Source organism: Netta rufina, assembly GCF_964035555.1.
Source record: "Netta rufina genome assembly, chromosome: 6".
Classification (NCBI taxonomy): Eukaryota; Metazoa; Chordata; class Aves; order Anseriformes; family Anatidae; genus Netta; species Netta rufina.
Window position 1 is genome coordinate 18,546,310 of NC_140129.1, and position 72,089 is coordinate 18,618,398.

The 72,089-nt window shown below is 41.3% G+C and overlaps 1 protein-coding gene across 3 annotated transcripts; it reads left to right on the top strand.

Moving 5' to 3' along the window:
- Positions 1-23,754: 23,754 nt before the first annotated feature.
- SP3 (Sp3 transcription factor) lies at positions 23,755-59,335 on the top strand. Of its 3 annotated transcripts, none has more exons than XM_084289474.1 (8): positions 23,755-24,034; positions 24,385-24,509; positions 24,719-24,829; positions 35,904-36,015; positions 36,100-37,266; positions 48,345-48,537; positions 55,352-55,548; positions 57,566-59,335. In XM_084289474.1, the coding sequence occupies exons 1-8, from the start codon at positions 24,028-24,030 to the stop codon at positions 57,880-57,882; spliced, it is 2,229 nt and encodes a 742-aa protein (XP_084145600.1). In that variant the 5' UTR covers positions 23,755-24,027; the 3' UTR covers positions 57,883-59,335. The 3 variants fall into 3 exon arrangements, with proteins under 3 accessions (XP_084145600.1, XP_084145601.1, XP_084145599.1); XM_084289475.1 differs by having other exon boundaries at positions 35,904-35,994; XM_084289473.1 differs by having other exon boundaries at positions 35,904-37,266.
- Positions 59,336-72,089: the final 12,754 nt, after the last annotated feature.

Sequence of the window (72,089 nt, forward strand, 5' to 3'; positions counted from 1 at the left end):
TTTGTGATCTACCATATGAACAAAGTTCCTGTGTGAATACCTTGCAGGAGGTGGTAGGTGGTCCTAAACACAGCCTCCTTGCCCCAGTGGCTGCCGGGGCCGGGATTTAGGATTCACGCTACTTTGCATTCTGCATTGTGCAGTAGCGAGACGCAAAGTCTGCCTTACCTGGAACTGGTGCGTTTGGTAGGCTGTTCGTTATGTCCCGGTGAAGACTTTTGTTCTCTGACTACATGGGAGGGTAGTTAATGTTTCCAGATCTAAAGCTTGCTTTTGCAGAAATTTGGCTCCAGAGTTCACGGGAGAAACATGCCTCTAGGGGGCTGGAGGGCTGGATTAAAGTATTTAACAGCTCACTCAGGTTGATCTTACATATGGGGTCAGTTAAAAACAGTGCAGTCCCATGGCGAGGTGCCAGGTTTGTGTCTCATTTTAAACTGGTGCCTTTCAAAGAGGTTTATGAATGTTGGGATGGAGGGGTGGTTATTTCCTTTGTTTTCTTATTTTTTGGGCTTCATTTTAAACCCAAGAGCTGGCCCCAATTGTAAGCACATTGCCATGTAAGGAGGGGTGATGCCTTGCTTGGCATTGCCACACAGAAAAAAAAAAAAAAAAAAAAAAAAATCTCGGGCTCCCTCGGGTGACAAACAGGAGTGGGCAGCACTAGGGACACGCAGCCAGGCTGCAGGGCTGGGGCCTGCTCTCCCCACACATATCCTTCCCTGCTGGCACAGGCATCCCCACCCTGTTGAGATTACCATGCAGCTACCATCCCACACATCTATTCCCCAGGTATGGACCCTGGAGGTTGGAGATCTGGGATGAGGGGTATTGCTGTGCTGCAGGCACCAGCGTTGTCTCAGCCGTCACCTTTTCTGTGCCTGGAAAATTGCTGGTACCAAGAAGCTGGAAATCAGCCCCTGCTCGTTGGATATGGAGCTGCTGTAAGAATAGGTCTTTGCATTACTATCTCTTTTCTCTGCTCTTGCCCTCAGTAAGGCCTGGGAGAAGTGGCTTTGTATGGTTGGAAGCTCCCCTCATTGCCAGCCTTGTAAACTGCTATGTAGCTTCTTGCACATGGTCTGTGCTTTGTAAGGCACAAATCAGGAAAGTAAAACACCACCTGTCTGCTCCAGCAATCACAATAGCATCCATTGAGCTTGGACTTGTGGCTGTGTTCACAAACATGAATACAAAAACAACTTTCATATTTGCCCAGAGAGCAAGCTGAAGCTCATTATAGCAGCTGCATGCTTTATGGGAGTTTTAAAGTGGTGAGTATGGAATACCTGTTAAAACCTTAACAATGTATAATTTGATCCAAGTTGGCTGTTTTCTGAAAACCATGCTGCATTATCAGCTAGTTTCTGCCCTGTGATTAGGCTGTAATACAGAATGTTGAGAGTTTTGAGAAAACTCAGAGGTGAAAATACAAACCAGGTTGTCACTGACTTTAAAAAAAAAAAAAAAAAAAAAAAAGTAACCTATCTTAAATGCTGGTGGCAGGCCAACGTCAGTACTCAGAAATGAAATCCTAAACCTGATGTTTGGGCTACCAACAGCTTGTCATGGGTGCCGCGGGTGCCCGGCCCACCGCAGACTTTGCAGGTGCCTCTTTGGGCTGACACGACGCCAGTGCTGGCACGAGCCACGGTGCCTGGCACTCCTGACCTCACACACCTAAAGGGGAAAAACCTTCCTTCTGATGGAAATCCACACGAACGCCCTCACACCGTGGTAGGGACACGGTTTCTCAGTGCTGACGGGCAGAGGCTGCCCAGGTTGTGAGCTTGCCCCTCAGCGCGACGCCGCTGAGCATGGCTGCCTCAGGCCAGGCCCCACAGCCCCGCACACCTGCACGCCCTGAGGAGCTGGCTGCGAAGATCTCTGAATCCCCACCACGCGCTTCCTTCCCCTTCCACTGCTAATTGGCACTTTTTACCCATTTTTGCATGTGGAGTGTGTTAGTACAGGATAGGGTTATTATCAAATTAATTAGGAGCTCCCTCCAATTATTCCTGCTGCGCCTGACGGGCTCTCCCCGCTCCCCCCGACAGGCTGAATGGCTGCTGTCAGCTCTCCGGTGCTAAACGAGTGAGCGGTGCCATCAGCTCCTTAGCGGAGGCTGCCTCGCCCGTCACCTCCCCTTGGTGCTGCCACTGCACCTCCCCGGGGCCCGCCAAGCCCTGGAGCCTGACAGGAGCCCTGGTACAGCCCAAAAAGTATGCGTGGCTTGGGGAGCTGCCTGGTTTTCTGAGGGTGTGCTCAGGGTGATGATTTTGGACCTTGTTGCCTTGCAGTGACACTGGCCCAGGCAAATGGCAGCTCCTGTGAGAAGAAGGGGATGGCAGCAGCAGGTGAGTGACCCCTCTCCTTCCACACATGTGTGGGTCTTCAGGGTGGTCCTGCACCCCGCCACGGCTGCTGGGGGCATGAGGCAGGAGGGGATGGCAGGGGACAAGTGGCTCGGAGGGGTTTATCCAGCATCAGCATCACCCGCAGTGAGATAGAAGCTCGTGCCTTGTGTCAGGGACAGCCTGCTGAGGCTCTTGGAGGGGTACAGGGATTTACCCACTGGATCTTGCACCACATAAACATGCAAAAACAGCCAGGCCTATCGCAGTGCAGAGATTTGCTTAATTGAGAAATGAGCATATAGCAGTGGGTCAGTGACTACACAGCTGATTGGCTGAGGCTATTTTATTTTGGACTAATTTACAGTTGTTAAATGGATTTGGAAAAGCCTTAATAGTGGTTATTAAACTATTGACTTAGTCTGACGTGTTTGGTGTAGTAATCCATGTTTGTGCTTCTTGCTCTGATGAGGCTGCTGGAGCTGGGAAAGGTGTTTGTGTGTTGGCAGCTCCAGCTGTGACTATAGGGCTCGGTGTGCAGCCCTTGTCCTGCAAGCCTGGGTAGGACTTCAGCAAAATGTTTCAGATTTTATCTGGGTCAGAAGCTATGCTTTTCTTCCCCATTGTTACAAATTCATTATGTGCATCGTCATCATCAGCTACTGAACCTAATTTAACTTCAAGAAAACCTCCCTTATGAAGTGAGTGGCTTTTTTGCACCTGTGCAGAAGCAGACTCGTTTTTAACTCATCTGTGCAATGAATAATTTCATGTGCAGGATTTGTCAAGTGCCCTTCTGGCCAGCAGTGCAGAAATGTTGTGTGTTTGCCAATACCATGGTGCAGGCTGTGCTGGCTGTGGACCACGGAGCACATGTTTTACGACGCTTAGAAGAAATCCCTGTAAATGAATGAAACTAAATGTCTCCAACTCATCATATTTGCCGTCCACAGGTAATTTATAGGCCAATTTGATTTGTTTGTTTGTTTTCTTTTGCAGTTAAAAAGGCAGTTACTTAAAAGACTTCTTCTTGTGTGTGTGCTGTTTAACTTCTAAAATTTGCATAGTGCTAAACATTGATACCTGAGTACCTGAAAAAATACTCAGTGGGCTGGCAGGTGTGTGTTTAGTGCCAGGATGAGCAAAGCTCTTGAACATTTCACAAAAGCCTTGTTTCTCCAAAATATAACTTTTTGACTAAACTTCAGTAGACGTTAACGAGGAAGGAGGAATGCTAAGCAACCAGATTAAAAACAAAAATTTATTCTCTAGACTTTCACCCCCTTGACTCAGGCAATATTATTTTATGTCATTAGTTGTCCAGATAGTCAGAACCCCTTCCGTGAGAGATGGGCCCCACATTTTGATAGCAAAACATACAAACAAACAAACCACCGTGCAGAACCTCCCCCACTATTCCTGGTAGTTTTAAAAGAAAAAAAAAAAAAAAAAAGAAAAAAGAGAAAAGAAAAAAAAAGACAGCTTTAAAATATCATAAAAGGGCCGGGGAGGTCAGAGGCTCACGGGCTCCCTTTGTAGGTCACCTCTGAGGGCTGCTGCGCTGCAGCCGAGGGCTGTGATGCTTTTATTCCCAATCCTCTCGTCAGATCGCTGCTTTGGAAGCAGCCCTTCAGTGTGAATGACTTGCTGGACTGAAAGGGGATTTTTAGGTTGCAGAGGAGAGGAAAAAAGCCCTATTCAGTAACAATTACAGAAATGGCATTAAGTTCATTGTCAGGAGTGCTAGTTCCAAGTGTCCACATGCAGCCATGTTTCCAGCTCTAGCAAATCCTGTCTGAAAACGGAAAACTCCCAGTTGTGGCCCACTTAGAGATGGGACTCCTCCACCGACCTGGCCTGCCTGTCATGCTTACTGGCATGCCAGCAATCATGTAATTGCAGTGCCAGCCACTGCACACCACAGGCCAGTCCAAAAGGCTCATTTTTCAGCAGTGTGCCCTAGGTTTTGTGCGTGCTTTAGCAATGCAAAACCATGTAACAGCAGCAACAAAGCCTGCTTGTCCCGACACGCTCTGCAGAAGCAGGAATGCACCTGCCCCACCATGAAGAGGGCCATTCTGCTGTCCCAGGTGACTTGTGTCTTGGACAGATTCAGCATTTCTTAAGTGCAATGTTTCAGGTGTTCTCTGCTGGCCTCTGCTCACCACAGTGTCTGGCCTCACACCCTTTTCATATGCTTTAGGCTTTCCTGGGCCTCATCCCTGAGTGTCTCTTTGTGTATAGCAATTACCTGCGCAAGTTGGGCAATGTACATGAAGGCCCTCACACACCTTCCCTGCTCAGAGGTGATGGCCTCATCTCCATCGCTCAAGCACCCAGAGCAGATGCTTCTGGAAGCTCCCAGGGGGGATCTTTAGTGAGAAAAAACACTGAGATCTGCTGTATTTTTCTGGCAATGTGCATCCAGGTAAGAGCAGCTTACCTACTGGAACATCAATGTTTCCTGGTCAGAAAAATGTAGGGGAATGGTGTTTGTTTTGAGTCAGCAGTGAATGTGCACATTTCCTCAGCCCGAGTCCCTTCTTCTCTTAGTCATATCCTGGTAGCTTGGATGAGAACTGAAACTGGATATTTGGAACAGTAACAGTAAAGCTTTGTTTTTATTTGTTATTTTTCTAATGCATCTGGACATTTTTTCCTTCTTTCGCTTTTCTGTCAATGGTTGTTAGTATTTCTACTTTAAAAGACTGTATTCTCACTTAAATTATACAACTATTGGTTTTCAGTCTTAATTTGAGAGATGTTTCTGTGTTTTATATTTAAATTGACTATATGTATATCAATACACTATAGAGTTTCTATATTTGACAAAGCTATTAAATAGTAGAGAACAACATGACAGCTTTTTTTTTATCATGAAATGAAAAGCTCACGTGCAAATTTAGGTGCTCCATGTATCTCAGAGCTGTGTAATATCATTGTATTCACCTCCAAGCACTCTGTGAAGTATCCTGTGTGAGGGCAGTACTCTAGATAGTTTATGTAATGCTGTGGAAATTCAGTCCAAGAAATGAACCTTTGCATCTCTTGGAACAGCTGCAGAGGCTCAGGTCTACTCATCCAGCTCAGGGTGGACATGAGGCATTTGGATTAGATACAGATGGAGTGGGGATTTCATTAACGACAGGAGAAGCAAACATTGAGTCATAACTGCCTGAATGCAAATGTATAATAACTGTGTACATATTTCTGACTTTAAACTATGAAAACCATAAATATGCTATCATGCAAGAGGTAAAGCATATGCAAACGTAATGATATCCCCCTACTTCCCCAGTAGAAAAGAATTTTCATAACTCATTCATAGTCCATTGAATAAACACTAAGATTCACTGCTGGCTGTTAATTATCCTCTACAAAGACCTGGTTATTGTGCTCAATCTTAGTAAAGGCGCAGTTGTTATTGTAGTGTACATAGAGAGAATGGTACCTAAGGGAGAGGGGAGGCGATATGCTTGTGCAGAATTTTAACAAGGGGAGCTGTGTTGCACAGAAGGGATTCATAGGGTGGGATTTTGATATAATGTGCTTCAGGAAATGAAGCTTTTTTGAAAGACAAAAACCTTGCTGCGACTCTCTGCATACATGATATCACTCAGTATTTGAAAGACACCAGACAGCAAAAAATTACTCGTTATTAACAGGAATTTCTAAGATGATTTTGAATGAAGGGGTAGAAGGGAGGAACTGGTCAGTCCATAATCTTATCAAGGCAGGTGTATGCAAGAGGCCCATTCATCTCCCTGGGGTTTTTGAGGAGCACTTGGAGGCAACCAGTCAAAGGCTGCAACCCTCTTCCCCAACACCAGCACAGCAAGGCACAGGGACCTTACATGGGAGCTTTCCCTACAGGTCCCAGTACAATGGCACAGTAAGAGAGCGCCAACTGGAATTGCCATCTAGACTGGGCACAATGCTGAGGCCACCAGGACTCATCAGACTTTGGAAGGGCTGGGAACAAAGGTGGCAAGTCCCAGGTAGCCACGTACTTCTGTGCTGAACTGTTGGAAGTGCTGCATATGGCATTTTGGCCGATCCAGGAGAGATCCACTGGAGGTGCTGTTTTGATGGGGTGAGTTCTTTCCCAGCTGTCTTCTGCTATCTGTCTGACAGGAGGAGGCTGAGCCATGTGATACTGGTGTTACTGAAGTTGTTGCTTTTGGTATGAAGTAAATCGGTGGCTCTAGGCTCTTGTGGGAGGACTAGTCTGGCTGAGAGGCAGCACAGCAGCTGAAAGAAGTCAGCCTCTGTCCCTATTGCTTTTCCTTATTGCTACTGTATGCCCCTCTTCTTTGTTGTACAGGGAGTGCAGATTGTGCTGTATCTGTGCTGCTTGTTCTAAATGTGCATGTCGAAAGAGAGAAAAAACATGTAACTTTTGGTGGAAATACTGAGAATAAGAAAACAGAATAAACAAAGCTAAAAAAAGGAGAAGTAAAACTTCTATAAATATCAAGCATAGCTAGGGATGAAGGGAACAGAACGAAGATGGTAAAGGAAGTGAAGCAAGAATTCTGGGGTGGGATGTAAGAAGCCACGAGACATCACGGCTCATTCCGGTCACTAGCGGCGTTCCCCAGGGCTTGGTACTCTTTAATGTCTTTATTGACGATCTGGATGAGGGGATCGAGTGCACCCTCAGTAAATTCGCAGATGACGCCAGGTTAGGTGTGTGTGTTGATCTGCTCGAGGGCAGGAAGACTCTGCAGGAGGATCTGGATAGGCTGGACCGATGGGCTGAGGTCAACTGTATGAAGTTCAACAAGGCCAAGTGCCGGGTCCTGCACCTGTGGCATAATAACCCCAAGCAGAGCTACAGGCTGGGAGATGAGTGGTTGGAAAGCTGCCTGGCGGAGAAGGACCTGGGAGTGATGGTGGATAGTCGGCTGAATACGAGCCAGCAGTGTGCTCAGGTGGCCAAGAAGGCCAACAGCATCCTGGCTTGCATAAGAAACAGTGTGGCCAGCAGGGCTAGGAAAGTGATCGTCCCCCTGTGCTCAGCTCTGGTGAGGCCGCACCTCGAGTACTGTGTTTATGTTTTGGGCCCCTCGCTACAAGAAGGACATGGAGGTGCTTGAGTGAGCCCAGAGAAGGGCGACGAAGCTGGTGAGGGGCCTGGAGAACAAGTCCTACGAGGAGCGGCTGAGGGAGCTGGGCCTGTTCAGCCTGGAGAAGAGGAGGCTCAGGGGCGACCTTATTGCTCTCTACAGATACCTTAAAGAGGCTGTAGCAAGGTGGGGGTTGCTCTGTTCTCCCACATGCCTGGTGACAGGACGAGGGGGAACAGGTTAAAGTTGTGCCAGGGGAGTTTTAGGTTGGATATTAAGAAGAACTTTACTGAGAGGGTTGTGAGGCATTGGAATGGGCTGCCCAGGGAAGTGGTGGAGTGACCATCCCTGGAGGTCTTTAAAAGACATTTAGATGTTGAACTTAGCGATATGGTTTAGTGGAGGACTTGTTAGTGTTAGGTCAGAGGTTGGACTTGATGATCTTGAGGTCTCTTCCAATCTAGACAGTTCTGTGATTCTGTGATCACAGCTTGATCCACTTAATGGGCTGGCTTCCTGAGACACTAGCTGGCAAGGACACAGCCCTCTTGAGCTGCCCTTCCCTGCACAACTACTTGAGTATGGCTGTGGTAGAGCAGGTGATTGATGGACTTCTGCGTTTGAACAAAATGGGGTGCTTTCTTCTGCAGTCTTTCATGGCTAACCCAAAATAGCAGTGTGATGGTTTTGGTTGGGATAGAGTTAGTTCTTTGTTGAAGCTTGTATGATGCTATGCTTTAGATTTTTGATGAAAATAGTGGTGATAAAAGTGATGTTTTTAGTTGTTGCAGAGCAGTGCTTACACAGAACAAGGACTTTTTTGCTTCTTGCCAGCAAGGGGGCTGGGGGTGCACCAGTTGCTGGGAAGGGTCATGGCCCGGACAGGTGAGCCAGACTGGACCAAAGAGATACTCCATTTCATATGGCATCATGCTCGGCACTAAAAGGTGCGGTAAAGGAGGAAGGGGGGCGGGGGGGGGGGGGTGCATTTGGAGTGATGGCACATGTCTTCACAAGAAACTGTTAACGTGTGATGAGCCCTGTTTTCCTGTGAGTGGCTGAACACCTGCCTGCCAGTGGGAAGTGGCAAATGAATTCCTGGGTTTGCTTTTCCTGTGTGTGTGGCTTTTGCGTTACCTAGTAAACTGTCTTTGTCTCAACTCATGAGTTCTCACGCTTTTACCTTTCTGATTCTCTCCCCCATCCCACATGGGGAGAGTGAGCGAGCAGCGGGGTGGTGCTCAGCAGCCTTCCGGGGCTAAACCACAACAAGCAGGTAAGAAAGCAACACCAGAAGACCCTGTTCACTTGAGAGGTACTTGGATCCTGGACTTGTGTTGAAAGGGAAAGACCTACCTAGCCTTTCCCCCAAAATCCCAAACATGGTCTGTTGTAACAGTGGAATAGGTTAATTTTACCTTCTGCTCAATTGTTAGCACTACATTTAGCGTTAAATCCTTGTTCACTTTTGAGAGAGAATGGTTTTCTTTGCATTCCTTGCAGTTGGTGAGACTAGTATTGGTTCAGGCTCAGAGGCTTCTAACTTAACAGCAGCTAGAAACAGTTCACTAGTAAAAGTCTCGACTTTTACTCACCCCTAGCTTAAAAGGAAAGTCTGTAAATATTTTTGGGATTTTAACAGTGGTACTACAAGCTGCATACTGTTCTAATAGTTGCTTGCAAAGTTCTTGTATGTTTAGGAGCAATTTGTAAGTATCACATCTGCAAAACTTTTACTGTTTAATATTAAAATATCTTGAGAGGATTTTAAAGATTTTCTTCTCTGTTGTTTTTTGTGATTAGTCAGAAAATACTTTTCATGCTCCTTCTGCCTCTGATTTTCTTGACCCACAGCTGCTGTTCTCCGGTTTTAATAAATGCATAGTGCACCTCCAGGGAGCTTACTTGGAGCACAAGCGGAAAAATAACCGTTAGCAAAATTCCATGAGAGACGTGTTGTGCTCCATCTGTAAAGGGGAACAAAATGTAAACTAAGGTTATTCTTCAGCTCCTGCTGGGGAGTAAGACTTGCCTTGACTAGATTTGCCTTCTAGGAACAGTGTCAGTGTGGAAGAATGCTGGCTCTTCCTGCTTCCTCAATTTTCTGATGGCATTTGTTAGCCTTATAGTGAAAGAATACTAAAATGAATACGTAAAACTTGTAAAATGGGAGTGATCAGCTGGCCAGCATTGAAAGGATAGATTTATATTCATGTCTCAGCATTGCAGTCATGGTAATGTTCAGGTGCTTGGGCAGAGCAATGAAATGGATTGAGGGTTGGGGCTGACCAGAGAAGAGGTGATAGCTTGCCTTCCCTCCTCCTCTCCATTTTTTCCTTCATTCAACCAAGCAGCATGAGCACCTATTGCTCCAGAATCAGCCATGGGGAAAGTAGGCCAGAGACCAGAAACAAGTGGAAAAAAAATGAGAGAGGGAGAGTTATCCCTCTTACTTTGACAGTACTGGGGTCTAAAACATCTATACATTGTAAGCAATGAATAGTTTTTGTGTTTGTCTGTTTTTTGTTTGTTTGTTTTTGTTTTGTTTTTAAATTTGTGTGAAGTAAGCTAAGATGGCTTTTAGATGAAGAGCTGTCACAAAATGGCAGCCTACTTCCTGGAATGGGAAGGGGAGCTCACACTGTGTGTGTGTGTAAAACGTAGTGGGAGGGAGGACTTTATCCTTCTCCTGTTCATCCTTAACACTTTCCTGGGAGCCTTTCCTGATGGAAGATATCACATAAGCCTTGAAAATTGTTTTCTTGTTGTGCTTCCCGGGTGAGGGAGCATGTGTGATGTCTGTGGCACGGCCTTGCAGTGGGGCCTGTTAGGAGCCAGAGTAGGACAAGGCAGAACAGTGAGGGCCCAGAGACCCTTTATGGCTGTGTGTGGAGCCCTGATGGGAAGGGATGGGGCAGGAGGAGAGCCAGCAGTGCTATTTTTTGCATCACAAAGATATTAATACTGTGGGAAGCCATTTCTATGACTGCCAGATATCACAGCAGCTGGAGCAGCAACTGGAAGAGTCTGGACAAGAGGATTTTATATTGTTGTTTTGGATACTGTTAATATCTCCCTGTTATTTATTAACAATGATTCTGTCAAGTGCCCCTTCCTTTAGGCAAATGGGCATGCAAGCAGCCCTGCCAGTGGTTGTGTGCGTGTGTGAGGATCTAGTTGTATCTTGTAAACCCACTCAGAGGAGAAAAGTGAAGGCATATATGTCCACCAAGTCAGGCTGTGGGGGAATTTTGATTTAATTGTGTGTCATATATGGTAACGGGTATCATTGTATTTTTCAGCTTTGCTTTTTCCAACAGTTTTAGATACCTCATGTGGGGAAAGTAGTATCTTTTAAAGAATGTGTTCTATATTTGGTACTCATTTAAGGCACAAATGTGTCTAAAGGAAAAAGGCTTTTCAAGTGGCATGCTGCTGGCTCAAAGGTTCCTCAACAAACTCTGCCGGGCTCTGCCTCTGAGCTGGGCTGCCCTCTCACCAGCCTGAGCCTTGAGGGATCAGTTTGGGAACTGCTTGACACTCTGCACGATATTCTTCAATGGCCTCTTTCTTCTCTGGAAGAAAGATACAGGGAAATGTCAGAGAGAATTAACAACTTGGACGGGCAAGGACTGAAAACTCTATGGCGATGACTGAGGGAGGAGCACTGTCCCACAAGGAAACAATTATTAGTACTACACAGGTGGACTTAAAACAAAACACAACAACAAAAAATAAAATACAGCAAAACCTTAAATTAAAAAAAAAAAAAAAGAAAAAAGAAAAAAAAAAGGTGGAGAAACAAGTTGTGAATGGGCTCTAGTCTCCAGCTGGTATTTTGGCAATAGCACTAATAGGCAAAATGTTGAGAATCGCTTCTCTTAAAATCCCAGCTGAAAAGCTTGTTTGAATATTATGCCCAGGGCTGTAATGATATACTTCCTATGCACAAGTGTGAGAGAAACAGCCCAAAACAGGGAGCGTGGGCTGGTGGTAGCTCTGTGGTGGTCTTTGCAGGCTTCCCCCTTCAGATCACAGAATCACAGAATGGTTTGGATTGGAAGGGACCTTAAAGACCATCTAATTTCAGCCCCCCTGGTATGGGCAGGGACACCTTCTGCTAGACCAAGTTGCTCAAAGCCCCATCCAGCCTGGCCTTAAACACCTCCAGAGGTGGGGCATCCACACCTTCTCTGGGCAACTTGTTCTAGTGCCTCACCACCCAAGGGGACACTGAGTTGCTGCTGGATTTGGAGCTGCTCCCACACCACCTGTGAGCTGGAGGATCCACATTAATGCCTCAAGTTGTTTAGGATCTGCAGAGCTACAGGTGGGTGGTACAGGCAGAGCCTGGATCAGCAGCACAAATCTGCAAATTGTGAATGAGTGCATATGTGGAAAATCTACAACAGGATGGAAAAATGTTTTCCAAAGAACAGAATGGAGCAGTGAATAAATAATTAGGCTCTTACTCAAACCAGAGGACAAGGAAAAACATTGTTCTGTTTTTCTTCTTTGAGGTGCTAAGGTGGTCACCTGTTTCTGCCATGAGTCTCAGTGTATAGCCTCTGGCAAGGCTCTCAGTACTCCTGCGCGTTCAGATTCATGTCTGTGAAATGGGGATAGTTTCTCTCATGATTAACAGAGACTTCAGGTGGAGAACATCCTCAGTTGACTGAAGAGCTTATGGAGCAGTACTGGAGGCAATGCTCCCATTCCTGTAACGGGCATCAGTGGACTAGATAAGCCACAAGCAAGGATTTAAAACAGTTCGGGAACTGAATGGCATTTCTATCCAACAAAGACCAAATGTTTTCTATTGGGAGATAAGGATATTTTGTTTCTCACAGTGTAAACATGAAAATATTTGCCTTTGTAGATTAGCCGCAGTAATGAAAATATTTTCCATAGTCACCAGTTGGGAGTTCTCAGACTCTGTTGATAGATCTGAAATGGTTTGATATAGACTGTGACTGGGAGTTTAATTGAATGCTAGATACGGGGCAGGCTGAGGCCTTTTCACTCAGGATACAGCAGGCAATGTTCTCAGTGAAGTCTCTTCTGTGCTTACAGTCATGACGTTGATGACCTATGTATCAAATGAGGACAAACGGTAGATGAATCAATGAGGAAATGGGAAAAATGAGTATTTGCTCACATCTGCATTGGCTGACACTTGGTTTTGACGCCTGAGTGGCTGGCTCTCTGGCCCTGTGGGAAATCATTAACATATTTTAATTCCTATTGATTTCTACTTGGCAAAAGTAGTATCTAACAGCTTTTACAGAAGCCAAACTATGTGTCTTTATACTGACTTTGACGAATAAGTTACTTTTTTTTTTCCCCCATAGAAAGCCCAGAGGCAGATTACAAAGTTTTACAGAATGTTTGGAAGCGGCTGGTTTTTGTTGTTTTTGTTTTTGTTTTTTTTTTTTTTCTCCCCTACGGCCATTAGAGACCTGCTTCCCAGCATGCCACAAAAGTTGCCTGAAAATCATGTGAGTAAGAAAATGTTTCCTAATGAAAACACTTCCCAGCTAAAAGCATGCAGTGAATCACAGACCTGCAAGGGTCTGGGTCCCAGCTCAGAAATCAAGTGCGTGTTTAACCTTTAGTCCAGGCAGAGCCATACTGCCCTGGGGCTTTAACTCCCTAAGGAACAGTGAATAAGACTAAGGCAGCCTTCTCATTCTTGCACAGAATTAACTTGCAGATTTAATCAACCTGTTTTATTGCACATATTTATGTTGAATTGTCCTGCTATATGAATTATCATTCATCCGGGAATATAATGGTTCCAGTGACTAACTTCCATGTCACATAACACAAAAATAAGAATATTGCTGAATTTTTAAGAATTTGTGGTACTGTTCCCTTACAGTAGTTCCCTTTCTGTTAAAATGAAAGTCAATTTGTTAAATATTTACTTATTCAATAAACATGTTGTTCCAACTTTATATGTCTTTAAGTAATGAATGACAGAGCAGAAAAAGGCAGTTACTTGTCTCAGTTGTTTTAGGTAAGTTTAGGAAAAACAAGAATTGACAACTATAACATACTGAAGAGAATGAATGTTTATTTTCCCATAAAATTGCAAAATGTAACTAGTTTATTAGACTGTAACTTAATTTTATTGCTCCAAGTCTTGGACATTCTTATTAAAGTCATTATTACTCTCTTAGCAACAAAAGGTTACAAAAAATAATTAAAAATATCTTGGGCTAACCTCACACATGTGAAACAGCAATAATAATACAAACACCACACAAATCCCTTTGTCACCCTGTGATGAGAATGGGCACTTGTTTTTCTTGGAGTTAACCTTTTTGGGAAGAAGGAAGTAGCAGGATTTGGCTGCTGAATTCTTTCATTATCTCTCCTTCCTTTGTGTGGGGCATGAAGGACTGAATCAGAGCACTGCTAGATATGGCTACAGGCATCCAAGGGAGTCTATACACATCGATTTCTTGAGCAAGATTGCTGATCTTGGGAGCCAGGTTTCCTTGCTGCACAACATTAAGAAGAATAAAAAGTTCCTGGATGGTATTTTTAGAGATGTGAATGTGCCTAGCAAAGGAGGGACTGAAGTGTGCAGTGCAGAAGAGAGTTAGAGATGAAAGATGAGTTACTGTGACTAGAACATAAAAAGGAAGGCAGTCGTCCAGAAAGGATTGTGAATGTTGGAGTAAAATAATTTGCCCCTGGATATATGACGGATAGGTGATGAACACGCAACTCTGGAATAAAGTAAATAAGCTTTGCCAAACATGCTCCAGCTATGGATGGGGAGGAAATGTGTCCAAGACACAAACAATACGGTTACTAAGCATCATCTGGAAGACAGTGTGTTCATTGGTACATTATGCAGTACAGTTTGGAACCTCTTTTGCTTTCAGTTTTCCCTTGGCATCCAAGTGAGAGGAGATTTCAGATAGCTGATAGCGGTCCTGAGTGGAGCTGCCACCTGACTCATCACTGCAGTCAGCCCTGGACTCCAGGAATGCAAGAGCAAGTCCCTGCACTTCACTTAAATAACGGTGCTGGCATCCTCACCTCCTGCAGCACAGCCCAGACGAGGGCACTGTGCTGCACTGGCAGGGGACAGCAGTCCAGGGAAGCCTGACTTTTCTCCAACTGTGGCTCTTCCACAGACACCACAGCTGCACTACAGAAAAATGGGAAAAGTCGCAAGACTTGAGCCATGTATCCCTCAGACAAACTTTTGAGAGTGGTTAGACAGTGGGACATCAGTGATGAGACAGGTTAAAATATGGGATAAAGGCGTTTTAACAGCATTGGCTCTTGCTGACTTAAGACCGAAGTCCTGGATGCCAGGGCTTGGAGCTTTTCTATAGTCTCCAGGGTCTAAGAACCTGAAGATATTGTTTTGTCTTTGTCTAGCGTGCTGCATGCAGATCACTGAGGCTCTGGTGAGAACATCCCATGATATCTTAGAAAAGAAAATGTGGTCCTTTTATCTTGTGATTCATTTAATCATATTTCAGGAATTGGTATGATAAAAAGATACATTCTTCCCTAAAGTTTGAGCAGAAATGTGTATGTCATCTTCAGAGCTGGACAACAATGGATTAGAAATCCAACATAAGCCAGTAGTCCTGTGAGCTACAGATCTGATGGGGCTTGGCTTCCCTTGGGTGATCCATTACTTGGATTATCTTAGGTCTAGCAGGCTAGAAGCTCCGCTTGCAGCTTTTCCTGTGGGTGGGTATTCATTACATCTTTCATCTTTGCAGCTTTCCTGGTGTTTAATAAGGGTTTAACTCAAGCTGCAGTGGGTCTTGTCTCCTTTACTTAGCAGCCTGTTTTCACGAAATGCATAAGAATGTGCCATTTTAGAGCCTTTTATTGCTCTGTCAGATGTGGTTAAAATTGGCTACTGTTTGTTCTTGTTCCCCCTCTTTCTCTTGCATAACCTGCAAGTATGTACACGCACGTATGTGTGCACGCAGGCGCACACACAGAGATTTATTAAAGCTGTGAAGAGATAATAATCTCCAAAAAACTTTTAATTTCTGTAGGAATCCAGGCTAGGAGGGAAAAAAAAAAAAAAAAAAAAAAAAAAAAAAAAGTGCTGTAATATTTTTTTTCTTTGAGAGAAGAAAAGCAGGAAGGTGGTTTGTTGTTTTTTGGCGGCAGATAAAATATTCAATTACCTCTCTGTTTAAATTGTGTGCACTGCTGAAAATCTGGCCCTACTGTAGCAAAGTAAAAGATGTACTGGAATTCTTGTCCTGGAATTGCACGCTGATGCTTATGCAGGACACGCAGACTTAGCCTTCAGTGCTTGAGTGGTCCTGCTGAGACTGGAGGAATGCATAGGGAACTTACGCTTGCAGTGCAATCCTGTCTCTGTTAAATCTTTTGGAGTTTTGCCATGGAAGGAAGGCATTTTACCCTTGTAAGTAATTAAGATGATAGTGGAGTTTCTGAATTTTCCAACTTTGTGAAAACAAACTAATAGCAATGATCCACTTCAATAATTCAAATATTAATTGACACACGAGAGAGAAACAATACAGTAAAAATAATTAACTTTTGTTAATTAATTTTTAGAAGTAGGAAGGACACCTGCAGCAAAGCACAGACGTTAGCGGGTGTCATTAGATAGGGAAGGCTGTGTAGTAATTCTGAAACAAAAATGGGTCAAGTAGGACCAACAGTGATTTGCAGCGTGGTCTGAGAAGTTGTGTGGAGTATGTGATTGTTAGTGAGCTGCAAAGAAGGCAGTGAAGATGCACGTTTTTTAAGATGCCTGTAGAAGCTGGTGGTTAATTAGCAGTCAAAAATATATACAATGTTTTATGTCAGCACCATCAGTCTGTTAATTATCGTTTTCAATCTCAAATGTCTCTCTTTCAGACTTACACTGAAATATTGACAGTTCTTTTACTATGGCAGTTCTTGGACAAATTTTAGTAAGTATTTTTTTCCTGAAAAGTTTCTTCTGACTGGAACTGGATTTTCAAATCTCACCCAGGTTTCTGTACCTTGCGATTTGTGTTGTGATTCTCCTTGTCTGTGGTATTGTGGGGAAAAAAGGGTGAACATAACTGTTAACAGTGTCTTGTCCAACTTTTAAATATTGACTTTGCTGCAGTGTAAAAACAGAAAAACCTGCAGTGAACCTTGAAACTTTCCACCTACTCTTTAGAAGTTATTAAGTTAAAGGCACAAAACTAATTTGTTCCATTACTTTTGATGCTTAGGTCTACTTTTAATGAAATTACGCTTGTAGCAAAAACCACAAAGGTTTTATATGCCACTGTGGACAGGCCAGAAAGAAAACTAAACCTGGGGGGGGGTGGGGGGGGGGGGGTTCCTCACAGATGAGTGAGAGCAGATCAGGCACCCCAGGGAGCATCCAAGCCAAGCAGTCTGGTGATGGCATGGGCTGCATGCAGTCTCCTAGCGCCAGCTAGAACAAAATGCTGGGAACTGCTGGGTGTTCAGGTCATTCCTTCCCCGGACCCTTCCTGGAGAAGGTTTTCCTGTCACACTGGCCCTGAGTCCTCTTCTGGAAATAGCTGCCTGCAACTTTTCTTTCAAACATCCAGTTTTGTTGTTATTGTTTTGTTGTTGTTTTTTAAGAAACCAAAAACAATCCCTCCCTCATTGAAAACTATGAAAGTGTTTAGAGCTGGTACCCAGGTTTATCAATCCCCTTTGTATAAAAAATTTGCAGTCAGTGTTCAGAACACCTTTAACCCCCTGGCCTTGAGGCTGCTGGAGCCAGGGACTACTCTCCAACAGCCTTGAGACCTGCCACTTGCCAGCGTGAGCCAGGATGTGGCTGGGACTGGAGCCCCAAGCTTCTTTCTCCTAGGGGGAGCCACAGAGTCCTGCCTGATCTTGCTCTGGCAACTAGAATTCAGATTGAGATTCCTAAAAATGTCACTTCATCCTTCTAAAAATATTTCCTTTCAGAGCACATAATTCCTGCTATTAAGTTTTCAAATTTTCAGTAAACATATGTGCATATATATAATTTGCCAGTCTCTTTCGTTTCCACAATGGCCTAATTTTCTGCTATCAGTATTATTAAAAGTAAAATGCCAAATTGGAAGACAGACAGAATTATGCTAGACAAGAAGTACATAATACATTTTTTTCTTTCAGGTGAAAGAATTTTTTTTTTTCCTTTTCATCTATGTATCTACTTATTTATTTCTGTTCCAACCTTGTGACAGGCTATGGAAAAAGATCCTTAGACACCATATTACCAATTCTGCAAGTCATGGTTATGGAATTTTCCTCTGAACAGTTTCTCTAACCTTACCTAAAGGATCCTATGTATTTATTTATTTAATTTAATTATTTATTTAATTCAATTACGTCTGTTGTGGTGACCTTGCAGGATAGCAATTATGCACAAACAAACAGGATAATGGCAGGGCCCAAGTGTAGTAAGTTTTAGGAAACTTGAAAAATTAGATACATGTTTCTCATTTAAGTGAGGTGAAGTTAAGAGAGTTCTTTCCTCTCTCCAGTGACATTACCTGCTAAATGACAAGTTTTCAGCATTGTGTGCCTATCTGCTTTTTCCTGCCACCTCTCTTCAAATGGGCAGATGAATTTGTTTCCTCTTTGAAAGAAACCAATTTTGTTAAAAATGTACTTACTTAGATGGACTAAATTGCCAATTGAATAAAAACCACCCAAATTTTACAGAGGAGATACAACTAACATACTCTTTATTTACAGGTACACACAAATAAAAACAAGACAATACAATTAATGGGGAAAAAACACCACCACATGCATAACACATTGGAATTCTTCTCCTGTCTTAGTCACACAGTTTAACACTAGAAATTAAAAAAGGCAGGATTAGTTTTCGCTAGCATCTTATTAAGGACAGATCCTGTTTACTGGTCAAATATTATAAGATATCCTCATGGCATTAGACAACTGGGAGAATGTACAAAAATAGTATCACCAGTGAGTTACAGCTATAATGAAGGAGGAAGAATTTCTGACTAAAAGGCAACATGGCTTTTTTCATCCTAATTGCTTAAAAAAATTTGTAAATAAAATGACTAGGCTAGAAACAATGTACTTGATGACTGTCCTCATACACTGGCATGTGTAGAGCTTGGACAGACTTTCTGTTGGCCCCATTCTTTGAAGATCTGTCATCGGTGTTGGTGAAGAGTCACGGCCTTCAGATTTGTGTGTGGACTGGTTGTTAGGCTACTTATTCACAGGTTCTTCCTCTTCTGTGGCTAGGCTGTATGTCTCAGACCTGCAGTCCACTGCAGAAAGAGTCTGGGCCTGGTGTATTAGTGCTGTGAACTGCACCGTTCACTAGTCGACTAGGCCTTTCTTTGTCCCATGAACTACTCCCGCTAGATGTGAGCAGATCAGCAGAATCTAATGTCTCCCCTGCTGGACCCCAAGTACTGGAGATTTCTTTCACCGTTTTTAAATGGAGTTGCTTAATGGAGACATTCAGGCAGAAACTAATATTTCTAGACTTGTCTTCACAATTTTAAACAGCAAAATTGCTCGTCTAAAATCCAGTTCCATCTTTAATGATTATTATTTGTCCTTTATATGGTTACAGCTGGATACTATCACACTTGCACAGGGACTACACAGCCTTTGATATTCATGGCAGCCATACAGAACCATAGGGCTTTTCAAGTGCTCTTGAGTACTGTTTGTGCTCCTCCTCTAGGGGCTAGAAATCCTGGGCTACTGACAGACACTTCATACAAACATAGCCAAAAGCAAGTTCCTCAGCAGTCTGGCAAGCTTGACACCCTGAACTAATCTGTTTTTTGCTGCTGAAGAGTCCTACCTCTACTCATTTGCTCCCACCCCATGGAGCCCTGGCCACTGTAGTTTGACTCAATATAGCTTGCAATGTGGGAAGCAGTATTTTTGCAGGGTTGATTTTTGTGGCCTATCTGTAAATTGATTAAATTATGGTGAGGTCAGTGAGCTGTTAGGTTGGCTCAGTTTCTTCTGGTCAAACCACACCTACTGCTCAAGCCTGCTCCGGCTTTGCAAAATCTGTGCTCTTACAGCCACTCATCCCAGGATAGGGAGGTGCTTTCTGGGGGCTGATGATACAATCCCAGCCACCACCTTTCGCTGACCATTGCTGCCTCCTTGCTGATTTTACACCACACAAGGAATCATTTCTCTGTTGGTATCTGAAGGGCTGAACTCAGTCATGCAACTACCTCCAACTACCACATGCTGACTCAAGAAACCTCTCAGGTCAACCTGCCAGTCCTTCCTGCTGCCTTAGGTAAAGATCTCCCAATCTTCTTAAGCAAATGGACCCATATGTGACAGAAATTTGGGGCAATGGCTAGGAATAGTAGCTAAATCTTTCTTCTGGGTTGATAAGACTTCAAAAAAAAATTTTTTTTTGAAGAGGAAAGCCAAAATTCTGGATGAAGTTGGATTCTAGAAAATTTAATGAGTGAGTCAGAACCTTGTCAGTATTTTGCCTTTTTTTTTTTTTTTTCTCTGGAGTACCACATAAACATGTGGTTTAAAAAGCAAAACGTGGTTCTACAGATTCTGCTGCAATTTTTACCCTTTTTACCCAAGTGACTGAATTTGAAGAAGGTACCTCACATTCAAAGGATACCTCCTCTGATTCATTGTTTTTTTTTGTGTGTGTCACAGTTGCTTTTTCAGGCATGCAATTTAGATATTCTGCTTGTTACCCCTTCAGTAGCAGCCTTGTTTTTTTGAACAGAATCCCTAATGATTACTCAACCTCATTTTAAATCCCAGGCTTTCAAACTAAAACAACCTGAGCCCCAGTTTTCCCAGTGGTGCAGAATACACCACACCACCATGCATTCCTGCACATCTTGTCCAGTTGCATTCTAGGCTTCAGTATGACAAAAACACCACTTTACAGAGGAACAGAGCAACACGGATGTGAAAACTGATCTTGACCACATACCAGCAATTGTTAGATAATATGCTCCTTCAAAAAAATGCAGGGTCACTGATAGAAGGGACTACTAAACCCAGAAATAATGTACTGTAACTCAGCAGTTTCAAAGGAGTGTACAAACAGAAAAGACATTTCCACTTGGTGGAAGTTGTGTTAGGTGGTGCACTTCCTTCTGAATTTGTACAACTCAAAGATTTCAACCAACGAGATCTAATTACGTGGTCATATGCAACACTGAGCTTACAGGTGAATGACAGGAGAGGTGTTAGAGTTCTTTCCAATTTGCATCCTACTTGATCTTTCAAAACCTTCCCTGAGGTTTCATCAGAATCGGGTGGGCATCGTTCCTCTCCTGAACTCTGCTGCTACTTACTGATAGGGCTGCATCTCAGTTCTGAAACAGCTGCATTTTTGAACCTGTTGGTTATTCTCATTTCATATAGGCCAGTGTTGCTTTCTCTGGATCTACATGGCTCAAAGTACAACATTCCTTTTCAGCAAATAGATTGGGAATTCATCACAGGGTCTGTAGTTTATCACTAGCAGCCTAGAAAGAGGTGGTGAGGGCTTGAAGAGGCAAGGCTCTTTAATAATAAACTGGTCATGGTTAGTTTATTCAGATCACATACTGATACAGTACATCTGGTGGGTAATCTCAAGGAAGAAGAAACAATGGCACCTCTAATTGGGCATGGAGCTCAGTCTCTGTGGGGATACCAGGTCAGTACTAATTCGGCAAGACCACCACCTAACAGAGGTTCCACACACTATGGATATGATCAGCTCCCTGATACATCCAGGATTTTCCTTGTAAATGTTTTGATTCTTGTACATTGATAAACACAAAGCTGCAAATAATGACTCTTGCATCCTTTTTTCCTTTTTTTTTTTTTTTTGCTTGTGTTATCTCCACTGTAAAGTTGTAAATTAAAACTTTTATCATTCTTCATTTAACATTTCTGCTCCTTTTTGTAATAGTGTACCTACTTTTCTTTTGTAATAACATACCTTGTTAGTTTTTTTTTTTTCAAATGTATTGTGATTTATCTCTTTTTAATGCTTATAACTATTCTGTTTCAGTGTTATTTTAATCTGCATTTAGTAATAGCATGACCATGTCCCCCTAATTTTAGGTACTGGACTAGAAAACACTGGTCTTCAACTGGTGTTGTGAAGCCTATTTACATCTGAGTTTTATTGTGCTAAAAACCCCTCTTAATAAATAGAAACAACCGCAATACAGGTATTTCAAATTCTTCTGTCCTAAAGCACTGCAATTATGCCACAGGTCTGCAATCAGATCCATACAGCTGAATTGCTAGATCAGCAACGTCTCATGGAAGAAGTTGCAGAGCTCTCCACGGACATCCAACTGCAGTAGAAATTGAAATCTACGTCCTAGACAACATACTCTTTCTAAAGCAAAACGCCATGCTAACATTCAGCAATACCCTGCTACTTAGCAAGGCCCAGTTTTTTAATATCATTTCCAGCATATAAGCAGGAAATTACTTCTCTTACATATCAAACTTGAAATGAACTATTTCCTAGGTTATCAAAAGTCCAAAGCCATCTGTAATAGTTTTTGTTCCAGAATGACGGGGTATCACTAACAATGTCTGATACAAACAGGAATTTTTAGATACTACAGTGGTCTTACGCAGCGTGTAATCTTCCATTTTCATCATGCCCTCACTTGCTCATGTGTATACAGTGACTTGTCCTTAAAGGTTGTGGATTCTAGCTTTTACTGGCTAGAAGTTATTTCTGACATTATATTACGTCAAAATAAATGTGATTGTGTTCTTAGTTAAAGCTTTTCATTCTTGGAGTTCTGATATTAAAATAAAAATTACGAATTGCAAAAAGCTTCCTCTCTTTTATGGATGTGCTATTTAACTCACTAAGAACTGATTCTGAAGTAGACTCACAAAGACTATGTAAACACAGACATTTCAAAATGGAGGTTTTTTTTTTTTTAATACCCTGGAAAAAAAAAGGAGTTTGACAAATAGTTTTGGGATTGATTTGCAATTTACTATTAAAAGTCATCTGATGGCACTTGCAATTTACTTGCAAAATACATATGCCAAATATCAGACTGCACAGAAAGAACAATGTTATGCTGACGGGGCAGATGCTGCAGTCTTCCTCCATTCTAACTTCCTAATATTAAATTCACATTTTTCACAGTGCCTTTTTCCTGCTCTATGACAGTTTCTGGGCTAAGTAAGGCCGGGCGGTTACTGCAAGGTCATAGTGATGGACTGGTTAAGAAGCAATGTTTATTCTCTGTTCAGAGAACACGCTGAAAATCCTGACCATGCTTCTGGGTTCCGTAGCTACTGTCAGCAGGCCTTTCTGGGCAGCCTCTAGCTTCAGCTACAAAGCACAAATACGGACAGATGAGAATATGCTCACTGCATCTTCTAGGTGATTCTCAGGGATAATCACATTTTTTTAAGGCTTGAGTTCCTCAGTCTGATGCTTTTCAACCTCATTCACAGCTTCCCTAGGAGTTTATGTGAAAGGCTGAGCTCATTTGTTGGAGGTGTCTAAAAGCTTGGGGTCCCGCCTGCAGCACAGCCTGCACGGTGCTGCATCATGCTGCACCTGGACACACAGCAAGGCCACGCTGGGGCTGCTCAGCTTCACAGGAAGCCTTCGCGGGCTGTGGTGTAACAAACAGGCCCCGCGAACCATCGTCATCCCTGCATCACCGTACACTTTGAACCTATTTCCTGCCATAGTTTAGCAACCCGGGTTACGAGCTTCCTCTCTGTTGTGTAACACGAGCCGCCAACTGCTGCTGCCCAGGGGAATCTCTTCTACTCCCCCCTTAAAATGCCTAAAAAGGGCCGGCCCGCCTAAAAAGGGCCCGTCCGCCCGAGCACTCGGTGCTGCTGCCAGGGGCCGTGGCTGGCGGCCTGACCCCAAGCGGCTGCGGGGCCTCGGCCCTCCGCGGCCAGCGCCTGACGCAACGGCGGCGGCTCGGCCGCGGCCCCGGGCTGCCGCTGCCCCGGGGGCCCCCCGCCGGGCTCCCCGGGGACGCGGCGCCGACATCTTAGGGCCGGGCCGGGCCGGGCCGGGCGGCCGCGAGGGGCCCCCCGCCGCTGCCGCCCGTGGCCCCGCGCCGCCCGCCCGGGCTCGGGCCAGGTCCGGCTGCAGCGCGGCGCTGGGCGGCCGGGGCCCGTCGGCGGCGCGGGGCGGCGGGCGCCGCTCATTGTTCCTCGGCCGAGCCGCGGCAAACAGGAAGCCGCCTCGGCGCGCGGCGCCCCCCCCGCCCCCGGCGGGTGAGTGGCAGCCCGGGCGGCCGGTGCGAGCGGCGGCGGCGGCGGGGCGCAGCCAATGAGCGCGCGCGGCCGGGCGTAGGCGGGAGTTCCGGGCTGGCAGGCGGGCGGGCGGGCGGCGGTGTCGGCCGGGCCCCCTCTCCCGCTGCAAGCCCCACCTTTCGGCTTTCCCGCACCGTCAATCAAAATAGGAAAAAAAAGCCCGGAGTAAGGCTCGGGCCGCCGCCGCCGCTTCAGCCCGCGAGCACAATAAGCATGTCCCCGGCGGCGGCCGCCTAGCCCCGGCCGGCGGGGCCTGCGTGCGAGCCAGCCAGCCCGCCCGCCTCCCTCCCGCGCCGCCCGCCAGCCAGCCGGCCGCTCGCTCCCGCACCATGACCGGTACGTACGCGCCGCCCCGCGGGGCTCCCCGCTGCTGCTCCGGCCCTGCGCGTCCCCCGCTCCGGCCCCGGAGCCGTCCGTGCGGTGGCGAGGCGAGAGCGGCACTGAGAGCGGCAGCAGGAGGAGCAGGGGGAGGAGGGAGAAGAGGGGCAGGGGCAGCAGCACGGGGAGGAGGAGGAGGAGGAGGAGGAGGGCTCCGTGCGGGAGGGCGGGGGGAGCGCTGGGGTTAGGGGGGGGGAGAGGAGGGAGGGAGGGAGGGAAGGAGAGGAGGGAGGGAGAGGAGGGAGGGAGGGAGGGGGTGATCGCTCCCGTCAGTGACTCTCCCCTCCCCCTCCCCGCTGCGCCCGCAGCTCCCGAGAAGCCCGTGAAACAAGAGGAAATGGCTGCCTTGGACGTGGACAGCAGCAGCCACGGCGAGTATCTCCAGCACGGCAACGGCGCCGCCTCGGCCTCCGCCGCCGCGGCCGCCCCCCAGGTAAGCGCAGGCCCGGCCGGGCCGCCCGCCCGCCCCCCCCCCCTCCCGGCCCCCGGCTCCCCCCCCCGCCCCGGTGACACGTCGGGAGCGGGTGCGGGAGCCGGTGCCGCCGCCGCCGCTTCCTGTGTGCGCGCCTGCGAGGAGCCCGGCCGCCGTCCCGCACTAACCGCCACCCACTTTCTCTCCCTGAACCCGCCCCTTGTGGGTAGGACGCTCAGCCGTCACCGCTCGCTCTGCTGGCGGCCACCTGCAGCAAGATCGGCCCGCCGTCGCCGGAGGAGGATGAGGCCGCCGCCGCCGCCTCTCACTCTGCCGGAGCGGTGAGTGCCCGCCCCGCCGCTCTCGCACGGCCTGCCGGGGGGAGAGACAGCACAGCCAGCCAGCCCGCCCGCCCGGGGGGAGGGACGGGACACACGGCACTGCCCGCCCGGGGGGAGGGACGATAGCAGGGCCGACCTGCCAGGAGAGGGGTCCCCGGGCTCCCCTGCCTCTCCAGGAGGAGCCGGGCTCCCGGGAGGAGGCGGGAGCCTGGCTCCCCCCTCCCCCGCCGGCGGCGGCGGCGCCTCCGTTTACTTTCAAAACCGGGGGCAGGCGGGAAAGTCGCCCTCCCCCGGCCCTGGCACCGCAGCGGCTCGCCCGGCGGGGCCGGAGGCGCCTCACCTCCACCTGGGCGCACCCCCGGCGGCCGGCGGCCCGGGACGGCGCGGCCGGGCGGTAGCACAAAATGAAGGCTGCCTCGCCGAGGAGGATGTAGGGCGAAGTAAAATGGCTGTTAGACAACCAGCGCGGCGGCGGAAAGCTGCTTCCTGTGTCGACGCTGCGCTTTCCAGACGCAGTCGCCACGCGGTCTCGCCTACCGCGGGCTGAGTTTCTGCCCTTATCTCGCGGGTGCCGTCTGCTCCGAAAGGAGCCCCGATGACCTTGGGACCTCGCGTGACGAGATGGATCTCGCGCGCCAGAAATTTATTCCCGTGGAGGCTAGTTTAACCATCTCCATAACAAAAGCCTCCTATCTGCCTCGATCGGTTGACCTAATCTCTCCTTTTGGCTTACGCTCGTAAAGCCAGCAGAGATGGGGCGTTTAAAAATAAATGGTATCTAAAAATATGGGTATATGGAAAGGGCGGATCCAGAATGCCTTTAAAAATGATGTGACAAGGTCTTTTTGGCCTTACTACTTGGGAAATCACGTATACTACCTCTTCTGAACAAACAGGGCTTTAAGACAAGAAACAAAGCTCTCTTTTTTCATTTTTTTTAAGCAAGTCTGTTTTTATTTATTTTTATTTTTTTTTTAATTGCTGTATGAAAGGCCACGTTTTCATGGTTCTGGAAATTGGCGAAAAAATCTGCATGGCAGATTGGCACTGCCAGACCTTTTTGTTACACGTGTCAAAACGTTAGTGGTAACGTTAAGCTTACTAAACGCTCAAGTGCTAAACTTCAACATACTGTATATTCGTCTGTATGTTTCAGCTTCCTTTTCCCTTCAGGTAAAGGAAGAATGTAAAAATAGTTGTCTGAGGTCATGTGGCATATTGCAGCCTAAGAACAGAACTTGAAAACATATTAAAATTCTTCCCCCCCTTTCAAATGCACTTTCTGCCGAGCCTGTTTATGTTCTTAAGCTGTAGTCTTTTGAAGGCCTTTGTAGATGTTGTTAAGTGTCTACTGCCTCTAAAACTTGTTTCATAATACCAGATGCATATGGTGCTGAAAAGTGGGATGTCGGATCTGTCTCTTGCGTAAACACACACATCAAAAAATGAACGATGCTTAAATGATGGTTTGCTTTCCTATATCCACCTCAAGGTGGTTCTCATTATAAAGCTAGAAATGTGCGTCTTGAGAGTGGGTTGACTGTTCAGCATGAGCAGCGGTGCTGGAGTGCTAGTACAGGACAAGACAAATAGTTCCTAATAGTTCAAAACAGGAAAATAGGTTTTGAAATGTCACTTTTTCACTTCTCTTAGGTTGATGTATGAGGGGCTCTTCAGGGCAAGGCAGAAACAATTTATGAGAGGCCAAAACCTTAGTTACAACGAAATACTAATAGAGGTTTACTCACTAGTCTGCATATGTGCATATAGGCCTCTCCAACATATCTGCCATGAGTTAGGTTATACAATTCTGGTAATTTTTTTCTGCTGTAACATTGCTCTTGAATGATTCAGAATATTTTGGATGGAATCTAAATATAAATTGGAGGAGATGTCTATGGTAACTGAACCAGACACTGGAGTTAATTAAGATGACCTTGATTAAGGGAGGGGAGGGAGGGAAGTCCCTGAGATGTGTTCCTCGTGAAAAAGAATGACAAAAGAGTTTTGATGAAATACAGATTTTTTCTGATCCCTGGAATGCATCTTGCTGGGGAGTGGGAGAAGGAAGGAGGAGCTAAAAAGGCTTGAATTGTAGATGCCTTGTAAGTCATAGGGAAAATGAAGTCTATATGCGAGGATGCAGGCTTATTGTCTTCATGGGGTTTCTGGTGTTCCTCCCTTTCCCAGGCTTACAGATGGATCGGTTTGATACGTGCATATGGGTGGTGGTGCCTAGTTTAGCAACTGGGAGGTGATCCTTTCCCAAAGTTTTCCACACCTGGATTGTGGTCCAGACTGCTGAAGGTCTGGTAGGATTCTCAAGCCATGTAAATGGATAGTTGAAGATAAGCAAGTAGGCATTTGCTTTTAGAGGCACTCAAAGAGCTTTTATGTATGAGGATAGCAGTGCTGTGTTTTAGGGTTGTTTTGTTAATGCTTTACTGACGTTCGCTTGGTAGGAAATGGCAGGGCTGGAGCCAGTATGCTGGACTAGCCAGTTATTGCATGCTGCTTTCCTGGCTGAAATGGTATGCTGCAGCTGCTCCCCAAGAGACCAGGAGAATGATTTAAAAGCAACAGCAACAACAGAACTCCCATAGGAATGTGGGGAATATCGTGTGTCTGGGATTTGGGAAAGAGCCGGAGCAAATGTGGTTGTGTTTGCTGTGATCTAGTTGGCCCTGCCTTGAGCCTGGGGGTTGGACCAGATGACCTTCAGAGGTCCTCTCCAACCGAAATTATTCTCTGCCTGTGTCTGAATCCAGGCCTGCTGTTGGAGCAGACAACACTTTTATAGCACTGAAAGGATTAGCGTGGAAATATAAAGACTTACCGAAAGTGGCAACTGCTTGGTATGGAAAGCAAGTGAAGAAGATAGGAGAGGGCTTAGCTCCGTTGCCTACCTTCCATCCCTCTGGCAGGGAACTAACTGCAAAGGCTGTCTCTAGTCCACAAGGTTTTCGGCTTGGCCTAGGATTCTGATTAGGGCTATATTTGCTTTTGGATGGCAAAATATTAGCTAGCATTACTGTTGATCCTGCCATTGTATGTTGATGGGGACTGCAGTCTTTCAACTTAGGCTTTGCTGCTGTGATTGGTCCTGCGTACAACCATCTGACCCCGGTGCTTTGTGTTTTGCCCGCTTGGTTTTCATTTAAATGTAGATGGCCTTGAGTTTGTGGCCTGCTTACCTGAGAATCACTTCCTCCATTGCATACTGCTGTATCCATGTTTTGTTCAAACGCTCGCCATGGAAACTTCCCCTCAAATACTGCTGACCACTGGTGCGTACGAAAGTCTTGCTGGGATGGTGCGCCCTGCTGCCTGACCCAGAGTGACAGCTCATGTATCCTGACCTCTGTGGATGCCTCTCTTTCCCTTGGGAATTTGAAGTCTGAGAAGCTTTAATTTGCTTTTTCACTATTTATCGTTGACTAATAATTCTACTTAAATGTTCATATTTAGGATTATTTATAGCTAAACAAAAAAGAATCTAGTTTCATTCCAGTTTAAACATCTGCAAAGATTTTAGCATTAGGGGAAAAGGAGAAGCAACGTGGAAGACAGCAGAGCCGTGCATAGAGGAGAAAACGAAAGAGGAAACATTCTAAAATTGCAGTCTAACAAAGTCTTGGTCACCTGCAAAGCTGTATGGTAACCAGGTGTGTGTGCGCTCTAATTTCATTGCAACGCAAAGCACAAACTACTCCTTTCAGCTACCAGGCTCCCAGGGGTCATTGTTACGGTTGTGCCAGGCATGGCTGGGATAGGTGAGGATAGAGCCCAAGACCGATGGGAGCGTGGGGTGGGAGGGCTGGAAGGCCCAAGAATTAAGAACCGTGGCAGGCTGGCTGAGAAAGCTGTTGACTGACAGCTGCCAAAAGATGGGAGCTGTCAGAGTTGACTGCCCCAGTTGCGGTAGGTAGTTGCAAACAGTGCATTGTGGGCTGCACTTACTCCTCAGTTTTAAAAAGAAAAAAGGCTGCGGAGTGATTAGTATGTATTGTTGCTTACCAACAAGATGTTAAAAACATTTGTAGAGGTTAATAATTAGCAATGTGGGGAAGATGAGTGTCATTTCTGGGCTGTAGACAAAGCATTTGTTTGCATATTTTACAAATAAAGGTTAGAATGTTAGAAGACTGCTTTGGTGTATCTTCAGCTTGAGAATTGAGTATCTGTGATTCACAGAATTTAATGAAAATGTTCAAGTCCAGTTTATTGATGCCTCAGAACATTACTTTAACCATTTGAGAAGCAACTGGCTTCTAGAATCTCGTTCTAGATGGAAATAGTGATAGTGCTGGTAGGACAGAGAAATACGAGGGTCTTGCAAATTTTGTGTTTTGTAGTAGTCAAAAATACAGATGAGCAGCATGCATGTTATCCATACCTCTCAGTTCTCTGGCCTGTATCATGGTTTTGAGGAAGCTCCAAGTTATCTTGACGTCCATTTTCTCTTTTATGGGTGATAATACAGCTTCCTGAAGCTGTGTTTCTAGAGGTGAACAGATGCACTAGAATGTATTTATTCACAATCTATCTGGGATTGTCCAGCTTCTGTTTTATATTTTCGCAAAACAGAGAAGTTTCAGGTAGAAAGAGTGCCTAACCGTTTTGGCCCTAACCGTTTTTTCCCCCTTGCTGCTGCCTGGGAGCTCATCCTTTAAAATGTTCTTTAATCTTCCTCTTCCAGTTAAGTCTTCCTAGTCCTCGGTCAGAGCCAAGTGTAGGGGTTTCTCTTCTAGTGCTTTGAGGATGTTTGTAAATTTGATTTTATTCTTCCCTGTGGTATTAGAGAAAGTATAATTTGACTTAAAAAAATAAATAATCAATTTTTAAAAACAAAATGAAACAAAAAGTTCTGACCCTTAGACTAATGCAGGAAGAGTGAGATTTCACTGAAATATTTCATAGAACAATTGAGGCTAGAAAGGACTTCTGGAGACTGTCTAGTCCACCCCCTTGCTTAAACCAGGTCAATGAGAGCAGGTTGCTCAGGACTGTGTCCAATAGCTTTTGAATGTCTCCAAGGATGGAGACTCCACAACCTCTCTGGGCAACCTCTGATAGTGTTTAAATCACCCTTAGTGTTAAAAAAAAAAAAAAATAGTCTTCTCATATTTACACAGATTTCCTTGCATTCCAATTTCACCTGTCACCTCTTGTCCTGCCACTGGGTGTCACTGAGAAGAACGTGGCTCTCATCTTTTTTGGAGCCTCCCATCAGATATTTATAAACATTGCTAAGACCCCTCCCCAAAGTGTTCTCTTGGAAACACTAAGAGCCTCAGCTCTCTCATCCAGTCTTTGTACATCAGTCTCTTCGTACGTCAGATACTCCAGTCTCTAAATCATCCTTAGGCCCCTTGGCCGGACTGGTACCAGTATGTCCATTCCTTTCTTGCACTGGGGAGTAAAGAACTGGACACAGCACTCCAGATGTGGCCTCAACAGTGTTGACAGATTACCTCCCACAGCCTGCTGGCCTGTGCTTACTAATGAAGGTGCTCTCGGCCTTCTTTGCTGCAAAGGTACGTTGCTGCCTCGTGATGAATGTGCCCACCAGAATCCCCATGTCTTTTCCTGCAAAGCTGCTTTTCAGCCATTTGGCCCACAGCCTGTCCTGGTGTGCGTGTAAGTTATTCCTCCCCAGGTGCAGGACTTCACATTTCTGTATGTTGAAATGTTAGGTTCTTGCCAGCCCAATTTTCCATCCTGTTGAGGTCCCACTGAGTGGCAGCAGAACCATCAGATGTATCAACCACCTGATCAGTTTGGTATTAACTGCCAGCTTGCCGAAGGTGCACTCTGTCTGATCACCTAGGTAACTGACTGGTGAAGAAGTTAAACAGCCTTGGCCCCAGTATGGACCCACTGGGGTACAGTGACTGGCCCCCAGCTGGACTTTGTGCTGCTGCCTGCAACCTTTTGAGCCTGGCAATGCAGCAAATTTTCAGTGCACCCCACTGTATGGTTGTCAAGGCTGTACTTCATCAGTTTGGTGTCACGGCAGGAGGCTGTGTCAAAAGTCTAGCTATGATAGCTGTAAAGGATATCCACTCGAAACCTCATCTACCAAGCCAGTCATCTTGCCGTAGAAGTCTGTCAGGTTAGTTAATTAAGCATCGTTTCCCCGTTGTAAGTCCAGGCTGACTGCTTCTGATGACCTTGTTCTTTATGTGTTTGGAAGCGGTTTTCAATTTGCTCCATTGCCTTCCCAGAGGTCAAGTTGAAGCTGACTGGCCCCAGGTCCTCTTTCTTAACCATTTTGATGATCTGGTAGAGCTTTCAGCACCTAGTTGTGAAGGCATGAGGAAAATGCGTAGAAGTTTGCATGAAATTGTTCAAAATTTTGGTTTGGCATGCAGTTACATAGCATTTAATACATATATAGAGGTTAATAATTAATAAATGAAGTTACATGCAGTCTGGTTAAAAACGCCTACTGCAGCTTTCTAGTTTTTACTTATGTCAAGGCCGTTGTATTGTCCTAATATAGACAGGTTCTGGACTTCTGGTGATTAAAAAGAATTTATTAGAGTTTTGGGCCCAATTGTCCATTCTGAGCAAAATGATGTGGACCCTCCTTAAATGAGATGGAATTAATGTTAAATGTGTTTTGCAAGATTGGGATTGTTTTTTAAAATAATATTTTAAGCAGCCCGTGGTTAATACCTCTTCCCTGAAACACTCTTTTATTTTCTAAAATTTTGCTTTGGAAAAATGTATTTCTCTGAATTGAGTGCTTCTGAAACATGCATCAGAATTAATTTGCCTTAACAAGCTTTGTGTCATCTGAACCACAGTGACTACTGTTAAGCACGTTTTTAACCTGTGGCAAATACAAGATAGAATGTGTTAGCTCATACCTTAATGAGGGAGTTGAAGCAGGTGCATTTTATCTTATATTTGTAATAACCCAAGAATGCACAGATAGTTTATTGTAGCTTGGTAAACACATGGTATTAAACTCCTGCATTAGCGCCCTAAGTCTTTCATAAAACAACAATTTGGATGAGGCACTGGCCAATCTTGTTCATTAGGTATGTGATTTTTAAGTGTTCAGGAGCTCCTGACTCATCTGTCCACCTCTGCTTGCTTGTTTGCTGATGCTTTTACTCCAGGACTGAAGGGGGGAAAATTGAGCTTCTGAGAAGTGCAGCCAAAGACAAGCCACCGTAGACTGGTGCAGAGAAACTTTTGGAGTTCTTTAGGAGCAGAGAACTCATGGTTAATGACTTATGTCCAGCTGACCACGTTTGGCTTGTAGAAATGCAGATGCCTACACCATGTAGCAGTTACCACAGGGATGGTTTTACTTTGATTGAAGGCTTTTTTTTTTCCCCAACTAAAATCCCATCCCTCAACATGCTTTAGAGCACTTTGTAAGGGTATTTTATCTACCTTGTGTGTGTCTTTTCTCCTTCCACATTCAACTTAATGTTGCTTTGATATTCTCTTAAAAAACAAACAAGACCATGACTGCATTTCTATTTATCATGACCCCTCATTCTTCAGGCATGAGAGTCTTGGCTCAGAGACATCTCTTTATTTTACCGCCAGGAACTTACACAAGGCTTGTTGAACCAACAGACAGGCTGAATAGCAGTTGTTGCTCCCACTCTTCAGTGGCACTTGACCTTCCTTCAGGTGGACATACCACTTGATTTTAATTCTTCCTGTGCCCTGCTCCAGCTACTCTCTGTGCTCTGTTGCTGCCTCTTTCTCTTGCTTCCTGCTGCTGCTTCCAGCAAGCTCCCAGTTGCTTCCTGTTCCCTCCTCCTTGGCTAAGCGGTGCTGGTGCTGAGCTTTCCTCAGATCTTTGTCCCTTCCTCTTGACACACAGTTGGGATTGCAACCGTCCAGCCTGCCCTTAAAGGAGCAGCTTCCACAGGACTGCTGCCTGCGTATCAGTCAATAAGGAGAAGAACTGTTGCTTTATCTATACTCTCGAAGTGTTTTTCACGGATGGCCGAGACACAGCAAACAAAGTATTTTATTTAGGACTGCACTGTAAAGATGAGTGAGTGGGCTGTAGATGTTGCTGCTTATGCATCAGTGGTAGAAATTTGAGTTACTACAATAATTCCTAATTGCTGAGGATGCAGTGAAAGATGACTACTCCTTTTAGCAGGAAAAGGAGTCCAGTAAGTGTCCTGCTATCTCCAGAGTCTTTGAGAAAGGGTATAGCAGTCAAGCTTGTTACGACAGGATGATGACCAGTTGAGGTTAGAAATCATCCTCAAACACTCTTTACCATCATACAGAGTTTTTGTTCATGCTTTAATACTAGTAATTTTGGTAGCTGGCAGATAGCTTCTTGAAAACCTCGCCCTCTTTTTGCCCCTCCCTCCTCATGATTCATCTGGTATTCTCTGATATAGCCAGCTGTAAGGGCAATGTGTGATCAACTGGCGTTTCACCTATTATACATAGCGATAGCTTTGTATCCACATGCATGACCCTCCTAAACTTTTCTGTGAACTGGCAAGTGCATCTGTTAAGAGAGTGCCTGTACTGAGCTAAAACCCTAACGGAGCAGGATTTGGGGGAAGATTTCACTGTGTCACAAATAGGTGAGGAGAGGTGTGTGCCCAAGGTAAAAAGACCAAAGGTCATTGAATGGGATGTGGAAATCAATGTACATTTAGGGAGGAGTGGAAGAACATGGTAGGTCATCTCTCTACCGTGAAGGAGGCAGGTTCCCTTTGAACAGTTTCTGTAGGGGATGCTCTTATGTACATACATGCTGTTGCTCATGAAGTCAGTCTAGTTGTAGAACCAAACATCACATGTTTAGGTTACATAATCTTAAATCAGAAAGGAGTAGTATTTGCAGTGGTTTCCATTAATCTTCCTTTCTCTCTTGTTCTAACAGTCACTATCAGCATGTTGCATTCCACGTTTATTTTATGGTAGCATGCATTAAACATATAATGATCATATTTTTGCTTCTGGTATTTTCTGAATGCTGTTTACCTATGACTTTTATTGTTCTTTTGATACTTCATAAAACTTCCAGTTAACAAATGTTTCTATATTAGCAGATTGAGTAGTTAGGAACTTTCTTAGCAGTATTTCAGCAACCAGTACCTATTTGTAAGTAATAACTAAACACAAGAATATAAAGCTGAAGTGGTAGTAGAGGAAAATGGACTTTTTTTTTGCCTTTTCCTAGATAGGAAGGTGTAGTTTGGAATATTGACAAACATTTTTGTAATCACGTAAATTACAAGCTTATAAGACTAAAGGATTTAAAACTGTTCTTTAAGGCGAAGTGTAATCAGTATAAGGAAAAGGAAATAGTAGGATGGATTATCAAGACCCCTTTTTCTCTTTCTGCTCCTGGAAGCATTAAGGCCATAAAATTAGTTTTGTTTTGGTGATGCTGTGTCTATTTACTAACAAATTACTTGAAGGATTCTGTATCTATAAGGATAAAAGGAAGGCTTGCATTTTTTTCTTTATTGAAAGTTTTTATTTGTACAGCTCTTGAGAGGAATGTAGAATCAAGATGTGGGTTTCCTTATTGGAAAAGAAGCTTACCAAGAGCAGTAAAACTATTATAAAAGGAAAATACTTCTTAAGCTTGAGTGTTTTTTAATATGTAAACGTTTTGGTGTTGCTGCTCAGAATAGGATAAGAAAGTGAAACTAGAGACGTCCCAGCCTACGTCGTAGACTAAATTCACTCTGATGCGTGCCACAGAATTCATTCATGCTGGCTAAATCTCAATGCCATGCTAGAAGAGAATAAGCTGGGTGCTATATTTTGCATATCCAGGTTTTATTCTAAAGGAAGTTGGCATGCAGCATTAGAAGGAAGCTGCGATATGCTCCGGTAACTTGTGTAACAGGAGCAGTCATGGGATCAGTGCAGAAGGACAAGCCAGAGCTTTTCTTTCTACCTACTGTGGACTCTGCCAAAGAGACAAAATTTGTTTCACAATTAAAGTTTAATGAATTGTAAGGCAAGTTACTTACTTTTTGCTAAATATTAAATTATTCCATTGGTTTACCGTAGTGCCATAAAACAGATGAGGAGAAACCTATGTATATCTTTTTAAAAGTGATGGTCGTTTACATTACCAAGTTGATTGACTACACACATCTAAGCATTGCAGGATGTTAAATCTAATTCTTAATACTCTATTCTGAAAAAGCTTGCTTTGGTAAAGAAAGGTAAGTGCAATTTACCTTTTCTTTACTGAATAAGAAACAAAAGCATACTACATCAATCCTTAAGTTCTTTAATGTTTAACCTTCTGGGGGTCTGTTCTGAAACACTGACCTTTTCTATTGTTCCAACTTAATGCAGATAGATTTTTTTTTTTTTTCCCAAACAGATGCATATGACTAATCCAACCGTGATCTCAGTGTAAAAATCCTTAGTTCTAGAGGCGTTTTTGCCTAGTGAAACAGTAACTCCTATAAGCTTATAAATACTAGGACTTTGTATTATGTGTAACTCAAACTGAGGCTATCTGGGCTTTCCGACCCGATGACTAAGTTACCTCTGAACGCTCTCCGTGTTGTTGAGAGTCACCATATGCACGTATATACCATATATAACACAGTCAAAAGTGGAACTCTAGGAGATGGAGGCGATGCTGGCTTCACAGGAATTCCTCCGTTGCTGTGCAGTAGGTGCAAGGCTCGGTAAGGCATGTAGCTGAGTCCCAGGGTAACCTGGTGATGGCAACTTCATCAGCCCGTGCCAGCTCCCTTCTTCCCACAGCCAGGGGTTTGGATTACCCAGCAGCATCCCACCAGAATTACTCTGCTGCTGGTCACCTGATGTAGCCATGGCACAGGAGCTGCATTTGATCTGCTTGTGAGCCACATGCAGCTCACGAACCACAGGTTGGTTACCCTGACTTAAGCATTAGCTCACTTAACAAAAATCTGTACTTTGTAGTTCTAATTCAGTTGCTGTTGTTTACGTGGGCTGCACTGCATGTTTTTCAGTAGTGTATTGATCTCTAGTGTTGAATTGCATGACTGTTCTAGCGTGTGATCTGTATGTCTCTTGTTTTAATTTTTTCTTTTCTTTTCTTCTTTTTATTCAGACAGGGGATTTGGCTTCTGTGCAATTAGCAGGAACTCCAAATAGATGGGAGGTCTTGTCTGCAGCTCCTGCCACTATAAAGGATGAAGCTGGTAATATAGTACAGATTCCAGGTGCTGCCACAGTAACTTCAAGTGGGCAGTATGTCCTTCCTATTCAGAGTTTGCAAAATCAACAAATCTTTTCTGTTGCACCAGGATCAGATTCGTCGAATGGTACAGTGTCTAACGTACAATACCAAGTAATACCCCAGATCCAGACAGCGGATGGTCAGCAAGTTCAACTTGGCTTTGCAGCCTCTTCTGATAATAGCAGTATAAATCAAGAAACCGGTCAAATTCAGATCATTCCTGGCTCTAATCAAACCATCATTGCCTCTGGAACACCTTCAACTAATATTCAGAATATCTTATCACAGTCTGGTCAAGTCCAGGTTCAGGGAGTTGCAATTGGTGGTTCGTCTTTTCCTGGCCAAGCACAAGTGGTTGCTAACGTCCCTCTTGGACTGCCAGGAAATATTACTTTTGTACCCATCAATAGTGTTGATCTAGATTCTCTGGGACTTGGCAGTGGTTCTCAAACCATGACAGCAGGCATTAATGCAGATGGGCACTTGATAAATACTGGACAGGCCATGGATAGTTCAGATACTTCTGAAAGGACTGGTGAGCAAGTTTCTCCTGAAATTACAGAAACTGCCACTGATAATGACTTGTTTGTGCCAACATCATCTTCATCACAATTGCCCGTTACCATAGACAGTTCAAGTATATTGGAACAAAATGCAAACAACTTGACCACAACCAGTGGTCAGGTTCACAGTTCTGATCTTCAGGGAAATTACATTCAGACATCAGTCTCTGATGATACACAGGCTCAGAATATTCAGGTCTCCACAGCACAGCCAATTGTACAACACATACAGCTTCAAGAGTCTCAGCAGCCAACCAGTCAAGCCCAGATTGTACAAGGTATTGCGCAACAGACAATCCACGGTGTGCAAGCAAGTCAAAGTATATCTCAACAGGCTCTTCAGAACCTTCAACTGCAGCTGAACCCCGGAACTTTTTTAATTCAGGCACAAACAGTGACCCCTTCTGGGCAGATAACCTGGCAGACATTTCAAGTGCAAGGAGTTCAGAATTTGCAGAACTTGCAAATTCAGAATGCACCTGGTCAACAAATAACTCTAACCCCTGTGCAGACTCTCACTCTTGGTCAAGTTGCAGCAGGTGGGGCGTTGACGTCAACTCCAGTTAGTCTAAGCACTGCTCAATTGCCAAATCTACAGACAGTTACAGTAAACTCTATAGATTCTGCTGGTATTCAGCTGCATCAAGGAGAAAATGCTGGCAGTCCTGCAGGTATTTACTTTATTCTTTTTGCATAAATTTGTTTTTTATTATTATTGTATGTACTTGGTTTGAATGATGATAATCATAACGCTATTGTTTTTGCTGCAGAAGCCTTCAAAATACAGTGGGTTAAAGTAATGATAGATTTCATTTGAAAGTACTGTTGCATAAGAAACAACTGTAATGGTAGAACATGGTCCTACCCCACTTGTGTTATTATAAACTCCTGTAACTCTCAGCTGGTCATATCAGTTAATTGCACTTCTAATACAATGTTTGTCAGTACTTACAAGTCTTACAGAAACCTGACAAGCAACTATGCTCGCAATAAAGCAGTGTCATTAGCATTACCTGTAACGAATAGATGAATTTTCTGTGGAAAATCCAAATATATGTTTACCATTGTTTTTCTTGAAAATCTGTGGATCCTCTGAGATGCTGTTATTGACCCAATGTTTTTTTAAATTAATTTCCTGCTGATGTAATGTCAGTGTTACTAGGATGTACAACACCCATATAAGCAGAAGTGAAACGAGCATCTGAATATCAAAATGGAGGCTGTGCTTAACAACACGTATGAGATGAGTTTCCAGTAGTACATATTTGCATTATGTTTCAGAATGTACAATTTTTAATGATGAGCATCACAGCATGTTTTATCTCTATAAGCAGAAAAGAAATGTGATTTTCTTAAAATAGGAATTTCTTAATGTGAGGAAAATACACACGCGCGTTTATTTTTGGTAGATTTGATACACTGCATTCCCAATTTTAGGGTTTAGCTACTTGAAAGAAAGAATAGGAGAGGTTCAACAATAAGAGAGCCTCAAGATGTTTTGTTGTGCCAGAAGCCATTTAATCTAATCATTTTGGCGTTGTGCTCAGGCTAGTTACGAGGGGCAGAGTGGGTAGTAGAGATAATTTGGGAGGGAAATGCTGCACAAAGTAGCTTGGGAATTGCTATTTTACTGTAATCACATGATCCAAGGCTCTGCTTCATTAAGATACTGAAGCATACATGTGTAATGCAAGGCATAAATGTTTTGTATTGTATGCCTATTTAAACACGTGAGCAGGACGCAATATTAAGTAAAAGTGCCTAGAGGAGCTGCTTAGTTAAGGCCTACAGATTATAATACTTGCATAGTTGCTGCTGTTGATATCTTGTATGTCATAAGCCTACTTTTCCTTTGTGATCCAAAATTTGAATTTAAAATAGTAAGTGGGATGATTTTCTAGTTCTTTGTGTTTTGGAAATGCCTTTTATATTATGGATTTACTAAGGAGAAGTTACCCAGACCTAGATAAACCTGCTTTTCATTGGCTTGTAGGCAACAGCAGCAAATAAATGGGTGTGCTGCCAACAGCATTTGCTCTGATGGGTAATCTTCTTTCTTAGATTTTCTATTTCCAGTGAAAACAGAATGTCTTGGTTTGTCTCTGTCACACCTTATTACCTATGAGGGCAGTGGGTTGAGACAGCAATAACAAAAAGCATGTGATGTGTCTGATGGTGTCTTTCCAACCATTGGAAAAAGAGCCTTACGGCTAACTTGAAGTACAAGAAAGATGAGAATGTCTTTATTTCTGAGGTTTATATGGGCAGGATCATGTAGATGGTGGTTATTGCTTATGGGTTAACGTAGCATACATTTGAGAGCAAATATTAAATAAATAAATAAATAAATAAAATAAAGCAGAGAAGAACCAAAATAAAAGGCATGTGAAAAAGAAGTTGAACCAGCTGTGTGTATGTTAGCTTGTCCATTGACACTCTTTGAGAGTGTTCTGATGCCAGTTCATAATCAAATGCAAGGGAATTCCATCAAGCATTCCTGAAGTGTTCTGCTGTAAGGAATTTCACATGTGAATGGAAGTGAATAAATGGGATATAAGAAATGTGATTAAACAGGCAGATTCAGCCAGGGAAGAGTAGAAACTATTGCCTGAAGTGACTAGCTATAAACACCTGGTTATATTAAAGATAGGGCAGAGATTTATGGTGACATTTTTCCTACTTGTCTAGGAGTGATATATGGACTGGAAGGCATTAAAACTGCCATCCTCTAAATTTGGGGAGAATTTAATTGGTCCCTCCTTTATATCACAGGAAACTGACTTTTCCAAAGTAATGATCAATCTAGCGTTCAAACGGAATTATCTTGACTGACCTTCACTCCCTTTTCCATATGAATCTCTCATTTTGTCTATATCGAGGTTGTCTAAGATAATCTTGTTCAGTGATTTTCTTTTTTTTTTTCTTTTTTTTTTTATAACACCCCGCAGTATGGTATGGCACCCTTTCTTCACTTTGAAGAATAAATGCACAAGTAGAAATAGAAAGCTGAGCTCACATGCTGAAGCTGGCATAAATGCTGGGTGGTTCCAGCACTGGTTGTTGGCTCTTTCAAAGTTCACTTTTCCTAAGTTAAATGAGTGGATTCTGTCCAACAAGTCCAGTGGATTCAGCGTGTCACGAGGTAGAGCAGGGAAAGGTGTTGGTTTGTCATATCTGAAACCTTCTTTAGCAATGCTTTTCAGAACAAAGAGGTGGTATCAAATGCTATCAGTGTGTTACCAGTGGCAGAGAGAGAACACCTTTTCACAGGTGTTCTAGCTTCAGTCCTTTGGTCTTGAGAGGAAGCTAAGCCTGAGAAAACTCTTTAGTAGCCTACTCCTTTTATTGGCACTTGGTAATAAAATACTGCATTGTCTGTAACGAGAAGAGGCATTAGGCACACCGTTCACATTGCTTTTTAGCAAGGTACCTGTTCAAGGAAGGTATTTGTTTCTTCATTGGTTTCTTCTTCAAATATTTTATATGAAGTAACTTTCCTTTCAGAGTACAGTAATAAATAGTAATAGTGTCTAAGTTAAGTTATTAATATACTGAATCATGGGTTTGGACTGGTTATTACCTGAAAAAAGATAACTTTACTGGGTCTGATCTAGGTTACTTCACCTTTTGTAAAGCTGGATTGAATGTTTTTTAATAATCCTTTTGACTGTTCCAGTGGTATCTGAAGAAACTAGTGAGTGACCTGAGAAGAAGTAGCACTGGCTTAAGAAGGGGCTTTGTTGCTTATCAACCCAGGCACGCTCAGCTGGAAGATTAATTTATTTAAAAATAAAACCCCACAGTTTTCCATTTGGTCTATAGTTGAAATGAAGTCGGAGGGGTCCCTTTCAAGAGTTGACTTCTAGGTCTTCGTTTCTGCATCTTTCTTCCCAGCTCCTCCATTGCAGGAGTATGTACAGCTATTTAGGGACTCATCTGCCTGCTGCCACTGAAGCTTACAATCATGCCTGTTGATCAACTTACTCCAGTTGATAGAGAGTGGGAGTGGTTGGCTATTTGTGGTGGGGACTTCATTCCATTCCTGCCAGAACCTGAAGTCTCTATCGTGCTGAAGTAATTGACCTATTCTAAATTTGGCCAGAAAAAAGGGCAATTTTCTAGGTAAATACTTGCCTAAGTAACAATTTCTTGCTCATCTGCTGGTGTCTTGTGAGGCTGATGTCTGACATCCATTAGGTAAAACAGTTTAACTCCCCCACCCCGATAATTAAAAATGGAATATTTACAGTTGTATTTGCTGGAGTGGTTGTTTCAGTGTTCTAATGCTTCTGGTGAAGTACTGCAGAATGCTACTTAAAGCATAGCTTTCTTCTGGCATCTAGAACTTTATAAAAGGTTTTGGCTAGTTTTCACTGTTACACAGCTTAGTTTTTTCTTTTCAAGTTCCAGTTCAAAATTTTACTAATTTTAATTTTGGTTTTGCAGTTTGTCTTTCTAAGACATCCTTTCTTCCAAGCTTTTGCAAGAAGGGCATGGTATTCGTATGAAATTAAATCTGATAATTAAAAAAACAAGTCTTAGGAAATCCATCAAGTAAGCTGAAGCTATGATGTTAAATAATTATTTTCATCTGACATCTGTTTTGGGCTATCCCACTTAAATTTGAGGCGTTTAGTTTATATGTTGTAAAATCAATGTAGTTTAAAACGGTACTTCCACTGTTCTATTTTTGATATGAAAAACTCAAATTGGAAACTGTCAGATTTAAGTTAGTGCAGGAATTAGAGCTATTTATGTAGCAATCTTATGTAAACAGTTTGCTTTCAGCATGCAAGAATTACATTCCCTATTTTCTCATCATTTTCAAAGGAAATTAATAAATTGTGGAAGAATTAGATGATCATAGTTGTGTTTCACAATCTTGCTTATAACAGCATATAGCAAATTAACTCACTTCAAGTGTAAGAAAGTTTGTATAACTTTAATTAGTCTTTTTTAATGCAGTATCTGCTGCTGTGGTATAAAAAATTGCATTTTTTTCTTTGAATTCTAGAAAAGATTGAATCTTAATATGCATCCTCAATGTCTGTGGTTGATGCACTTCTCTGCTCTCTGTATTCCAAAACAGCTCACAGCCTAATTCACTTCCGTGCAGCCCACGGTGGCAAGGTGCATGTATGTTGCCCTTAAGTGAATATTTTGTCATGTAGGTTGAGTGTCTGGTGATGCAAATTTAAGGAGGTCAATCTGAGTTACTTTAGGCTCAGCCATCCTGAGGATGTTCATAAAATAATAGTTACCCGGTTTCAGGTACCCGTTCCTCACTTGTTTTTCAAAGATCCTTCTCACATGAAGCAAGAGGAGAACTCCCTCACACCTGTAGGGATGGATGCATAGGAAGTATCCGTGAAATCAGAGGCAAGGGATTTTATTTTCAGTACTGCTTTAACTTAAAAAGAAGGCTGGCAACCCATTTTCTGTTTTTGTGCAATCTCATGACTGTAAGTCCCTTGCTTCAGGTTCTGTATGGCTTTGTTGCCTTCTGACCTTCTTCACAGGATTGCATACTTTGGTTCTGATCTCTCAAGCTAACTCGTTAGTGCATCTGGCTCATAAAAAGCATCTGAAGTTTCTAGGAAGGACACTGCCAGTCTTTTTGTAATGCCAGGAGTGCTCACCAAGAGCACTCATTACTGAATGAAAATTATCTTATTCTGTTGATTAGGATCTTTTGATCTGTTACTGGGTATTTATTTTATTTTTTTTACATTTTCCTGATTTTTTGTCAGTGGAAAGCATTTAATTCTCATCTAGTGACAGAACTATTATTTCACTTTAAAGCCAAATATGTAACAGAAATTGTACAGTTTTGCCTTTCTGAATTGCTGATGACAGTTTTGTCACTTGATTCTAGTAGCATTCTAGTACACTTAGTTAGGAATATTTGACCCAGAATTCAGTGTCCTCCTGCTTTCCTTACCTATTTGTGCAGTTCCTGGTTTCGGTACTGAGTATGGTGAACTCTTCTTCCCCCTTTGTAGCAATCCCCTCTTAAATTTTCAACAACAGAAAATAAGGAAAAAAATAGGGGCATGCTATAGCAGATACTACCCTTCAAAACGAACCCAAAATCTTGAGACACTGTAGACAGTGTATCTTTGAAGAACTGAAGTTGCTGTAGGGTAAGTAAGCGTTCTTTGATGCATAATTTGTGCTATGATAGCACTGGTATAAGTTGGTGTAGAATAATGCATGGGATCACTTGGAAATACATACACTATGTTGAATTTCTTGCAAGAGATCTGTAGCTCTGTTTTTAATCATTTTGCTGGTACTGCTTCAATATTCAGTACTGTGAGGTCCTGCTCTTAGACTTGTATACAACTTGTACACAAGTTGTTTTCCTTAGAAGCTTAAAGTGTGATTTTGTTCTGTTGAAACTAGATGACAGTCTTTCTTCTGAGCTGAGCTTCACTAGTATTTCAAGATGACATTTCACAATGTGTTTTCTATTCTCCTTTTAAGTTATGACATAGCTTAAATTCAAACAACTTTTGAGGGGCAAATCAAAATAGAAATCATTCACCTAGTTGAATTTCCTGTCTGAATGACTTGGACAGCTGTCCAATTTGATAGGGTTTAATTTAGATAGGAATTAGGCTAGAAGAAGGTTAGTTTGGATGGGAATGAACAAAGGCAGTATCTAAGAAATCTTTATTGAAGCTTCCTCACATCCACAGATGAAAGCAAGATAAATCAAGACGTTGAGGGCATGAATGGTGGTTGCTCTGTAGAGAGAACAGTGAAAGGCAAATGAACAAGATGGAAAGAAAATGGGAGTTCACATGTGTTTTCTTTTCTTGAGAGGAGGGGTGGGAAAGGAAGTATCTATGTGGAAAAATAAATGAATAGGCATGACTGATTACAAGACATTGAAACTGTAGACAGACAATTTGTGATGCTGTGAGGAAATTGATGTGAAGGTATGTGCAACGCTGATACAAATCTGTTTTCAGTTGAACAACCATATTCCTGCTTCTCAGATCAGGAACTTGTAAATCTTAGTTGAGTTAAATGGCAGGGTGGTTTTCAGCATCTAGGAAAAGAAGCTAAACTGGAAGCCCACGGTTTGGAGTCAGTTACAAGTAATTCCAAGAGGACCTTGCTGTGACAGTCTGCAGAGGCAGATAGATCCCAAAATTATGGTGGTGGTGGTGGTGAAGTATACAAATGAAGAGGTTTTGCACTGCATCTTCACCCCTTCTTGTTTTATATCTGTTTTTATGACTATTGGGTAAACCAATAACTTTTCTCAGAGATGAACAAAATGGTATTTTCGTAAAGTCCCACTTGAAACAGGCCAAGATAGAATATGAAGTTTTTCTTTGCTGTTTTGATTCAGTTTAAGTACTGCATTCATCTGATACCTGATGAGGTGAGTAAGTGACCTGGCTGTATCAGTGGGCAGTGGTAATTCTTTCCACACTAAATTGTAGCTGAAATACATTCAAGAACAGTTCAGCTGCATTTTTACCTGCATAGTTTCATCCTATCAGTTAAACTTCTCTGAAGCACTGAAAATGAATCTTCTAGTTATTACTTTTATTCACCAAATACACTTAAACTTGGTCTATGTTGAAGCCAGCTCTGGTATTTCTCTGATTAGGGAATGGTCGCTTTGGAACAATTATGCACCAGGATACCAGTTTGCATCCTTTTGAGAAAAGGAAATGCTAAACCAAATCTAGCTCATTTAGATAGCAAGAATTCATTTGAAATAGTAGCTTTGAATTTCCCTTTCATACTTAGGGCTGGGTCTTGAATGTAGTGAAGAAGTAAGGACATACAGAAACCTGGAAGCACAGAAATAAAATAGTACTAAAGCAAATGTGACCTTCATTTTGCCTGTGTTTAATTGGTAGAGAATGAAAGTTGCCTCAAATTTATCAGTGCTTGTCATGGCATTCGGGATTATGTTAAAAAGAAAAAAAAAAAAAAGGTTTTAGTCCCAATTTTTTGCAGAGCATGTGTGAAACGTAGTACTGAATTAGAATGGAACGCATCCAGAGGAACACCAAGGGAGAAACATGGTGTCGTTGCTATCTATATGAATTTGCGTAATCTGCAGTTGCATTGCATTTGAGAAGACTCTTAACTTTTGCTCTTCCCCATGCTTTCTCCCTTCTACCTCTTCATTTCATTCCAATGTCTAAATTACACCCCCTTCTCCCACAAAATAGTGATGGGATTTACCCTTACCTCTTGCAATAATGTGGAATCTGCTCAGAGAGCAGCAGCCTCATTGCTGCTAAGGATTGTATTAAGGCTGTCTGATTCACTGTGGGATTTGATGAGATCCACTCTCACCTAGACTACACGTTTAAATGGGAATTGGGGATAGAGTGATACTGATGGAAACAAAGTGGGTTATGAAGGGATTGTGAAGTCTGTGTACCTCCTCAGTTCTTGTCCAGCTCTGTCTACAGTTGTCCACTGTCCAGACAGGTACCTCACTCAGCAGCAGAGCAGTTCCATGTTGCATATGTAATGGAGAACTGACAGGCTTCGGGATGTTCAAAGTTTATTCCGAGCTTGACCATACCACCTGTGCACTAGGTTTGGAGCATCTAGTGTTTTGATCATCTTTTTATCTAGAATATTGGTGCGCATGTTCAGATGCCCCCAAAGTTGTTAGAAGTGAGGCCCATAGCTAGAAGGAGAATGCACAGACAGTTGTCTTCTTTGTCACTGGTTATTGCAGATGTGATTTGCCCATATAATGTGGGTATGGGGAAATGGAAATTGTGTTACATGGAATGTCTGTCTTCAGTAGTGGTGTTAGCACAATTCCATCCCTGATGTGATCCTTTCTATTTCACTGGGCCATGTTGGTATCTCTTTATAAGTATGTGTATGTAGTGCTAGCTGAATTAAATTACTGACTTTTATATCTAATGTTAATAAGATGATGATGAAATTACCTTCTTAAAACAATGCTTTATTTGATTAGCATTACTTCAACTCTTACTTTAGATGAAAACCTTGTGGAACATTTGATCAGTCAAAGAATTTTAACCGTGGTACCTACCATAGCCAGCCCTAAAGAACTGCTTGGAGATCTTATTTATTTTGATTTTTTTTTTTTTTGTGGCACATCTACACAAGGCTGAATTGTCCTGTGCTGGCAACCTTATCGCTTTGCTGTGTTTGAATTCCTATTGAGTGCCCAGTTGCATAAGAGTCAATGAGGCTTTTGCCTTTTCCTAAAGATGCTGTAAGTGAATATATTGATATGCTTAATAGTATATCTTCTTTCTTCTTCTGGTAGTTGGAGCCCTGAAAAAATGTGATGTTTCTGAGGTACGTATAGGCAGGTCTTTATTTTTTTCTGTTCATTTAATAGCAAAATTTATACCTTTCATGTGAAAGGCGCTTAGGTCGCTGTCTGAAATTTTGAGCTTCTTACTGTAGCAGTAGAGCTCAATTAGTGTGCAGGTGACTTTGGACAGTGCAAAAGCTTACTGCAGTACTTCTGCTGATGTTACTATATGCATAGAATCAGCAAAAGTAAGCGTGCTAGTTTTTGGATTCCCACAGCTCAGATTGGCTTTTTTTTTTTCATTCAGTCTAGTTTCTAGCATTGCCTTTTGCATCTAAAACAGTTAGTAATCTAGACTTCCTTGGTTCTGACCTGTAATTGTATCCCAAAAGGAGTGATTTCCTCAAGTTAAATAATTCTCAAGTTATGTCAGCAATGTCATTTACAGGACAATCCCACGAGTGGTTATAGATGTAGCCAAAAGGAAGGCAGGCTATGGTGTTGGGAAAGAGTGGACTGACACCTTATTAGCACCAAGAGATTTTTAGTGTGGCTGCATCCTTTGTCTCTAAACGCATGCTGGGCATCATTTGGAAGGTAGACCAGGTAATTATTACTCTTTACATGTTTTACCATTAATTTATTTCCTGATCTTTACTGGGAGAAGTTGCCAATTATGATCTGGCCCAGTAGAGTTTTTCATATGTTTTGCTATGCAATTTGTTTAGCTTCCTCTTCATTATAGAGGTAGTAGCTGATGCACTGACTCCTTAAAAGAATTTAGAATTGCCACAGTGCTCACTTAAGGTTTTGGGGTTTGGGTGGAGGTTGTGCTGAGGATGAAAACCTACATGTTCAGAGAGTCAATTACGCAGAGAAATCTGTCGCTAAACGCATCCAGGAGGGACACAGTTTTTCCTTTGAAGTTTCAAGGAAAGAAAAAACAAACAAACAAAAAAAAACAACAACAACACTTTTGATGGCTTGTTTATTAGTTTGTGCTAGTGGCTAATCATTTTCTCTGAAGAAAAAAATCCAAACTAGAGTGCTGAATCTAAGAGGGAGCTGGGGTTCAGCTTTCTAAAATGCTGTACAGAAACTGTCTTTTTTATAAATACTGATTTTCAGACTTCCAATTCATGGGGAATTCAGAGTAGTGTCTGGAGGGAAAAAATATTCCCGTTAAAATGTAAAGTTGTTGAAATAGTTGTCTCACAGTGTACTGTGATACTATTGTTGGTTCTTGGATTAGATTGAATGAATGTTGTGTAGCTTTGTGTGGCTGCCCAGAAAGAGCGCTCAAAGCAACAGCTGATAGATGCTCATTACCTGCTGGTGGTATTGTGTGTAATATGCAGCACTTATTCTCTGAGTTTGGTCTAACTGCTTATTTTCACATGACTGTTTTAAAAGCTGTGTGATGTTTATGTTCAGTTTATGAGGACAGTGATGGTAGAAAATAGAGCTTTTACTTGAGGGTAGTCCTCTACCTTTTAGTTGGAGGTAGTACCTCCAACAGATGCTTAGCACTGAATGTTCACACTGGACACTAAGTTTTGCCTAATAGGTTTGGGGTTTGGACTTTGCTTTTCAACGTGTGCTTTAGGTGAGATGAAAGAGTGGTAGAGGATTCCATCTTCTTCCTAAAACGTGTACTATTTAAGGGGCATGTAGACGCTTCTTTGGAAAGGGAGGTAGAGTACACGTACTTGTGAATGCGTATCCTGTGAGTTGAGACTTGAGACGTTTATTCTGCTTTCATGAAAGTGCAAAGACCTGTTTTGACTACCAGCTCAAAATAACCTTAAAGTAGTTTGGGTTTTGTTTACTTCTTTCTAATACTGAACATTCTTCCCTGAATTTTTTCTTCTCTCTGAATAGTTTAAGGGAAAAAAAAAAAGACAAATTTGAGATGAGAAGGGGAAGAGGGAACAAAGGAGTGAGGTTTTCTTATTGTATTTCTTAGTCTGTCTTAGGTTGAAACCTTTAATTTATTATATTATTTCATTCATTATTGTGCATACTGAAAAAATCCTGAAGATCATCTAGAAAGGATGTTTCTACTATGTGTCACATTAATTGAGAAACCCTCTGGGAATATAAATGGATACTCAGGATCATTTGAAATGTGTTTACATTTTCTTTTTTTTCAACCTCTTGTTCCTCATTTTTTCCTATCTTTCAAGCAGCCAAAATCTTCCAGGTGACAGCATTCACTACCAAGAATGGTTCAAACTTGAAGTTTAATACTTTGTTACAGCATGTCTTCAACTTTGAATTGTGTAGTAAGATAAACTTTTTAAATACCATACAGGTTATAAGGGCACAGAAGCAATGTCAGTATGCACTAAAGTATGTTGACTTTTGACTGACATAGTGCTCTCAACAGTAAAAAAGATTTGATCATAATGGTTTCCTTCTCTGTATTTAATGGGCTATTTATGGATCTGTCTTTGTTCTTTTCCTCAGATATTAGGATTAAAGAAGAGGAGCCTGATCCAGAAGAGTGGCAGCTCAGTGGTGATTCTACACTGAATACCAATGATCTAACACATTTGAGAGTACAGGTGGTAGATGAGGAAGGGGACCAACCACATCAAGAAGGAAAAAGACTGCGACGAGTAGCTTGTACATGTCCCAACTGCAAAGAAGGTGGTGGAAGGTATGTAACTTTCAGTGTCATATAATGCATGTAATAATGAAAGCAAATAATGAGTGAGGAAAAAAGGAGCCTTAGTTAATAACAGTTGGCTATAAAAAGAGAAAACTATGGGCTTATGCAAAAGAGCTTATGTGCTAAAGGACAGCCACCTTTATTTCTGGGTTTGCAGATGGAAGGGGAAATTATTCCATCCTCTGTGAGTTACTCCATTAAGATTAATTGGAAAAATCTGGAGTTAGATGCCACCTAGTACAAGTGAGGGGAGTACATTGCTCTAAATAATATGAAAATTAAATATTTTGGAATATGCGCATCTGTGATTGGCTTCCTATCACATGTCAAGGACTTGATTAAATGCTGTATTCCTGCATTTCCTCACTGATTGAGCTTTTTTTTCCAGTTTGATTGCTTTGGAGTGTTCTAAAAATACAGTTATCCTGGTTTTCTTTTTTGCTAGGTTCCTAAGAAAAACAAGGTTTGTATAATAACCCTAAATTTAAATTTTTTAATTGACTGATTGTTTTAGTCAAATTTAGTGTAAATATGGCAAATGCAAAGATACTAAGTTTCTATTTGTATAAGACTTCAGGGCTGCATACAAAGATTTTATTCTATTCTAAAACACTTCTGTAATTGTGATATTTGAAATGATAGAAGAGAGGAAATGGGGATAATAGACTGAATATTTTCACTTGCAAAAGGCAGCCTAACTTTGTGTTGATATAACTACACAAAGACTTTATTTTATTACACAGAAATTTGCCCATTTTGATAATACTTTGTTCTCTGAAGTGGAAGTCTTATGTATGTGGGAACTATAGTGTAAATTACTGAGTTCTGTTTCAAGAACCTGTCGGTGTTCCACGGCTTTAAGAGTTGTAAACATGTACTGGCTAAATACATATATTGTCCAGCCTTTTGAGCTTTTTTTGCTCTAAGTTCCAGATACCTTCTTTCTTCTTTGTAAGCACAAGGAGATAATATTTTGGTCTACTTAGGCAAATAAAAGCTTTTTTTTTTTTTTTTTTAAGACAAAAAACCACTTCATGTGTTTTCATCACAAATGAAGCTATTGATAATATCTGTTACAATCATATAGCATCTTTTTAAGTCAGCTTTTTCTTAAATTCCTACATGTAGTCCACTGAAAACCTGGCTCGGTGAGCCTTGGCTGTGCCATGATTTGCCCAAAGGACAGCCTGGATTGAGATTTGTTTCAGTCTAGGAGAAAACTCTTACAATGTTACAGGCAATGACTGTACTCTTATAAAGTTCCTCTTCTTCGTGCTCTATTCCAGCCTGCAGTGGCTTTAACTTAAAGACATCTTTACTTTAAACTTTACTCTTACTCCTCAGTGAAGTTGCTATAACACCAAATCGTAAGGTTGAAGCCCAAGAAAGAGAGTCTTACTGAGTGACGGTTTTGAGAAAGTGTGGAGAACGGTGTACATAGTCTGACTGAAACTCTGTTTGGAACTGGGGAAGGAGTTGAGGTCAGAGCTAGGGTAGAGGTGAGATGGGTGTGAATCTGAACTCCACAGTTAACGGAAGGACTGGGATACATCAAACATGCAAAGCAAGGAGAAAAGTAGGACAGGAAGTCAGGATGTGAGAATTAGGACTGGAATAGAAACAGGATAGCGAAGGAGACAATGGTAGGAATGGTAGTGAAACTGAAAAAGAGTGAAAGTGCCTACAGTTGCTAGAGCAACGTTTCCACCAGAATGTAAAATTCCTTCAGAGTCTAGCAAAAAGCAATAAACCCACCATAGGAATGTTTTCCTTCTCACTCTGATACACATGGATAACGTTCTGTAGCTGTTCCATTGGCTCATTTATCTCTAGTGCTGTAATGCAGAGTTTTATTTTGTCTTTCAACTCTGCTGATGACTTTAACTTTCAGTCAATAGGACATTTGCTTCCATAAATTTCTTCATATAGCAATCAGAATTTTTTAAATGTTAAGGTTACAAAACTGAAAAATTGAAAGTTGGAAAGTGCCAAAGTTAAGATATCCTTTGTGACATTAATTGCACATATGCATTATGATTTTGTTTCTAAAAAATAGAAACCAAATTCTAATTTGGTCATTCTAATTTATTAGAATTTACAATCACTTACGTTCATAAATTAAATTTATAAATTTATTAATAAATTTAATTTATTCCAAATATATACATTATTCTAAATTTATATAATTGTTCTAAATTTTTATTTATTCTAAATTTTTATTTATTCTAAATTCTTTTTATTGTGCATTTAAAAAAACATCATACAACCCCAGTACTATTCAGTGGATGGGATGGGTGATGCTCAGGGTTTGAATCAGGACAGTATAATGGTTGGCACCTGCTTTGCTTACTGCAGAAATTGGAAGGCATATAGGGACTTAAATAGGGGATTGGAGTAAAGGGTCTCAGAAGTTTTGGAGGTATTAGTACTATCTGCCCCACTTTTTTCACTGCAGTAGTACTGAGTTCATTGCTGTAAAGAGTCAATTGAGCTGAACTATGAACGTCTACAGTATTTAAAAAATCATAATAAAAAAATCAAGCTTTTGCTACATTGAGCTTGATTCCCTTGATTGATGGTTGTTTGACAATTTCAATCATTTTCTGCCTCAAGTTTGGATGTATGAAATGATTGTATTAGTTCAAGCTTAATACATAAGTATGTTGCACGATGATAAACTCTTTTTTTCTGAAAAGCTTAGACGCTGATGTGAATGTTCTTGATGAGGACAAAACACATAGGAAATGAATAATTCTGTTAAGATAGTATTTAACTAATATGTAACTAGTAAGATTAGGAAAACACAATAAATCAATATGAGAAAGCTGAATGGTAGTTTACTCAATGAATGCTACCCCTCCTGTGTGCTAAATGAGGTAGGAAAATATAGTATATATGGCCTTACCTATGCGGACTTCATCATAATTTCATCTTTTATGTAGTCTTAATTTTGGCATTTCTTTTGTATCCTCTTTTTTGAGGGGGCAAAGGAGAGATGAGGGTTGGTTTTCTTGTTGTTTGTTTGTTTTTTTGATTCTCAATGCAGAATTAGGACACATTGCAGTCTTCAAAGAATTTATATTTTTAACAGTTCTGTGAAGTAGGGAGAGAGTACTAGATGTGTAAATTAAAGCCTTATAGCCTCAAGCTTACATGGTAAATGGTGAATAAAAGAGAAGAGAGATATGTGCCTCAGAGGATGACTCTGATCCCAACTGGATAGTATTAAGGTTACTGTTAGGGTGTCAGAAGTTAGGGGAAAGTTTCACTGTCCTCTCGATTATATCTGCAATTATATTGGGATGTAACTACTACCCTCTGGATCTACAGAGGAACAGTGTTGCTGAGTACCACTTCAGATACTTAACACTAAAATATACATTCTTAAAATAGCTAAAAAGCTTTTGTTTTACCCCTGAAATAATTAATGTTTTTCCTGGAAGTACTGCCGGACTGAAAGTCTGGTTTCTTTGTAGATGAAGGTATCTCATGTTGAAACCATTGTACTCTGTATGGCTACTGAGAAGTGTGGCTTCCTGTCTTTATAAAGCTCAAATGTGCTATGAAAATACTTAATGTATTAATTGATTTGAAGACTCCAGTTGAGGTGTGAGTCATATCCTTTTACTCAGTGGCAATGGTTATTGGCCAGTGCAGCAAGAAGGGCCTCCTAGCATGACGTGTTAGGGCGCAGTGCCAGTCTGTCACAGCTGCAAAGCGTCCAGACAGAATTTGGCTCATATCCAGTTACTTTAGAGCACGCATGAAGCAAACGTGCAGATGCCTGTATGAAGCTGTGTACAGTAAATACACTCAGTTACTCATTCACAGTAGTCCTGCAGATCTCATTCAGCGAATTCCTAACTTTCTCTTCTCTTTGGACTGCGGAGTCCACTGAGGAATTCCCTCGGCAATCAGGTGACGTGCTCAGGATTATGTACACTACCTCTGAAGCACAATATGCTGACCGTGAATTGAACCATGACTTCCTTCAGTCTAGACTAAAGGTGCAGTTAAGCAACTCCAAATGATTGACTGAGGAATCTTAGTTACTTTAACAAAATTGGATGTGATTTCATGTGATTTGTGTCACACTTGTGTACTGTGTCATGCAAAGTTCCAGAGTATTTGGACTGGTTATTGCGGGGAGGGGGGGGAGATCGTAGCATATTTGGAGACCATATGAGGATGAAATACCAAATAATAAAAAAAAAATCTGTATACAAAAATGTATACAGATTTTGAAATGCGGAAATATATTTTGTTATAAGCATAGATTGAGAACTTCGTAGGGTTACATGGAGTAGGACAGGCAATTAAGGATACAGGATAGCAGAATCCTAATGGGGAATCCCGTTGGTTACCAAGACTGTATAATGCGGAAGAGATGTGGGTGTTCCTTTGTCTGTATTACCAATAAAGCTGTCAGCACAATTGTTGGATGCCTTGAGCTACCAAACAAGAAGACCTGAAGGACTTTTTCCCCTCTAGATGGTGAAGGGCCAAGAGGGGAAGACGTATGAGGAGTGGCTGAGGGCACTGGGCCTGTTCAGCCTGGAGAATAGGAGGCTGAGGGGAGACCTCATGGAGGCCTACAGCTTCCTCACGAGGGGGAGTGGAGGGGCAGGTGCCGATCTGTTCTCTTTAATGCCCAGTGACAGGACCCGAGGGAATGGTGTCAAGCTGCAACAGGGGAGGTTCAGGCTGGCTGTCAGGAAGAGGTTCTTCACCGAGAGGGTGGTTGTGCACTGGAACAGGCGCCCCAGGGACGTGGTCACAGCACCAAGCCTCTTGGAGTTAAAGAAGCGTTTGGGCTGTGCTCTTAGTCATATGGTCTGGATTGTTGGGCAGAGCTGTGTGGTGCTGGGGGTTGGACTCAATGATCCTTATGGGTCCCTTCCAACTCGGGATATTCTATGATTCTGAGTGCCTAGAACTGAAACATTAGGTGAAGGTGAACTGAGCCTGAGAACTGGGGAACTGGTTGCAGTGAGACAAAAGGGGAAACGAAAATTTATTCCTTGGAGTCTTGAGAATTGGGTGTTCAGGGCTGATGGATGAATGCTACTGAACCTGTTAGTGGTAGACTGAATTGTGTTACAGAGATTTCTTTGGCCTAGCCTTTTGTGGATGCTGAGTAATTAGAAAAGAAAGGGGGCGCTCTGAAGACATTTTCCTAAATACCTTTGTGATTGGCTGAATGTTCAAAACTTGTGAATATTGAGATTTTTTTTGTAAGTGGCACAGTACAAAGATAAAAATTAGATTTTATTTTTGTCTTTTAATATTGGCTTGAGGGGAGGCCATGTACAAGTGTGAACATGACAGTTCAGATGCAGCAAAGGGCATTTCAGTTGGGGGGGATGTTTAAAAAATAAGTCGGTATTCATCTGGGCCAAAGAAACAATCTACTTTTGGGACATTGGAAAAAAAAAAAAGTCAAGAATATTTTTGCCAGTACTGATAATGATGAAATAGTTCAAGGTGTCAGGTCAGATGTTAGGGTAGTCTTTGCAAGGAATTTATAGGCGAGCTGGAAAAGACAGATGAACTTTCCATGAGGCTATGGATTTGAGGGGTAGCAGTAACAACAAAAAAATTAGATGAGCAGAATCTCTTCTGTCACCTTTAGATTACATCGAATGTGAAAAAGCGATGTTCTGAATGCAGGGATGAGAATCTAGGTTTAATAGTTGTTTGGAAAATCGTTCACTGGACTGTTGAGAGGAAGTGGAGAACCCTAATTTAAGGAAAAAAAAAATTGTCCTGATGAGGCAACTAAAAATTCTCTACCTAGTCATCAAGGACGGAGTGCTGAAGACTGTGATTTCAGAATCTACTGAAGCTGCTCTAAGTTAACGTTGCTGTTGTATAAGGTGTCCTGATGCTTGGCTGCATTTTTCAGTCTCCTACTTTGTACTGTTCGTATAACTGCACTGACATAATAGCATCAGCTGTGCACTGCCCAGACCGATCTTTCTTTGAGTACTCATAAGTTCTTATCTCTGTGGTGGTTTTTGTTTGTTTACTTTTTAAATTAAAAAAAAATAAAAAAATAAAAAAAGCTATGCTTTTTGTGTTAGGTGCTTACACTGAATGTAATCAATTACTATTTCAGTGAGGTAGCATCTTGAAAATAGGCATCAAGCTCAAGTGTCTAGATTATACTTCCTAGGAATTATGTGTTCATATTTGATGAATTTTATTTCTGAAATATCAAGGAATTAATTGAAATGTCAGCAAGATCAGCTATTTCACTGTCATTCATTTTAGTGGAAATCTGCAGGTTAGTATGCTTATCCTCCAACCTGAAACTGTTTCTCAAGTTTCCCCAAGATGCCAAAAGTCCCATCTGTTCTCTTCCCAGTTGCCAAAATCTCTAGTTTCTCTATTGGCAATTGTAACGATTTGTGTTTCTTTGCCAAAACTGTCTTTGGCATAATAAAAACTGAAATTGGGAGAAATTTAAGATACGGGCACATCAGTATCAAAATAATACTGCTGTAATTATTGTATTTCTAACTTTATATACATGTGTGTTTGCTAAAGATTATACTTCTGTCATTTAAATTTCACATGCTTTTGAATTTATAATTTGCTGCAGAATTGAGATACCATTATAGTTTTTATTTCCAGCTTTTTGCAGAGTGTACCAGGCTCTGAATATATTTGAAACAAAAATGGGCAACCGCTCAGATTTTTTTTTTCATAGACCTGTTGGTATATTTTAACCCCAGTTCTATGTATGACCACTGTTTAGGAGGAATGCTTTACAATGAATAACTTCACTTTTATTTAACAGAGGCTCAAACTTGGGAAAAAAGAAGCAACACATTTGTCACATACCGGGATGTGGCAAAGTATATGGGAAGACTTCGCATTTGAGAGCTCATCTCCGCTGGCACTCTGGAGAGCGTCCATTTGTTTGTACTTGGATGTTCTGTGGCAAAAGGTTCACTCGCAGCGATGAGCTTCAGCGACACCGAAGAACACACACAGGTTTTCAATTTTTGATTCCGGTGCCTTTTACTAAAGGAGTGACATGGGGAGGGCTTGGATAAATAACTTTGGAAAACATTTTTGTATTAGGTTGATTTTACTGTTTTGTGGCTTTTCTAAAATCAGCTAATATTTAAAGGTATGTGTATGTTTTAGTTCCTTTAGTATATCTGAGGAGGACAAAATGCAACCTTTCTGAGTCAAAACTGACATTAAAATTAATATTTAAATTAGCTTAATCAGAAAACTTTGATTCAAGTTCAGTGATGAGTTTGATTTGTTTGAACCAGATTAGAACTGTTTTTAAACATCTTAACTTTAATAATTTTCTCCCTTTTTATAAAAGCAAAAAAGAAAACAGAAAAGTGGAGGGCTAGATGTCCAAGGGATTAGATGTCATTCACAAAATCAAGGAAGAGCATTTGATGGTGCATCATTCTACATCTTCTAGTTTTGTGGTTAGACTACTTGTTAGAGATACTGGCACCCGAAGTTCACACTTCTCCTTTTGTCTAATACAAGGAATAGAAATTAGTTTAGCTCTCCATCTTTTTAAGAAGAGGTTTGTTTCAAGTCTATTGTCTGTATTACTATTTTCCTACAAACGGAACCCATGATAATATTCTAGAATGTTCAAACTACAGCATGCTTACCTTTAAAATTAGATAGTTTGAAAAACCCAATGACAGTAGATAATTTGTGCTTCTGCATATGCATTGCTTAGAAAACTGCAAAACTGCAGTGTCTATGAAAATTATTTCATCTTCTGTATGCAATGGTGTGCTTTTGTTCGACATGTTGGATGGTTGAATCTAATCGGGGATGTTATGGTCTGGCTGGCTGGACAGCCAGATCTTTTTTTGGTTTGTTTAAAAATTAAAAAAAAGGCTGGTTAAATGATCCAGCTCAGAGGGAATGGTTAATAGTTCCTAGCCATAAATGAAATGTCCTTCACTTGGGATGAAATAAACCATTGCATCAATGCAGGTGAAGTGCTGACTGGTTGGAGAAGTATCTCTGTTGAAAAGGATCTAGAGAAGTCTTGATAAACGATGTGATCCAGCAGCCAAGATGGACAGGGCTGTGTCAACAGAAGCACAGATGCTAGATTTAGGAGAGTGTTTATGACCTTTTCGGTACTGGTTAGACTGCATCTAGAATATTTCAGCCCCCAGCATAAGAAAGACATTAATCAACAGGATCAAGTTCAGCAGAGGGCAACCAAGATGACTGGGAAGCAGGGAGCTGTAGGAACTGAGCTTGTTCAGCTAGGCAAAGAGTAATGGCAGGGAGTGGGCAATTCAAGTGCAGCTTTGTAGAACCTGCAAGGGCAACATTAAGAAGAAAAAGCCAGACATTTCATGGTGGTGTGTTGGTGTGAGGACAAGAGGCAGCAGACACAAGTTTAAACGAGATGTTCATACCAGATGCAAAGAAAAATATTTCCCTTGTGAGGACTGTTAGGCATTGGAGCAGGATGCCCAGAGAGCTTGTGTGGTCTTCATCCTTACAGGCTTTCAAGACCAGGCTGGATAAATTTCTGAGCAACCTGGACGGACCTCATTGCTGACCCTGTTCTGAGAGATCAGTCTAGAGACCTCCAGAGTTCCCTTCCAACCTGAGTTGCCCTATGGTCCTGTCTGTCAGTCTCAAGTGGGATTCTGCAGTTCATGTTATCTTTCCTGTCCATTGTTCTGCAGGGTTTGTTCTCCTCTTAGAAGTTACTTATTGGTAATAACTGCAGCTGAGGATATCAGATTGTGATATTCTTTATCTTGCCTGAAAGATTTCCCTAAGCTCAGTGAGAGACAGAAAAATAATTTGGTTCTTTTAAATGATTTGTATGAATATCTAGAAATTTAAATGACAATTTAAGTTTATCATCTTGGATAGCAGTTTTCTTAAGATGCTGTTAGAATTCTGACTCTTAGAAGCACTAAGTTATCTCAGTTTTTGGTGTGTATGTGAATTTTTTCTAATGTTCTTGAAAACATTTTTTTCTTATCTTATATGACAGGTGAGAAGAAATTCGTCTGTCCAGAATGTTCAAAACGCTTTATGAGAAGTGACCACCTTGCCAAACACATTAAAACACATCAGAATAAAAAAGGCATTCACTCCAGCAGTACAGTGCTGGCATCAGTAGAAGCAACGCCTGATGATACTTTGATTACTGCAGGAGGAACAACACTTATCCTTGCAAATATTCAACAAGGTTCTGTTTCAGGAATAGGAACTGTTAATACATCTGGCACCAGCAATCAAGATATTCTTACCAACACTGAAATACCTTTACAGCTTGTCACAGTTTCGGGAAACGAGACAATGGAGTAAATATTACACAAGATACCTATTAATTGTGGTTATTTTTATACAGTAGTGAGAAGAATATTGTTCCTAAGTTCTTAGATATCTTTTTATTGATGTGCAAAAATTTTTGGATTGACAGTAACTTGGTTATACATGACACTGAAATGCCTTACTTTGTATGATATTCCATAGTATATTAAAATGGTAAAATTGCATGGGTTTTGTAGGTACTTTTGGAATCTAGAAGAGATGAAATTTTACCAAGTTATATTAAAAAAAAAAGAATTTAACGATGGAAATGGTAGTCTAACCAAATGCATCAATCCTGTGTGGTTTAGTGTAAAAAAAAATGAGAACATGTTGGTATTTATCTATTGTAAGATAAAGAAGTTGATGGGTGAAAAGAAATCATGTTATGATAAAAGAAATTTTGTAATTTTCTTGATGACTGGAATTTTTATTATGCATAACTGACAAATCAAGTTTCCAAGCAAATGTTACATAGTGTAGGCTTTACTTAGCTCATCAACTTGTCATTTTGAAGCTAATTATTTTAATTAGGTTAACTATGTACAATATTTTAAGCATTACTCTTGTAAGATTTTGAAAACTACATTTTAACATGGAACTCTAGGGATAGTCACCTTTTAAATCCTATTGAAAAGCCATGTTTAAGATTTAATTTGCCAAAATGATGTCTTGTTAATATTCTTTCAATAACCAAGGTGGGCAATATAACCAATGTTTAAAAAAACTTAAAATGTTAAAAAAAAAAGAATAAAAAAATAAATATGTATAGGTTGAGGCATTTGGGTGGTAAGGCAAATGTTATAGTGAAGTATATCCCTTCTCTTGAACATTGGAGGACCAAAAATAAGGTGTATTGCGTCGCAGCAGTGATTTTTATCAAATCTTTTTTCCAAAAACATCTGTCTGCCAGGGCCTTAAAAGCCATCATGTAAATTACCAGTAAAATATAACATATGCAAATACAACAGAAAAATCACTTCCATATTGACAGTACTCCCAAACATATGGATATAGTCATAGTGAACTAGGGGTTTTATGAGGTTTTTATTTGTTTGTTGTTTAGTTTTTGGTTAGTCAATCTGCATTTAAATATCAGCCATCTTTCCTTTTTTGCTTCTTCCCTTAAAAATTGTATGTATCCAGTACATTTAACTGATAAACATATATGTTTTTTATTATGCTGAATTTTCTTTTTATTTTTTAATTACTGTTTATATTTTCAATTATAGAAAAATGTACAAAATGAAGTTATATAGCCAGTCTGTAAGTGCTATACCATTTTCCAAAAATGTACAACAATAATTACTGCAGTTCACCTATTTACAAACATTTGGAAATCTGTTCATTTGTTATTCTTAAAACCACCTCAAATTTAAAGGCTACCTTATTGTACGTTTAAAGTGTATTATAACAGTGTGGTAGTTAATAAAACACTATTTTTTTTTTCTTTTGACTTGAGTTTACTGTAATTCTTGTTAACTAATAATATTAATTGCCTGAGATGTTTTCTTATTTTTCTTTAGATGGTGGGAAACAGAAATAGTGTTTCCTTTCCTTGTGGGCACAGAGACGGTGAGATAGCACCTTTTTCTCCCTCCGTTCCAAAATCTCTGTATGCCCAGGCATGCATGTACTATACTGTGGAGGTGCTGTAGTAATGTTTTTAACCTTATGCTGAGTAAAGCGTGAAGAAAACATAGGCCCTATCCTATTGAATATGAGAATAAAATTGCATTTAAATCCCCCTACACTTAAGTGCCATAATACACACAGACTTGATAGTGAACTATGTCTAAAAATTATAATAGCCTTTTGCTTAAAGCATAGGAAGAAATGATAAGGACAAGGGGGGAAAAATGAGTTTAGAAGATTGAGGTGAAAATTTTAGATGGTGTAAGAAGGGCCAGTGAGAACTGAGATCAGAGAGGCTAATGGTTGCATTTGGTACTAAATGTATTTGTGATAAAAGAAGCCTAAAGTCTTGGAGTATCAAACAGCTAGAAGACAGACCACGATAATTTAAGATAAACCGGGTAGGGCTCAGCTTAGAAGAGAGAGAACTGGAAGAAGTCATGAAAAGAAGATTTTCTGCATTTTCAGTTAAATGGAAGAAAAAAATAATGCAAATCTTTCAAGATTCAGAGAAACAGGAATCGACAGGTAAAAAGAAAATGGAGTTAATTCACTATCAGTTTAATCTATTTAATAAATGAGAGAGTGCAATTGGTTGGGAGGGCTAAAAGGCAGCAGCTTAAGAGAAAAGGAAGTTCTGCTTAAACTTGAACCATTCCACGGATGCTGTCAATATTTTAACATAATCTGAATCCACCTCATTTTGACAGGTGAATGGGTTTGATTTCCAATAGCTGTTTTAGTTCACAGAGCATTTTAGTGTGATTTACATGCATTCTAATCTCTCCCTTTATTTGTAGCTGTATTAGTGCTTTACTTAAGACGGAGGGAAGAGGGTTAATTTCTTAATGACACTGCTCTTCAATGCAGAATTTTTATGGAATTACACTTTCACTGATGTACGTCCATAGAGTAAAGTGTTTCAGTGCCAAGGGTTTTGATGCCTCCTTACTGCAAACCATGTTTCATTTCTCAGAACTTTCAATACTCAGTATATCAACAGGTTAATATAATTGATGTTTAGTTGGCACAATTTTTAAAGGATATTTTCTTCGGAAATGTCAGAAGGTGTAAGTTTTGGAAGAAAGTAAGTGGAAATGTGTAGGTAAGAGTTTGATAGAAAGCCTACAGTCTAAGGGCTGTCTGTCTAATGGCTTGCAGCCATAGTGTTTGTATTTGAGAATGCTACTGCATGTGTTCACATGTTGCATGGTAATGATTTTTTGAAAGATCTCTGCTCACCCCTAGCACAAAGGTTCACTAGCTTTGGTATAAAAATTTTGGTGTATTCTAAGATTGTTGCCACATTATGGCTTTCTTCTGTGTCTGCATTAGGCAGTCATATGATACCAAGACTAAGTTGTGCACTCTATAGAAGGCTTTCAGAGCTTATCTGTGAATCACAGTTCTTCGTGGGTTCCTGGTGATGCTTGCTTGGTGTGTGTCTTGCTGCTTATTTGTGCAATCTTTATAATTTTTCATACTTATTTTCATATGAGGCTTTCTTACTTGAATTCGTTCTTGGTATGGTAGCCTTTAGATCATTGGATGATTTGTCTCTTTTGCAGCTTAGTGTAATCAGTAATTAAGGAGACCTTAAAACTGGTTCTGCAAGCGAGCATGAGCTTGAGAGGACAATGTTTTCAATTTCAACACTCAGGGTACTTATTTTCAGTAAGTACAAGGCTGGGATGTACATTTGCTGTAATCTAAATTCCTGGTCTCATTCCTAACTGAACTCATGGTTTGATTCTTGCAAGTTACAAACTAGTACCAGTTCTTGCAGAGGAGAAGAGCTTTTCTTCATTACTGCTTACAAAACCAAGGGGCAACATGATTGTAAAGAGAATGATGCAATCACAGAAACACTTGTGAAGAGCAAGATTTCTGGTTTAAAAAATGCAGATTTTCCTCTGGGAAGGGACTTTGCTGAGCTCTTTCAGCTTGTCTGAACAAGAAATAACAGGCTTTGGTTTGAGGTATTTTCAGATTCTGGAATCAGTAACATAAACCTTCCCAATGGCTTCAGGAAAGCTCTGATATGTTCTCTAACAAGTTGTTCAGGGTGTCAGGGAATGAGGTGAAGGGACCTAATAGTCAGTCACCTGTCAAATGGTTCTTCGTTTCTTTACGAACTAATGAGTGTAAGGCTCTCTTTCCTCCAGCTTTTTACCACCACCAAAAGCACAGTGTGCACTGCAGAACAGGGCAGAAGAGACTGACGTGGCTGACCATGATCTTATATAGCAGACGATATTTTTTATAAAAAGACCACCTCATTATGATGCTCCAGAATTGCTGTTCATTATTACTATTCTTGCACATCTTTCCTATAATCCATGTCTGTAGGTAGTCTGCTAGAATCTTAGTCAGATGTGTAAGTGCTTTATGCATCCCCAAGAATTGCTCCAAATGGGATCAGTAATTAATCACAAAAATTTGTGACCACACCTTCCTGATAGTAAACAGTGGTCTGTGGAAGCCTTCCAACTCTCTAGTCCAGCTATAATGATCCTTCCAATTCCTGAGATGGCCAGGAGGCCAGGAAAAAAATAAGTAAAAACACCTTGAATGTTTTCAATGATTCCCCTCGCCCCCCCCCCCAGTCCAACCAGTCCAAAAATGTAAGCTGTCCCTTTGCTTAGAACTGTGCTGTATGATTTCTGGATAGTGTCTCAGCCTTTGTGCTTGGAAAATAAGTACTTACAGAACGCATACGTAATTTATTTTTTAGGTACAAAATATATAATGTATGTACATTTTACACACATTTCTCTTTGTATATATGTGGGGCAGCAGGTAAAATGTTATTTGAAGATTTTTTGTTTTTACCCAGAAACCAGAAATATCCTTGCCAGTGAAAACCTATTAGCACCTCCTGTGTTAAGAAAAGACAGTATCGTAGAGGTTTGTAGGGAAAATCACTGGGATTCTGCACATGTGTTCACCCCAGGGTGAGACATGATGATGTTTCTGATAGGACGGGTTCTGTGAATGTGTTCACTCCATTCCTTCCTTCCTTCCTTCCTTCCTTCCTTCCTTCCTTCCTTCCTTCCTTCCTTCCTTCCTTCTCTTTCTCTCTCTCTCCTCTCTCTCTCTCTCTCTATATATATATATTCTATCAACCATTCTTTTTTTCCCCAGTACTAGAGTATGGTTCTAGTGCTGTGAATGGTGGTAATGGAAGGTTTATCAGTGAAAACTACAGCTTCTGAAAGGTAAGAAGCCATTTCTTGTATTATTAGTGTGGCCATGATCTGCTCCTGGGCCTTCCTCCAGTCCTTCTGCTCCTCCAAGTTTCTACAGTTCATGGGTCACATTGTTCATCTCTTTCAGAATTGTTCAGCACAAGCTGATTTGACATGGCCTGTATCTCTTACTGTGTAAGCCTTGGATCCCACCTGGGATCTCTGCCTTATATAAATAAGCATTTATTGTTTTACTGTGGCTGGAGCAGGACTAACAGTGTGGCTATTACAGCACTAAATTTGTGCTTAAATTTGTATAAATCTTTCCTATATTCATGATGCTTTCATAGCAGGCCTTACTTCCTTTTGATTCTTCACACCTTTGTGTACTGTTCTTCCCCTGCTTGCTAGGCTGAGGTCTAGACATTTATATGCGTTATTGGTTGAGGACTTATAAAGCTTTTATCCAGCAATATGCAATACTGATGGCTATTTACGATGGAAATAAACATATACGCATTAATGACTCAACTGTAGACTGTTACTTGAGAGGTATCTTGGCTGAATCCTGTCATTTCATTTTAAATGTAGAGATACCAGGGTTTAGGAACTGGATTAGAAATTAAGCACCAGATAGAGGATTGGTCCTGTGGCAAAATTTGTTTACCTCTTTACCTGCATGTCTCTTTTTTGCATATTGCCTTTACGTATTGCCTGAGAGAAGGTTATTTCTCAGCTCCCCTTGGCCCCCGTTAGCCATGTCTGCCTGCTGTGGTCAGAGTTGGTTTCCACACAAGAAGGCTGCAGTTGGCCTGTGATGGTGGTGCGGGCTGCAGTACCTCAGAGCGGGCAAGCTTCCTGCCCCCAGACTCATGGCTCCCCAGCCACACCTCTGCTGTGCCTGCCTCCATGGGTGCATGCACACATGCAGAGCACATATCTAGGCTTTTTATTTATTCTGGAGATGAACCCACCACACACCGCTCCTCCAGCAGCCGCCTCAGGGCAGCCTGGGTCCTGCCGCCGCGGCTGGGTAAGGTGAGGCCTTCCTGTGGTGGGGACCTCACAGACCTGCTGGGAGGGCATTATGCACCCTGTTCACCATCCCCTACATCTTCCCAAGGCACACAAGCTCTGTGTAGAAATGGTATGTAGAAATGAGAAACAGCAAGCGGGCCCAGCAGGGCCTGAGGGCAGTGGGGGTTAGGGTGGGCTGTGGGTTGGGATGAGAGCACGCGGCGTCCAGCTTTGTTTTGAGGTGATGTTTCAGCCCTGCTAGTGAGGAGTGCTACAAATGTGAACACTGTCACACGCAGGCCAATGCCATACATGTATGTTATTAGCTGAAATCCAAGGGGGAAAAAAAAGCCCATAATTTTGTGGTGATTCATGCCAAAGCTGCTTTCTGAGATAACAGGATTTAGTAGTGATTTTGCTGTGTAAACTCATAGATGTTTTTACTAAATATGTGTCCTAAATGCATAATTATTAAACAGCTTGAAATGCTTCCTGAGGAGCTACTCAGGTATTTTCTGTAAATAACACACCTTTTAAAATTATATAAATATTTAGTTGTGCCATTACTTCTCTTACACTTCCTTTAAAAAAGAAAGAAAGAAAAGCATAATCTCACCCCAAGTGGGATCCCAAATCAATTAAAATAGTACAATTTTCAGTTGTGCTAATTAGATTTTTAAAATGTCCAATTAGATACTTACTCATCTGAGCTTCAGAACAGGTGTGTTTTCTAGCTTCCTCTGAAGTCTCTCAGAGCAAGGAGTAGGTAGCTGTGAGAAATATTTCTAGTGCGGGAAGACTGGCAGATCTGGTGTATTTTACAGTTTTAACTCTGTGCGTGATACAAAACATAAATACAGAGGATTCCTAGATGAGCTCTGGCTTCAGGAGGTGAACTGTCACGTCCCAGCCTCTCACTACCTTTGTTTTCAGCATCATTTAACAACTTCCACAACTCTCCAAATTTCTTAGAAGCCTCGTCGCTCCTCCTGCCTTTTTGAGCAAGAGCAGCAGATGTTTCCTGTACAAAATCTTGTTTATCTGTGGTAGACAAAAAGCGTATGGGTAGAAATGGTCAAAACTTTGTTCTGGCCTGTGTATAAGTGATGCAGCGTGAAAAACAGACAGGACACTGCTCTTGAATGCTGAACACATAAAGAAGGAGCAAGGAGTTAACTGCGGCCTGATGTTACTGTGAGGAGCCTTCACCTCTGTGAATGTTAACTGAGGTAGAAGAGCTATTTGTGTCTTGTCCTGTCACTGCGTAGATTTTAAAATCTGCATTAGCCAATCTACATAAGTTTATACAAGTAAGGCTATACAAACAGAATTTTTTTTATGTTTTTTTTTTTTTTTTTTAACAAATTGTAATTAAATATGCATGTTTATAAATAATTTATTGATTGCAAAAATGTGTTTTGCCTTTGTTAAGGAGGTAAGATCTGTCCCAGATCTCCATATTGATAAACACTCTTTGGAACCACTCTGTTGGGAGAGTAACAGTGGCTGAAAAAGTTCTGGATTAAGGCAGTGTGACTTAACACATAACACTAGGAACATTTTCAAAGAACTTTAAAGGTCAGGTGGCCCCAGAGTATGTAATTCCTAAACAAGGTGTCTTATGAGGAGGAAGTTCTATGGTGCACAGCATATCCTAAGCCACGGTTGGGATCTCAAGCTGTCATCTCAGCTTGACTGGCTCACAAAGTTGGAAGTATGAAGACAAATGTTAAACAATGCATTCCACGCTTTTTCCCTAATGTCTAATCTGCTGTGGTTTGCAAAGGAGTTTTTGCACTGGCAGGAATACATTAAAGTACTTTTGGGGCAATGCAATATATTTTTGGAAATTGTCTTGCCATTTTATACATCTGCAACCTCCTCCCTTCATCTAGATGAGACATTATGAAGGTTGAAGTTACAAATCTCTTACGCAGATTATGAGCCCCACAAAGTAAAGGTAGGTGTTCATCCTGGACAGGGTACATTTGAATCCAAACTTATCTTTAGGACAGAAGCAAGACAGTAAGCTCTTTATGTTAATAGGAACATGAGTTTTTCTGCGTGGAACACAATTCAACAGAGCAGTCAACCATTCCTTTAGCTTTGAAGATGTTGAAATGGGCCCTGGGTTAAAAAGAACCAGTTCTCAGACTGTCTCTAAAAATAGTTGCTTAGGGCTAAAATCTGAGTTTCCTTTCTTGAAGGATCCTGGGGGATTCTTTCTGTGAACAGATCTGCTACATGAAGACCCAGAGACTCATTCTCCCTTCTCAGTTGAGTTTGGTGTTGCCTAGTCTTAAGAGTTTCAGTACTCAGTAATGTACCCTAGACTCTCCTATTTTGAGAGGGATTGCACTCCCTTTAGATAATATGGGAATCCCATTTTTCTGTCTCAATGGTGAATGGTGTAAGGCACTTATAAATCATTGCAGATTGTGGTTGTTGTCAATTGCCATGTAAAGTAAGGCCATGCAAGTACCTTCTACGGTTTCATTTTCCATTTCATTTGTTGTCTGGTTACTACTAAATATTACATATTTGGTGAAATGTCCTAAAAACATTACTTTTTAACAACTTTTTTTTTTTTTTTTTTTTTTTTCCCTATGTCTGCCAGTAGCTGACAAAGTAGAAAGATACGCTTTTCTCTTCTGTTGTTAGGGCTTGAATTCTCACTAAAACCAAAGGCAGGTATCTTAGTGACTTGAAGAAAGAGGCTTTAATCTCTCCTGATTTGTTTACTAATGAAGGAGCGTGAAACAGACGCATGTCCTTCTACCTGAAGAGAAGGTGAAGGAACAGCTACTGCAAGGAAAACAAAAATCAGTTGCACCAGGCTAATATGTGGTTGTATCTGAGCTTGGAGACTGCAACCACCTTCAAACTTCCAGATCTAGAGAGACACTTTGGTTGCAGCCTAAAAGCCACGCCTACATAAGCTCCCCCAAGCCAGCCAATCTTCTTCCCATGACCTGCCAGAAAAAAGCAATGTAGGCATGTAACCAAATCAAAGCCAAAACTTTCAACCCAGTCCTTGACCTGAATAGTGAGTGAGGATCTGGATCCTGGTATTTATACATGATAGTTTATACACAGCCAAAGTAAATAGTGTAGTCAGAGGTCTTTGGCGCTAGATTTTGAGAAGCCCTGCATAAAGAAGAGATCTCAGAAAAGCAAATTTAAATAACATTAATGTCAAGAAAAGTAATTCTGATTGCTATATTCTTTATCTGTTGTAACTAGACAGATGAAAATCAGTGATAGCAATTTTGCTGTTAATTTTGTTTTGTTTATTTGTATTTATTTTGACAGGCTCTGTACTAATTTTCCTCACAGGATGACTAACAGAAATATGACCCTTGTGCACCTTTTGTAGTTAATTAATTAGGTCAACTCTAACCACTAAGCCCCTTGTCAGGTTATTTCTATTAATGATAAGGAACAATTGGCCTTAAAACATTGAAGCCAGGTGGATGAGCCTGTTCCACAAGGTCTCTTGGTTCCACCCTTGTTAAGTGAAATCTGCCAGGTGTGGATCATTTGACCTTTGCTAAATAGGAAGTGTGAGGATTGGTGAAGGGTGGATGGAAATTGGCTCCTCAAGGGAGTTTGAGGCTCAGGTTATTGAGGGTGTTTTTCTATCATGACGAAATGGACTCCATGTTCCCCAGGAAGCTGCTTTTTCTTCATTGTGTTTTTGTTTTGTTTTGTTTTTTGTTTTTTTTTTCCCTGTCAGATGTTTTCTTCCATCTCTGTGAAATACATGTAGTTTTAGAGACTCTATGAGCTTGTTACGCTGGTGGTACATTGGACCTTTTGTCCTGGACTGGTACAAGTAAGGTTTACATCTACATTTATAACAATAGTAATGGATTTCCACGGTAAAGCTCAGTTCAGTGTTACACTATAAAATGAGTAAGTGAAACACCTTTATAATTTTGAGCAAGGGCTGTAAGTTGTCTCCTAGCGTTCATGACTTTTTCCATAGTTTAGAAACAGGCTAGTTTTGAAATTCAGCACCGGATACTGCAAAAATCATAGATTTCAGAGTCAGAGCGTGTAAATAGGTGTAAAATATTACAATAAATTTTAAAAATAATAATAAAATAATGTAATTATAAAAAACCCACGCACGTTTGACACTTCAAACGTAAACAGTTTGTAGCTTGAATGCTTAAAGACTGGTGTGTGCATGCATAATGTGATTTGTTTTTCAAGTGCGCTGTTAGGTATGTATTAGTGATCCCTGCAATTTAAAATGACATTTCCTTTTGAGCATACTTTAACCTGTGCTTAATCTAACAAACAGTTGAAGCAGCAAAGACTGGAAAAGACCACAGAGACCAAAAGTTTTCTAGTGTGTTTTTTTTGTTGTTGTTGTTGTTTTGTTTCTATGTTTGTCAGCACAGTTTGTGATCTGTCAATTCAGTGCATGCAGATTGTGTGTAGCAGACAAGCAAAATGTGGTCCTGTCAGCCCAAGACTTCAAAAACAGTCTGAGATACAGGTACAGCATTTGATGCTCATTGAGTAATGTGAGTTTGTGAAAGAGATCTTGCATCCTTTGATTTATAGCCTTTGTATATGCAAACTTATAAAGGCAATGAAATATTACTGCTTGTTATCTTAGATTCCCACTTCTTGGAACATGAAAATTTTATAGGTTCTTAGGAAGACAAAGGTAGTGAAAGGGTCCAAGACTGGTTATAAGCAAGCAAGTGAGCTGGGAGAACATACCCTCTTCTCCTCAGCCAGGTAAGCTTTCATATTTGCATGAAATAATTAAAGTTGCATTTAACTTCTTACTTCCATGCTTCTCTCTCTCCATTTCAAGAAAGACTACAGAAACTATTCTAATGGCAGTCTTAAACACCTATCCAGTTGTTTGGTTTTATCCTAAAGATTGTGATTTTTTTCAAGGAGTTTCATCCTCCTTGATGTTCAGTGGATACAGAATTTAATTCAATGTGTTAATTTGAGACAGCTTCTTTAATAGGGAACATCTGCCAGACTTGGGTCAGAAGACATTCATTCATTTTTCTGTCCATTTTAACATTTTATTTATCTGTCCCCTCCCAATTTTTTCTCTTTCTTTTTATCTCTGGAGTCCATTCCTTTGTCTCCTGTCCCTGTTACGTAAAGTACAAAGTATACATTTTTATCTTTTATGTGCACATTTTAGTACTCAGACATTACAAATGTTGTGCAATAATTTGTTGACTTTTGCTACACTCCTCTTGAGATAGTTTCTGCTATTATTATCCTGAACCTCACCAGATCCTGTGAGAGGTGTGGTTTCCATTTTTAAAAGCTCTTGAACGTCAGAATAATGATAAGACCATGAAAGCCTACAAGAGTAGATTCCAAGTTTGTAGTTTACACTACTGAAAACCTGAATATCACCTGTGAGAGTTCAGAATCTATTTCAGACAGAGCTTGGCTCTTGGAGTACTCAGCCATATGAAATAGCCATTGATCTGAATGTTTTGATCATCTATGATGGCCACAAACTTTATGGTTGATTTTTTTTTTATTATAAAAAAAAAAAACCACAACAACAACAACAACAAAAATAAAACATAAAAAATAAGTTGCATAGAGGAATAGAAGAGTACTAGCTACAAAGGGCAACCTGTGAGCTACCAGCCTAGAAATCTGCTAATTACTGTGGCAGAACGGCACTATTCCTGAAACACTGGAAGCACAATTATAAGTACGGCAGGCAAATAATAGATTTAGTACTGCTCATGGAAATAATATATTGCTGAAGTGGAGGCTTCTGTACCTACACAGAAGAAAATTTAAAAAATCAGGAAATTGCACTATGATAGCAGAAGTCTTTATTCGCTTTAGAGGAAATCACAGAAGAATCCCAGTCTTCCCTGATTTTACCTCAGCTCCTTATACAAGGAACTGATTTTCAGTTCCTTGTATAAGAGTTTTTTTCCATACTGTCTCTATGTCAGATTCAATTATGTTCTGACTAACTTACACTCAGTTTGTCCTTGCTGAAAAGAGGTTAAATAGCATGGTTGGCCCACGCATCTTCTATGGAGGTTCAGCTAGATCGGAGTGGAGACAAAATCTTTTGACTAAATGTTTTTTAGGACATACCAGAACAGACTTGGAAAGAAAAGGTGAGAAAAGGTGGAGATACCTGCAAAATAGTGGTTCTTCAGAGAACACTGTTGGGGGGATGCTTATAGAATATAATGAGGAAAAAAAAAAATGTAACCGCTTTGTCTCTGATGAGGAAAATGGGGAAAAGAAGCTCATGGAAACAAATTGTTAAATGAAATAATAATAATAAAAAAATATTTGGCAAAGCAGCAGAGGAACACAGATCCTAAAAGAACCCTCAAGCAGCTTACTATCCTTAGAGGCCAATTAAACCTGAATCAGTCAGGAAAGACAGAAAGAGCCCTCCTCAGGCTTAATGAAAATTTTTATCAGGCAAAATAAACCCCTGAGATTATTGGTATATAAGGCGTAGAATGCTAAGAGAAACAAGCTAGCTTAGCTGTTAATGATACCAGTGTGGTATTTACATTTAAAACAAAATATATTTATAAGGTCTTTGAAGGTTTTCTGTGTCCATCTGTGTATTAACAAAAAATCAGCTCCAGATGACAAAATAACATATGTAATGAAGCAAATATGCCCTCAGGTTCCAGCTGCCCGAATCACAATTTGAAGCCATCTGAGTAGGAAAACAAACTAGAAAATATCTTCAGAAAAATGCCAGTTAACCCAGAGAGGAGGTCTTTTGAGTACTTCTAGATACTTTACGTAGAACTTGTAATAGCAATCACTATGTTTTTATGGACCAAACAGATTCTGCTTTAAGTTGAAATACCGCTTTTCACGAACTTACTGAAACATCTCTGTTAAACTTCATTGTTCATATAATCATAAAATCACAGAATCACTGAGGTTGGAAAGACCTCCAAGGTCATCTGATCCAACCATGAATAATATACTGTACATGCTATACAGTATATTAGAAGGGCATAATCATCACTACAAGCCAGGCTTATACTAAGGGCACCAGTTGCTCAAAATGATAAAGAGAAGATAGATAGTAGATATGGTCATGCCTCTTGCCCTGAGTCCCCATACTTTCAACTTCTTGTAGCCATTTTAAGAATCTGGCAACTGAAGGCTACTTTACTAGCATACCGAGTTCCATAAGAAGATGAAGTTTGAGTAGGAAGTGCATGATTTCAGTGTTTCTATAGATCTCTCTAAAGAGTCAAATGGAAAAATGAAATGGAGAGATTTGTAACCCAGGGTTAAAATCAATACTTCTCAAACTTCCATATAGACAATTATTATTTTTTTTTCCAAATAAAGCATATACCAAAAACCCATGCAACTGCCATCTTAGCTGTCTTGAATGTCAGTTATCATCTGGGTTGGTAGGCAGTACAAACCTTCCTTTCACAATGTGCTCATATCGTAGGGAAAAGTTTCAAAGGGTCTCGCAATATAGAAAGCTTAAGAGGCGGGATCTAAATATCCCAAATTACAGAAGGTAAAAGGAACCCAGGATAAATTTATACTTGATCTAAAAATAAATATCCAAATCAGATCCTATATCTCATTGATTAGCTTCATTATGGGCAGGGAAAAGCCTGTGGATTTGGGCTCTGTAGAGAATATTTATCATCCGCTGGATTGTTTTGTGATTGGCATAGGATTCCCCATATTCTTCATTGCTTCTTTCTAAATTCATTTGCAGAATTTTGAATTATCTTTGAAACAATTCCTGCATTAAGGGTAATCCATGATATGCCTGTTTTTCTATATCTATCTATCAAAATGCCTTCTGTGGATATGCTGTGCTCTAATTACTTTCTATGCTGTCAGCTCCTGATGCCCTTTGAAGTAATAAAACTTAAAAACTATTTGTAAAGATCAAGAATATAGATATATATCACTTTATACAAGTAACATTCAAAATGTGAATGAATTTCACACCTAGTCCCAGTTGTGCTTTATACTCCTTGTTAGTATGTTTGGTGACCACCATTCACACTTATTCACAAGTATCTTACTTTCAGCCCTCAGTATTTCTGTGCGTAGGAATTTGACAGTCTTGCAATAAGGTATATCAGCTAATGACTGTGTAATATGTACTGCATGTGTCCTGTCATAAAACAGACAGAACAGAGAGAATATAAACAAACTTGTCAAATGTGAACAGTTGCAATGTGAGGCGGGTGTTAAATGTGTGCTATCATGTTATCTTGGTCTCTGTGTGCTCATTGTAGACCTCTTATTGTGAGAGATTCCTTCTGGAAGCGCATTCTCCCCCTGCCAGCTCTCAGTTTCACATTTGAGAACCTCAATTATTTCCCTGCA

Bases quoted from the DNA above. Each gene is read 5' to 3' on its own strand.
- SP3 (XM_084289473.1), top strand. The intron at 24,510-24,718 runs GTAAGCGCAGGC...CCTTGTGGGTAG, and splicing joins CCGCCGCGGCCGCCCCCCAG to GACGCTCAGCCGTCACCGCT. The intron at 24,830-35,903 runs GTGAGTGCCCGC...CTTTTTATTCAG, and splicing joins CCTCTCACTCTGCCGGAGCG to ACAGGGGATTTGGCTTCTGT.